This window comes from Poromitra crassiceps (genome assembly GCF_964638095.1).
Source record: "Poromitra crassiceps genome assembly, chromosome: 6".
Taxonomy (NCBI): domain Eukaryota; kingdom Metazoa; phylum Chordata; class Actinopteri; order Beryciformes; family Melamphaidae; genus Poromitra; species Poromitra crassiceps.
Window position 1 is genome coordinate 15,055,133 of NC_139627.1, and position 72,089 is coordinate 15,127,221.

Consider the following 72,089-nt stretch of genomic DNA (forward strand, 5'->3'; position numbering starts at 1 on the left):
ACCTTTTGCTGCCAATAAATGCATGACTTTTACTTGTGGAGTATCTTGACATTTTTGCATTGGGGTATCTTTTCATTGTTGTATTGCTACGTCCACTTCAGTAAAGCTCTCAGCACTTGTTCCACCAGTGTAGAAAATAAACTCCACCTGACCAAACATAGGCAACATCCCCCCAAGGCTCTGCGTGACGTCAGAAGGGAAAAGTGTGGGGCTGGTGAGCTGCATCCTTCAGCTCTGTCCCTCGCGCTCAGTCCAGCTCTCCTGTCCGCTCCTGCCTCTCCTGTCTGTCTGTGCACAGATCGTCTGTCTGCAAGAGCACTCACTCTGCCCTTCTCCTTCTAGCGCTGAGAACAAGCATCCACAGGAAACATGGAGGCCATCAAGAAGAAGATGCAAATGTTGAAGCTGGATAAGGAGAATGCTATTGACCGGGCAGAGCAGGCTGAGGGGGACAAAAAGGGGGCAGAGGACAAATGTAAACAGGTATGGGACAAAACTGTCAAGAGTAATAGGACTATCCAATCATCTCATCCTTTTGCTTATCAACGATGCCTCGTTTAGTGCACCTTTGGGCCACGGACCCCCCATCTGATGAGATTTGTTTCTTGAAACCAAATCTGAGATTTTGTTTTTGTTTTATTATGATATGCTTTCATCTAGAATCCCATGACTATCTCTATTGTAGGTAGAGAGACAACAGACTATCTCTATTGTAGGTAGAGAGACAACAGACTATCTCTATTGTAGGTAGAGAGACAACAGGCTATCTCTAGGTAGAGAGACAACAGACTATCTCTATTGTAGGTAGAGAGACAACAGACTATCTCTATTGTAGGTAGAGAGACAACAGACTATCTCTATTGTAGGTAGAGAGACAACAGACTATCTCTATTGTAGGTAGAGAGACAACAGACTATCTCTATTGTAGGTAGAGAGACAACAGGCTATCTCTAGGTAGAGAGACAACAGACTATCTCTAGGTAGAGAGACAACAGACTATTTCTATTGTAGGTAGAGAGACAACAGACTATCTCTAGGTAGAGAGACAACAGACTATCTCTAGGTAGAGAGACAACAGACTATTTCTATTGTAGGTAGAGAGACAACAGACTATCTCTAGGTAGAGAGACAACAGACTATCTCTAGGTAGAGAGACAACAGACTATTTCTATTGTAGGTAGAGAGACAACAGACTATCTCTAGGTAGAGAGACAACAGACTATCTCTAGGTAGAGAGACAACAGACTATCTCCAGGTAGAGAGACAACAGACTATCTCTAGGTAGAGAGACAACAGACTATCTCTAGGTAGAGAGACAACAGACTATCTCTATTGTAGGTAGAGAGACAACAGACTATCTCTAGGTAGAGAGACAACAGACTATCTCTAGGTAGAGAGACAACAGACTATCTCTATTGTAGGTAGAGAGACAACAGGCTATCTCTAGGTAGAGAGACAACAGACTATCTCTAGGTAGAGAGACAACAGACTATTTCTATTGTAGGTAGAGAGACAACAGACTATCTCTAGGTAGAGAGACAACAGACTATCTCCAGGTAGAGAGACAACAGGCTATCTCTAGGTAGAGAGACAACAGACTATCTCTAGGTAGAGAGACAACAGACTATCTCTAGGTAGAGAGACAACAGACTATCTCTAGGTAGAGAGACAACAGACTATCTCCAGGTAGAGAGACAACAGACTATCTCTGGGTAGAGAGACAACAGACTATCTCTAGGTAGAGAGACAACAGACTATCTCTATTGTAGGTAGAGAGACAACAGACTATCTCTAGGTAGAGAGACAACAGACTATCTCTAGGTAGAGAGACAACAGACTATCTCTATTGTAGGTAGAGAGACAACAGGCTATCTCTATTGTAGGTAGAGAGACAACAGACTATCTCTATTGTAGGTAGATAGACAACAGACTATCTCTAGGTAGAGAGACAACAGACTATCTACAGGTAGAGAGACAACAGGCTATCTCTATTGTAGGTAGAGAGACAACAGACTATCTCTAGGTAGAGAGACAACAGACTATCTCTAGGTAGAGAGACAACAGACTATCTCTATTGTAGGTAGATAGACAACAGACTATCTCTAGGTAGAGAGACAACAGACTATCTCTAGGTAGAGAGACAACAGACTATCTCTATTGTAGGTAGAGAGACAACAGGCTATCTCTATTGTAGGTAGAGAGACAACAGACTATCTCTATTGTAGGTAGAGAGACAACAGACTATCTCTATTGTAGGTAGAGAGACAACAGACTATCTGTATTGTAGGTAGAGAGACAACAGACTATCTGTATTGTAGGTAGAGCGACAACAGACTATTTGTATTGTAGGTAGAGAGACAACAGACTATCTCTATTGTAGGTAGAGAGACAACAGACTATCTCTATTGTAGGTAGAGAGACAACAGACTATCTCTAGGTAGAGAGACAACAGACTATCTGTATGTAGGTAGAGAGACAACAGACTATTTGTATTGTAGGTAGAGAGACAACAGACTATCTCTATTGTAGGTAGAGAGACAACAGACTATCTCTATTGTAGGTAGAGAGACAACAGACTATCTCTAGGTAGAGAGACAACAGACTATCTCTAGGTAGAGAGACAACAGACTATATCCAGGTAGAGAGACAACAGGCTATCTCTAGGTAGAGAGACAACAGACTATCTCTAGGTAGAGAGACAGCAGGCTATCTCTAGGTAGAGAGACAACAGACTATCTCTAGGTAGAGAGACAACAGACTATCTCTATTGTAGGTAGAGAGACAACAGACTATCTCTATTGTAGGTAGAGAGACAACAGACTATCTCTAGGTAGAGAGACAACAGACTATCTCTAGGTAGAGAGACAACAGACTATCTCTATTGTAGGTAGAGAGACAACAGGCTATCTCTATTGTAGGTAGAGAGACAACAGACTATCTCTATTGTAGGTAGATAGACAACAGACTATCTCTAGGTAGAGAGACAACAGACTATCCAGGTAGAGAGACAACAGGCTATCTCTATTGTAGGTAGAGAGACAACAGACTATCTCTATTGTAGGTAGAGAGACAACAGACTATCTCTATTGTAGGTAGAGAGACAACAGACTATCTGTATTGTAGGTAGAGAGACAACAGACTATCTGTATTGTAGGTAGAGAGACAACAGACTATCTGTATTGTAGGTAGAGAGACAACAGACTATTTGTATTGTAGGTAGAGAGACAACAGACTATCTCTATTGTAGGTAGAGAGACAACAGACTATCTCTATTGTAGGTAGAGACAACAGACTATCTCTAGGTAGAGAGACAACAGACTATCTGTATGTAGGTAGAGAGACAACAGACTATTTGTATTGTAGGTAGAGAGACAACAGACTATCTCTATTGTAGGTAGAGAGACAACAGACTATCTCTAGGTAGAGAGACAACAGACTATCTCTAGGTAGAGAGACAACAGACTATCTCTAGGTAGAGAGACAACAGACTATCTGTATTGTAGGTAGAGAGACAACAGACTATTTGTATTGTAGGTAGAGAGACAACAGACTATTTGTATTGTAGGTAGAGAGACAACAGACTATTTGTATTGTAGGTAGAGAGACAACAGACTATCTCTATTGTAGGTAGAGAGACAACAGACTATCTGTATTGTAGGTAGAGAGACAACAGACTATTTGTATTGTAGGTAGAGAGACAACAGACTATCTGTATTGTAGGTAGAGAGACAACAGACTATCTCTATTGTAGGGAGAGAGACAACAGAGAAACTATGATCAGAACAGTCTTTCTTCTACATCCTCTAGCCTAATTGTGTTAACTTCTCGTAAATGAACAATGGTGAAGTGTAACACTAACAGTTCATCAGTTTGCTGGGGACCCTCTGGAACCCCCTCGAGGAGCCCTGGTGGTGCCCGGAGCCCACGTTGAGATCCACTGGACTACACCGCACTTCGCCTTTTCTTAAAAAGGAAAAGTAGCTCAAATAATTTTCTCTGCTGAATTAATACAATCTCAATATTTTGTGTGGGATTCTGTAAGTAGACCACAGTCACTGACAATTCTGTTGCCTAATATTAGAAGTGATCATAAGGGACACACATTCTATACGGTGGACAACAGATTCAATTATTGTTTTTTTTTTGGGCAATAGATTAAAAATGCAGGCACATTTTGTCATTGGTTCTGGATTTGGAGATTTCTTGAGAGGACCGGTGATGGACATCGGGTTCAGGTGTTCTATGGATTTTTAATGGAATACAGTAAGGGGCGCAGTGTGCAGTTTTTTTATTTGGACTTTCTCCCAAGGTGGTTCTGCCTCTGCTTAGTGCTTATTTTCACCCTAAGGATATAAAAAGTGCTGGTGAGAGAGTCACATTAAAAAGTGCTGGTGAGAGAGTCACATTAAAAAGTGCTGGTGAGAGAGTCACATTAAAAAGTGCTGGTGAGCGAGTCACATTGCCGGCTCGCTTTGATCCTATAATTCCATCCTCAGAGTCCCAAAGCCATTTCTTGGCACCTGCTCGGTCACCCTCTCTATCAACCGCATCGTCTCCTCATGTCCTTCCATGGGCACTGACTGGGGGACTCCCTATGGAAGGAAGAATCCCGTGGCATATCCTCGAGTCAATGTGGCTGCATAGTAGCTAACGGCTCCTTCAGAACCTCCACTAGTCAGGAGATGTATTGAATGGCGGCTAACGACAAGCTGCAACAGATGGACAATCTTAACGTACTGTATAACGGAACAATCTCTTTCATGTTCCAAGAAATCTCAGAAAGTCGGGTGTCCCATTCATATATCATATATACAGCACACTGTGGATTTCCTCTGCACACATCATAGTTATTATTAGACACCGCGCGAGAGATGTTATACGAGTCCTCTCTCCACTTAAGCCCCCCTAAGTAAGAGACGTTCCCAGAGGTATGGAAATCAGAGACTCCCTCAGGCTGTCGCCATGCCGCCATCGCTGCTGTGTGTTTGTGAAGCCGCGGGGAGCCTCTGTTTCCAGGCTGGGGAGTAGGGGAATGGAATTATTTAAAGGGACAGTTCACCCCCCCGAATCAAAAAGACCTATTTTTCCTCCTAACTGTAGTGCTATTTATCCATCTGGATAGTTTTGGTGTGAGTTGTGGAGTTTTGGAGATATCGGCCCTAGAGATGGCTGCTTTTCTCTCAAACACAATGGAACTGGATGGCACTCGGCTTCTGGTGCTCAAAGCGCCCCAAAAATACATTTCGAAAAACTCAACAGCAATGTCTCTCTCCAGAAATCATGACCTGGTTACTCAAGATAATCCACAGACTTTGTTGTGAGCACTTTCATGTCAGAACTATTTTCGCCCGAACTCCACCCGCTAAAGCCATCCAGTTGTATCCGAGAGACATCTCTACGGCCGATATCGCCCAAACTCTGTCCTTTTAAGCTTTTGTTTCTGAAGACCAAAGAAATGGACGCCTATGGACGCCTATTTTTACACCCTGCCTGCCCCCCGCTCTGTTCATTTAATTGACACGGTCAGGTTGGACCTATGAATAGTGTAACTGCCATGAACACTCTTTGTTTCCACCTCATCTCGCTATGACAATTCCAACACAATTGTTTCTCCGGGTCCGGCCGGGCGCCTCAAATGGTGGCATGTCTATTTTGGTGTTCCCTTTTAAAGAGCCCTCACCTGCTTTGAATTGTTCCACAGAGAGAGAGAGAGAGAGAGAGAGAGAGAGGGGTTGTTCGGGGTGGGTTGGCGAGAGAGAGAGAGAGAGAGGGAGGTTGTTCGGGGTGGGTTGGGGAGAGAGAGAGAGAGAGAGAGAGGGAGGTTGTTCGGGGTGGGTTGGGGGTCGTTGCCACAATGCCACAGCTCCGCGATGAGAACTGTCCAAGGCTATTTGTGACGCAGGCGCCTCGCATAGCTGCAGACCGGTACAGTCCGTTAGATGTAATATAGAAAGGGCATTTGCGGTAGGGTAGGGACATTGTGTTCTGGCCATGTCGCTGTCATTCGCCGTTGGCTTTTTATAGGCCTTGGAAATGAGTCATTGGGTCACAATTGGACAGAGTTATGAAAATTCTTTAATAATGGTCTGTAATGCCCTCTAGACTCTGACAGCCCATGTCTCAAACATTGTGACGTAATAACGGTCCACACAGCCCAACGAGAGCATTGTAGTTTCACAAAAACGGCTTTGTTAGAAGGTAACGTTTGTGTGATCCTCCCACATCCCACCAGTGAAACCCCTCGCTTTCAGGTGAAAAGGAGGCGACTGCACATGTATCGGAGGAAGCGTGCGCTAGTCTACGGCTCTCTCCAAATCGGCAGAGGGGGTGGAGCAACGACGGGCACAGCAGGGGGAATTGGTCAAGTATAATTGAGGGGAATGGTTGAGAATCCAAAAAGAAAGCAATTTTAGAGCCGTTATTAGAGCCACTCTGTGGGCCAATGTTGCTATTACACAATTGTTTTGGCGATCGCGTCGACTCTGGGCGTTTTTTGTAGAGAAAAGGAAATGATATATATTAAAAAAATTCTTCAAGCGATTCTTCTGCTGAAAGATGTTTAGTTTCTACCCTCCGGAAAGTTGGGTACCTAGTTACAGTACGCAACTAGGTCTGACTTTGTAGCGATCTACGATCTGCGACCGTGGTTCACTGTGTGTCCGACAAGTTGTACGCTCATCTGACAGCGTGCTCTGTCTCCTTGTCTGTGTGTCTTTCGTGTGGTGCGTTTGTTTGAAAGCTGGAAGAGGAGTTGCAGGGCCTGCAGAAGAAGCTGAAGGGCGTGGAGGATGAGTTGGACAAATACTCCGAGTCGCTGAAGGATGCCCAGGAGAAGCTGGAGCAGGCCGAGAAGAAGGCAACAGACGTGAGTGACGGGAGTTAACACCAAGGGGGGGCGTCACCGCACAACTTCACAAACATGGGAACAACCATTAGGATACAGTATGTGTTGTGAGCCGGGTGGGAATTACATGGCAACACACATTTCAGAAAAATCGCTCTTCATGATGTCAATAGAGCAACATGTGGCCTTGTGCCCTAAAACAAATTGCAACACCCAAGGCCAGATGGTCTTGCCCCTAAAATGATGAAATTCCCACCCTGGTTGTGAGTGGATGTCCACCCCACATTGTCTAAATCCACAGACACATTTGATGAGATCCGGTCTTACGGGCCCAAATCTGAGAATTTATTTTTATTGTTAGATACGATTTTGTCCACAATTCCTTGACTGTCTGTATTGTAGGTAGAGATATAACAGACTGTCTGTATTGTAGGTAGAGATAACAGACTGTCTGTATTGTAGGTAGAGAGATAACAGACTGTCTGTATTGTAGGTATACAGAGATAACAGACTGTCTGTATTGTAGGTAGAGTGATAACAGACTGTCTGTATTGTAGGTAGAGAGATAACAGACTGTCTGTATTGTAGGTAGAGAGATAACAGACTGTCTGTATTGTAGGTAGAGAGATAACAGACTGTCTGTGTTGTAGGTAGAGAGATAACAGACTGTCTGTATTGTAGGTAGAGAGAGAACAGACTGTCTGTATTGTAGGTAGAGAGATAACAGACTGTCTGTATTGCAGGTAGAGAGATAACAGACTGTCTGTATTGTAGGTAGAGAGATAACAGACTGTCTGTATTGTAGGTAGAGAGATAACAGACTGTCTGTATTGTAGGTAGAGAGATAACAGACTGTCTGTATTGTAGAGAGATAACAGACTGTCTGTATTGTAGGTAGAGAGATAACAGACTGTCTGTATTGTAGGTAGAGAGATAACAGACTGTCTGTATTGCAGGTAGAGAGATAACAGACTGTCTGTATTGTAGGTAGAGAGATAACAGACTGTCTGTATTGTAGGTAGAGAGATAACAGACTGTCTGTATTGTAGGTAGAGAGATAACAGACTGTCTGTATTGTAGAGAGATAACAGACTGTCTGTATTGTAGGTAGAGAGATAACAGACTGTCTGTATTGCAGGTAGAGAGATAACAGACTGTCTGTATTGTAGGTAGAGAGATCACAGACTGTCTGTATTGCAGGTAGAGAGATAACAGACTGTCTGTATTGTAGGTAGAGAGATAACAGACTGTCTGTATTGCAGATAGAGAGATAACAGACTGTCTGTATTGCAGATAGAGAGATAACAGACTGTCTGTATTGTAGGTAGAGAGATAACAGACTGTCTGTATTGTAGGTAGAGAGACAACAGTGAAACTATGCAGTGATTATTCTACATTATCTAATTCACTTCTTGTAAATGAAGTAATGTTGACGTTTAACAATTCATCAATTTGCTGGGGACCTCCTGGAAGCCCCTCAAGGACCCCTGGTGGCCCCTGTACCTCATGTTGAGAACCACTGCTCTACATTTTAAGCATTGTAACCCTTTTTAAGGGTTAAAATGCTGACAAGTAGACCAATAGTAGGTGATTGAAAGTACTGTATGCTGCGTCAAAATTGCGGCTATAGGATCTTTACACTCGTGCCTTTTTTAAATGAATAGCAAGGCTCTTTGACATACAGTATGAGGCCATTTACACCTGGCATTAACATGCGTTTTCTGCCATCAGATTGCAATCAGATTGTGCTTGACCACATTAGCCTGATTCCATTTACACCTGGCGTTAGCATGCGTTTTCTGCCATCAGATTGCAATCAGATTGCAATCTGATGGCAGAAATGGGTGTCCTCTCAATCATGAAGTCGCATAAAGTTGCTGTATCCAGATTGAGAGGACACATTGCATTTACACTTGTGTTTAATGTGTACACAATGCATCCCTGACCACCTCTGGAGGTGGTTTGGCCGATCAGATTGCAATCCTTCTTCAATGCGTTTTGGGGGTGTTTACACCTGTACTTTCAAGTGATAAAACACAATCTGATTACAATCTGATCACAGAAAATGCATGTTAGCAGCGCCAGGTGTAAATTACCTCTATGTCTACATCAACTCATCACCGCTTTAGACCATTAATGACATTGTTACAAACTGGTGCTGTCGGTCCTATAGGTGAGCTACTGTATACTCTACAAGCCAGTAATCCCCAAACGCAACGCAACTGTTCTAGAACAAAGTTGCAGCGGTCTGAACAGACCCGCGTCATCTCGACTCCAGCCTATTTTAAAGGCCGCCAGAGTTGCAGAGCATTGCAAGCAGTTGCAAGTTTCAACTCGTTGCGCTGCGAATCATTGGTGTGAACTGGGCTTTAAAATAGCCTTACACTTACATGCCTTAATTCATGCAAAATCCCCTTAAGATTAGTTAACGGAGTTATTATTGGAGGAGACTCACTCATTAAGAACCGTATTGTAAAGCATGCGCAAAAGGCAAAAAGAAATTCATTTATTTCGAGTGCCTCTGAATCAATGAATGAACGATTCAACATTTCATGGATTTGGTTTTGCAGCGTCCCCCTGTGGTTTAAATATGCACTGCACACCCTGTTGCATATCTCCATTCATATCCATATTCATATCATATCCATTTTAAGCCAGGCCTCCCCTCCCCTCCCCTCCCCTCCTCCACACGCCCGCCAATCAATCCCAGTGGAGAGATGGTGTTGAGCGGTGATCTCAGCACTGACAGCTGCAGCAGAGGGCGTATTAAATCTGACGTGTACAGTATCACATTCTACAAACATATCATAAAGCTTGTCAGCACCTCCAAGCAAATGCCATATATTCTAATGGATCCGGACAGATTCTTGGTCGGACAGCTTTGGTTTCCTCGTCCGGCACATTCCTGAGCTCCGTCGAGCACCGTTTACAGCGCAGGGTCATGTTTAAACGCCCTTCAATCAGGACAGGTTTACCAATTCAAAAGATGTATTTCATCAAACTTTCACGTAGGCTTCATTTATAGCAATATTCCACTTAGTTTTAACGTGGGGGTTATTCATTCGGCTCTTGACCGGCATGAAAACCAGAATATAAACAAATCCCCAAGACCAGACGCACCGCGACAAGTTGGTAGCATTCTGATTTTCTACATTCATTTGAAGGAGGCCACAGAAATAGCCTGAAAACTGACATTTAAAGGAACAGTTCACCCAAAAATGAAATTTCTGTCATCATCTACTCCACCTTGTGCCAGTTGTCGCCAGTTGCTTGTTTGTCCACTATTCATTTTAGGCTTATACGGTGTGAACTGAATTCAAGCAACAACGACACTGTAGTTGTAACCTAGATGTTTTTATGACACGGAATATTATGATTTGATGTGGAGTAGGCCTGGAAATGAACTAAAGGCATTTCTGCATTATTTCATCACTTTGCCACAGAGAAAGTCGTTATTTCCACCATTGAATTCCTCATGTGTGTGACGATGTGGCCATGTTTACAATGTTTACCATTGTCCCCCTCCATCCTGTTTCAGTAAATGTATCAAGCGAACACCCGGCATATATAGCGTAGTGTTGGTCTATATATAGACCAACACTACGCTATTGTTTCTATATATAGACCAACACTACGCTATAGGCCCTATAGCGTAGTGTTGGTCTATATATAGACCAACACTACGCTATAGGCCCTATAGCGTAGTGTCACTATTACATGCAGGCCCCTTAACAAGGGTTCCCAAACTTTTTCATGTCAAGGACCCCACAAACAGATCTACATTAGACCATGATTGAACCACATTTAATACAACTTAAGATTTTGTCCAATGGAACCCGATCTGAGAAGATTGTTATTGTTTGATATATGGTACAGAATTGAGTAAAAGCTAAGGAAGCAAAAGAGCCATCCATATAGGCCGACCTACTTTCATAATTGCTAACTTCCAGGGACAGAAAGAATAGTGAAATCTACTGTTGGTCATTTTTCTGGCGTCCCTTAGGAATTCCCTCAAGGACCCCTCCTCGGGGTCCCTGGACCCGTCTTTGGGGGCCACTGCCTCATACCACCGTGTTTTAGGCACACCATGGGTGAGAAAACAGACACAACAGTCAGTACAAGACATTTTAAAAGACAGAGCGGTTTCTCCTCCTTGTTTCCTTGACCTGTCACCAAGGAGGAGACGTGATGCGAGGGGATGAGGGGACATGTCTCCAAATGGAACACTGTCCTGCACCATATAATGTTCCTCACCATAGATATATAACATTAGAACACGGCTCTCTTGAATACTCGATTCTGATTGGTCAATCAACAATATTCACCGGTCATTATTTCTCGACAACCGACCGCTGCTCTGCCACACCTGGATTAATCAGTTGATAAGAGCTTTTTGTCAGCAAGACACTACTAATTAGGCCAACCAGTTGCAGCTGTGGTGTCTTGTGTGCCAATTACGAATGAAACCGCTTTGTCGCTGAAAACGCTATTAAAAAATCTATTTGAATAATTATTTTTGTCAGATTATTGAATGATTTAGTTGTAGGCCGTGTTCTAAGCGGGATAATGTATATTGAGGCGGTGATTACTGGGAAATAATGACCTTCAGGTGAACGATTAACCTCTCATAAATCCGCTGGCGCGTCGGGCTCAATCCACCTGTCGGTCATTATTTCCCCCGTAATCACCGCCTCAATATACATTATCCCTTACGTAAATGTGTAGGGGCGTTATGTGATGGAGGCATCTTAGAGTGCCTTAGTCACGCCCTCTTCCGTGTTCGGCATGATGGGACCCAAGGCATTTCATTCCCCATTCCTTTAAAGAATGTTTTGAAAAACCCTTATAAAAAGAGTTCTTGCCTACTTGGTCAAACCAAGGTATTGGAGAATGCTATAGATACAGTCAATGTCTTGTCATAGCCGATGGGATAGCTGGTTGGGGGCATGGTCGAAGGTGGGGCAAATCCTCCCGTTCTCCCCGTTCAGCATAGTTAGCATTTAGCTGCTAGCCCAGCCCAGGCAGACAGGATCGGTGATTCAAGGGGATTCAACCACCGCAGTAAACGCACATGTGAACAGACGTCTATGTACCTGCTCTAGAATCCCCAATCCTGTAGTGTAGAGCAGCCAAGCTGAGCACCGTCCTTTGGTGAGTCCGCCCATTGAGATATATATATATTTTTTACCCCACTCGCGTGCCAGGCAGCCTGACTGTAGGCCCATCTATATATTCAGGATCAGGAGAGACCATAGATACAGTCAGACTGTGAGAGTCGCCCCCATTTTGGGGGGCTCAAGTACAAGTCTTTCTATAGGCCTACAGACTTTTCTAAACGTCTCCGGGAAAATGAATGTGGAATGAAATCTCTTCGGTCCAATTAGTGTCCTCTAGAGCAGTGGTTCTCAAATGGGGGTCCGGGGACCCCCAGGGGTCCGTGGCACTTTGCCAGGGGGTCAGCGGAAATTTTTCAGGAAAATATTATTATTATTATTATTTTTTGCAAAAGCTTCGTAGTTCAACGAAAATATGTTATGCTTTAAATCTAAAATTGTCCATGGATTACATTCTAATCTAACAGACCTATCAATTTAAAAGTCAAGCACGTTACTGTGGAAGCAATTAAGCTTAGCCCAAAATCACAAATCAGAATGAGGGGGTCCCCGGTATATTTTCTATCTTGTAAGGGGTCCTTGGCTGAAAAACATTTGAGAACCTCTGCTCTAGAGAGAGAGTGGCGTCAGCAAGGGACCAAATTGCATGACTCATTAGCCAATGAACAGCCAGGAAGCAGTCTCGCGCTACTTTCGAATGCTAAAGTAAAGCTGATAATGTACAATTTGATACAAATTTTTTAAAAAAACTTTCAAAGTACAACACAAACTGTCCATTTTGTTGCAACTGGACAGCGCTGCTTAATCCAGAACCTTACTTCCTGGAACTCTTGAGAGTAAAAAGCTGGTCCATTGGAGTGAATGGAGATGTCGCAACTCTTCTATACTGTACATGCCTCTGGGTGACTGGGTCTGATATATCTCAGTGGTCTGATGTCGAAGCCGAAAGAGGGCGTGACTTAGGCACTACATAGTTCAGAGACCTGTCTCTGCCATGTTCTTTTATTTCGGAAGTTAAGACCGGAAGTGTTTTGATTGTGACGGGCCGGGGCTTGACCCCGTTGCCGTGGTAACGCAGTGGCTGCCAAGTGGCCGCTGTGTCTCTCTGGGAGACGGAGAACAACATGGCGGCGCTAACGTCCATAGACTCGGTGAGGAGGAAGATCCAGACCCTGCAGCAAGCTGCGTACGAGGCGGAGGACCGCGCCGAGATGCTGCAGCAAGAGGCAGACATAGAGAGACAGGCCAGAGAGAGGGTAAAGCGTAAAACACATCATAATACACACGATACTCACTCGCATACGGGACTCAGCACTGCGTCAAGGTAACACGCGTACACAGAAGAAGACCGGAAATAAGGAATTTTACCTTTCAGATAAATGTATTTTTTTAAATGAAAAATGACAAGTAATAATTAAATATAGCGGTATGCATAAAATCGAGCATCGTACAATACTCTGTGGAATCACTGAATTCAATATACAACGATATATGTAGCCTATGGACAACCATAGGCTTTTACTTTGGTAGATTTTCACAGGAACTGGTAGTTCATTAGTTCACTCATTCATAAGTAACTGGTCTCCAATTTTCTATTAGCATGTGATCCTTATTTGGTTTTAATATGAATGTAATATGGCCTTATTGTGTCATTAGAAGGTGTAGCTGTGGTCTTCTCATAAACACATCTCAAGAAAACCAGCCATATTATCTTCTTGACATAGTTGGTAAAATCCACTACTGCGTCTGCGGGCATCTTTACCTGGAGACGTAGGCTATTCAATTTTAGTTTGTTACACGATTCATAAAACGAAATGGTCAGCAAAGCATATTTGAATCTCTTTAGAACTTAATTGAAAGCATATAGAAAAATTTACTAATTAAGAGAACAATAAGGATTTTTCACCAACTTGACCTTACTTCTGTTCTGTCAGATTGAATTATGTTGTAGGCCTATATATATGTGTAAATTATATTATGTTCAATCATTATAGATATCAATATTATTATATTCTGTGTGCCTCAAAGCACCTTCTTTAAAAATCATGGAACAGACCATAAACATTCAATAGCTTCATAGAGCTATTTTAACACTTGAGCTATGACATGTCAAATCAGACATAGACTCCACATGCTCAGCAGCATGCATGTACTCGAATTCCTCATGTATTTCATACATGAGGAATTCAATGGCAGTCCAGTCCAGTCCAGTCTCCATAAATAGTGAAATGCAGCAAAAATACATTTCCAGGCCTAACTCCATATCAACTTAGAAAGCCCTCTATTCTGTGTCATAAAACCCTCTACAACTATAGTGACTGTCTTTGTGGCTTCAGTTTGAAAGACTATCAGTTGTCCAAAAAGCATATAGGCCTACATTTCATTACAGGCTTGATATGGTGTCAATTAGTCTCAAGTAAGCACATGACTGTTTTTTCTTTTTTAGCGGAGTCCCAATTTGTCCCAAATAATTGCAACAAATCCAAGGTGTGAAGCGATTGGCTTGGATGTCTGCATCCATCTCATCTTCACGTCATGCCATGCCATGTCATGTCAGTGTCTCTCTGTTTTCATCTCATCTTCACGTCATGCCATGCCATGTCATGTCAGTGTCTCTCTGTTTTCTAGCACAATGGCACAACATAGGGTTTCCCCCGGTATCCAGGTAACACGCCGTTCAAGAGGAGAGAGCCCCAGCTTCGATTTCAGTGTCAGAGGTTGAGTTTCTCTTCTTGGATCCATCTCGTTGCCATTCTCCACCTGTCCAGTAGTGGCAGTGGTGGCCTAAAGCAGGGATACTCAACTTGCTTTGCCCCGGGGGGGGGGGGGGACTTTTGTAAAATGATAGGAGGCCAGGGGCCAGTTAACCCATTGATACCTGATGCAGCATTTGTGTGTGTATCCCTTTAAGGGACTTAAAGGGATACACACACAAATGCTGCATCAGGCATCAATGGATTAATAAACAAACATTAATATTATTTTTTCTGTAGCGGATTGTAGGTTTTTGGGGTGTCAGCCGGGGAGTTTAGTATGACAATTTTGTGCAAACAGGATAGTTGGGTGGGGAAAGTGACAGGCAGCATTTGTCCCTCCCTCATTACCACCACTGAGGTGCCCTTGAGCAAGGCCCTTAACCCCCAACCGCTCCAGTGGAGCTGCTCAGTGGCCAGCAGATCAGACTGTGGTTGTACTGGTCAGCTTCCAGGTGTGAATGTGAACAGGGCTCTCCTGAAAAAGAGAGCATTGCTCTCAGTGAGACTCCCCCATATAAATGAAAGGTAGAAAAACAAGTGTTTTCCATTTGAAAAGCATAGACTGTACTTGAAAACGTGTGCAAAAAGTGGCTTCCATCATCGGATACACCAAGGGTGCTCAAAAAACCCAGAGTCTGCGTTTCTTAACCCATTGATATCTGATGCAGCATTTGCGTGTATATCCCTCATTTGTGTGTGTATCCCTTTAAGACCACGAACCGTGTCACGCGGTTCGCGGTCTTAAAGGGATACACACACAAATGCTGCATCAGGTATCAATGGGTTAAAGGTCCATATGGTGTAAAGCAGGAGTCCCATTGTCTCTGTGATGATAAAGGAGAATCTGAAATTATTTTATTTGCCAAGCTATGTTCTCACATACAAGGAAATTGACTTGGTGTGATTGGTGCTCAAGTACCATGTGATAAGAACAAATATACGAGATATAAGCCAATAAGATATAAGGAATATAAAAAGATTCACAGATATTATCAGATAAATATACAAACAGTATTAACAGATATAAACAGACTTGGCAGCCAGGTGAGGTAGCCTAAAAGTTTGCTCTTTACAAAGTATGTATAAGATGCATGATAAGTAGCAGCATTGTGTTGCACATGGATTACAGGTATTGACAGTTAGATTGTCTATCCAAACGGCACGGTGGCTCAGTGGTTAGCACTGTTGTTCACAGCAACAAGGTCACGGGTTCGAACCCTGGTCCGTTCCAGCTCCTTTCTGTGTGGAGTTTGCGTGTTCCGTGTTCGTATGGGTCTTCTCTGGGTGCTCCGGTATAAACCAATAAACCTTTATGGCATATTATTACAATACAGCAATACTGGTGTTGACAGTGTTGACAGTAATAGAAGATGCCAAATCATTCAAAACGATAAGCATTTTGCTTTTAGGAGCATCGTGCCAGCGTGCGGCGCTGTTCCAAAATGTGTCAACGTGTGTCGTTGCCTGGCAAACGCACATCCCATAATTCAACTGTTCGTATCGCATCCCACAATAGTATGATGATGCTTGGGATGCCATTGAGAACAGGCGAGGGCCCCCACCGTTGCGATTGGTGTACGTTTCGAAACGTACCCCTGAAAATCTTTCTAGGGGAAACACTGATGTTAGGGCTATACTCCTGTCAGTGCCCCTGAGCAAGGCATGGTGCCTGGACGCACTGCGGCTGCCCACTGCTCCTAGTTCTATGAAGGTTGAGGTTCCGAGCAGTGGGCAAGCCCACCCCCTTCCTTCTGATGATGCGGAAGTGAATTGAAACGCTGTAGTTCCTCGAATGGCCACTAGGCATCCGGGGCAGTAGGCATTCCCCCCATGTTAAAATGCCTGTTGGATGACTATTTAAAAAAAAATGTAAGGAAAAAAACCTAAGCATTTGACTACTGATTTCAACATCGATTACAATGGCATCGATTAAACCCATTGAAGATTCAAAGCATCTGGGTCAGCCCTGATTAACTCATTGAGTGCCAAGGACGGACATGTTCGTCATTTCAAATAGTAACGTAGAGTGCCAAGGACGGACATGTTCGTCAATTGCGTTTTTTGACGGTGGGGCGTCGATCAAAGCCTTCTGCCTCTGATGTACAAATATTATAGCTATTGGATGTGTCTAACCTATTTTACAGAACCCTTAGGTGGCGACAGTGCTCTCCACATAACAGAAAGGCAAGGAAAAAACAAAGAAGAAGTCGTTATGGAAACGGAAATCGCATCGCATCCGTATGCATCGATATGCTGAAGCACGTTACTGCAGCTGTGCCTGCAGCAGCCAATCTGCTCCCACAATTGAGCCGCTCCATGTCGGTTGCGACAGCACACCCGCACATCCACACCGTGGAGTTGTTATTATTCTCAACTGGAAGCATCGTTGCCGGTGACAAACACACGCGGAACGCTGTAAAAAAGCAGGATGTCAAGCACCCTTCACTGTGCGCACAGCAAACTCAGCAGAGAGCCACCACAGACAGGAGGAGGAGTGTGCAGTTGAGGCGAGGCGAGGCGGGGCGGGGCGGGGGGGGGGGGGGGAGGGGGCACGCAGAGCAGCACACACACAACACCCAGACAGACCCAGGCAGCAGGACAGGATTGACAAACGCAAGCCAGAATATCCGATGCCCACCAGCAGCAAATCAAGACCAGCAAGAAGCTGCAACCAGCAGCGCACGCAGGGGCCAGCGCTGCTGGTTGTAGCTAAAAAATATTATTCTGCCAAACAGAATTCCCTGGCCTTCACTGTTTTATTGAAGGAAATTATTTTTGAGGTGTGACTACATTAGAAAAGATTAGCTTCAGAGTCAGTGATGTGCTTGAAATGTTTAATTTCACAAAAGGCCAATTATCTCAGCTTCTAGAAAAAAATTGCGGTTTTTGGATGAATCAAGCTATCTTCTCCGGCTCATAACTAAAGAACGGAAAATGGGATCAATAAACTTTTTTTTGCAGATGATAGAATAGAGTCTCATCGTTCTTTGTGCGTGTTCAGTGTTTACATAGTAATATCACACAATATTCTGTGGGCCTCGAGAAATCACTGAAAACGCTCTGAAACTCTGGCACTGGGAGCATCCGTCCTCCAAAAGTGGCTGGCACTCAATGAGTTAATATTCATGAGTCTTAAAGACACAGTGACAGAAACACAGTGACACCGTGTGTGTTTTTGTCTCTATGTTGTTTGTTGAGGACCGCAATGGAAACAAGCCAGTGCTTGAAATAGTCAGGCTTTATTGTGTTTTTATCCTCTGTGATTGTCTGTACCCTGTATCTTTGTTGACATTTCACCAAATAAACCAATCAATCAATCAATCAATCAAACAGCCTGTTCTTGATAAGGCTCAGGGAGATGCTGAAAAATGAAGAGTGTTGTTGGTGCATGACACCACACACATACACACACACACACACACACACACACACACACACACACACACACACACACACGCACACACACACCCACACACATGCACACGCACACACACACACACACACACACACGCACAGCTTTGAATGGACCTCAAGACATCAAATAAAACACCGTGAATTAAAGAAAGTGGAACCTAAGAACAAAGGTAATGTTATTTGACAGAAACATGCCTAAATGTGTGTGTGTGGCTGTGCGTGTGCATGTGCGTGTGTGCGTGTGTGTCCTTGCAGGCGGAGGCGGAGGTGGCGTCTCTAAACAGGCGTATCCAGCTGGTGGAGGAGGAGTTGGACCGAGCTCAGGAGAGGCTGGCCACCGCTCTGCAGAAGCTGGAGGAGGCAGAGAAGGCTGCAGACGAGAGCGAGAGGTGAGGAGGCTCTCCACCAGGGGGCAGCAGCAACCTAGGGCACGGGTGCCACCTCTGGCACGCCAAGGGTTAACCAGCGGTCCGGCAGCGCCCCTGCCAAATTACATATTTCACAGCCATTTGCAGTTGCGCGGTATGTTATTTAGGATATTTACGGTAGTGACCCACTCTACTCTGCCTCTGATTGGTTGCCTGTAGTGTATCTTGTATAGTGCTCTCATTTCAATGTCCTGATTTTGGAGGGAATGAGATTACAGATCTGTTGGAGATTTAAATGTTGACGTGCGAGTCACTCATCTCGGTGTGGAACACTGATCGACAAGCAAATTTGAAAATGGCACTTCATATCAAAAAGGTTGCCGGCCCCTGCTCTCCACTCTTCATCTCCGTTCATCTGGAACCAAGCCGGGGAACCAGCCTCTTCCTCGAATGCTCTGCTAGGCTGCAGGGATGGAAAAAAAGGGCCACACGGTTGACTATTCAGTGTTTGGTCAATGGTCACAATGAATATTCAAATATTTCTCATGATCAAATCATTTATTATAAATCAGATTATGGAGGAAAAAGCAGAACTACCTTAACTTATAACTTATGCTCTCTGCTGATTGGTTCATATGTTGACAATGCGCAAACCTTTAATATAAGCCCATGGCACCACTCTCACTATGGCCCCCTCTCACTCCTCCCACCACCCATATCCCCCTAGCCACTCCCCCTACCCACCCCTCAAATCCCAACTCTCTACCACCTTCCTATCCCTAGCTACAGCAAGATCGCACTTTGAACAACAGAGTCCACAAGTTCACACAATTTAACAGCTTTATTCACATCTATAAGAAATAATGTGCGTCCAGTCTAAAACCCACTGCTGCTACAATCTACAGACATTTTGATATTATTACTGCAGAATATTATTGCACAGTATTTCAGTAAACTACAACTGAACAGCATTTCTGCCACTGTGTATTTGAATAGATTCACATTTAGTTTGTCAGCAACCACTTATCGCTGTCTGTTCCCATGTCTGTCCACTAGAGGGATGAAGGTCATAGAGAACAGAGCCACAAAAGACGAGGAGAAGATGGAGATCCAGGAGATGCAGCTGAAGGAGGCCAAACACATCGCGGAGGAGGCTGACCGCAAATATGAAGAGGTGTGTCTGTCTCTATCTTCACGCTAGATGTTACCTCAAACCTCCACACGGGCTAGATGTTACCTGCACACGAGCTAGATGTTACCTGCACACGGGCTAGATGTTACCTGCACACAGGCTAGATGTTACCTCCACACAGGCTAGATGTTACCTCCACACAGGCTAGATGTTACCTGCACACAGGCTAGATGTTACCTCCACACAGGCTAGATGTTACCTCCACACAGGCTAGATGTTACCTCCACACAGGCTAGATGTTACCTCCACACAGGCTAGATGTTACCTGCACACAGGCTAGATGTTACCTCCACACAGGCTAGATGTTACCTCCACACGGGCTAGATGTTACCTGCACACAGGCTAGATGTTACCTGCACACGGGCTAGATGTTACCTCCACACGGGCTAGATGTTACCTCCACACAGGCTAGATGTTACCTGCACACGGGCTAGATGTTACCTCCACACAGGCTAGATGTTACCTGCACACAGGCTAGATGTTACCTCCACACAGGCTAGATGTTACCTCCACACGGGCTAGATGTTACCTGCACACGGGCTAGATGTTACCTGCACACGGGCTAGATGTTACCTGCACACAGGCTAGATGTTACCTCCACACAGGCTAGATGTTACCTCCACACAGGCTAGATGTTACCTCCACACAGGCTAGATGTTACCTCCACACAGGCTAGATGTTACCTGCACACGGGCTAGATGTTACCTGCACACAGGCTAGATGTTACCTGCACACAGGCTAGATGTTACCTGCACACGGGCTAGATGTTACCTCCACACGGGCTAGATGTTACCTCCACACGGGCTAGATGTTACCTCCACACGGGCTAGATGTTACCTCCACACGGGCTAGATGTTACCTCCACACGGGCTAGATGTTACCTGCACACAGGCTAGATGTTACCTCCACATGGACTAGATGTTACCTGCACATGGACTAGATGTTACCTCCACACAGGCTAGATGTTACCTGCACACAGGCTAGATGTTACCTGCACACGGGCTAGATGTTACCTCCACACGGGCTAGATGTTACCTCCACACGGGCTAGATGTTACCTCCACACGGGCTAGATGTTACCTGCACACGGGCTAGATGTTACCTGCACACAGGCTAGATGTTACCTGCACACGGGCTAGATGTTACCTGCACACAGGCTAGATGTTACCTGCACACGAGCTAGATGTTACCTGCACATGGACTAGATGTTACCTCCACACGGGCTAGATGTTACCTCCACACAGGCTAGATGTTACCTCCACACAGGCTAGATGTTACCTGCACACAGGCTAGATGTTACCTCCACACAGGCTAGATGTTACCTCCACACGGGCTAGATGTTACCTCCACACAGGCTAGATGTTACCTGCACACAGGCTAGATGTTACCTCCACACAGGCTAGATGTTACCTCCACACAGGCTAGATGTTACCTGCACACGGGCTAGATGTTACCTGCACACAGGCTAGATGTTACCTGCACACAGGCTAGATGTTACCTGCACACAGGCTAGATGTTACCTGCACACGGGCTAGATGTTACCTGCACATGAGCTAGATGTTACCTCCACACAGGCTAGATGTTACCTCCACACAGGCTAGATGTTACCTGCACACGGGCTAGATGTTACCTGCACACAGGCTAGATGTTACCTGCACACAGGCTAGATGTTACCTCCACACAGGCTAGATGTTACCTGCACACAGGCTAGATGTTACCTCCACACAGGCTAGATGTTACCTGCACACGGGCTAGATGTTACCTCCACACAGGCTAGATGTTACCTCCACACAGGCTAGATGTTACCTGCACACGGGCTAGATGTTACCTCCACACAGGCTAGATGTTACCTCCACACGGGCTAGATGTTACCTCCACACAGGCTAGATGTTACCTCCACACGGGCTAGATGTTACCTGCACACGGGCTAGATGTTACCTGCACACAGGCTAGATGTTACCTGCACACAGGCTAGATGTTACCTCCACACAGGCTAGATGTTACCTGCACACGGGCTAGATGTTACCTCCACACAGGCTAGATGTTACCTGCACACGGGCTAGATGTTACCTGCACACAGGCTAGATGTTACCTGCACACGGGCTAGATGTTACCTCCACACAGGCTAGATGTTACCTGCACACGGGCTAGAATGTTACCTCCACACAGGCTAGATGTTACCTCCACACAGGCTAGATGTTACCTCCACACAGGCTAGATGTTACCTCCACACAGGCTAGATGTTACCTCCACACAGGCTAGATGTTACCTCCACACGGGCTAGATGTTACCTGCACACGGGCTAGATGTTACCTGCACACAGGCTAGATGTTACCTGCACACGGGCTAGATGTTACCTGCACACGGGCTAGATGTTACCTCCACACAGGCTAGATGTTACCTCCTCACGAGCTAGATGTTACCTGCACACAGGCTAGATGATACCTCCACATGAGCTCAACCCAAATGTCCAGACTCCACCCCACTTGCAGAGTGACGGACAGTACGGCCGCGTTCCGGGGAGTCTGCGAGTGCTGTGGGCTCCAAATCCACAATCTATCCAGTCCACAAGTGCCCTCAAGCAGAGAGTCCGCTTGGGGTGCAGACTCCACCAGGGTTGAGTTCAGTCCCGACAACATGTAGCAAACCATTGATTTAAACAGAAACGGCGGTGATTTGAACACACTGTTGTGTGAGGCATGCGTTGCACGCATCTGTTGGATGGATCCACTATGCGCACTGCCTCTTTAAAAAGCGGGGTTTATGTACACACGTCGCTGCTGATTGGGTAACACCTCTGACACACCGTTGCACACTGTTTCGAGGAAACATGATGTTGAACCCAGAAACCGTAGCACACGGTGCACAGCGTTTCGCAGATTAAACGTACCCTAGACTTCACTGATTCAGTTACCCACAATTCATTGTACTGCGGACGTAACATTGTAGTTTTCCCACTTGCTGAACAAAAAAACAAAAAAAACTTATAACGAATGTGTAAAACTGTTAATTTATTAAAACGCTACTGAATCATGTAGTCTTTAGGCCTGTCTATGAGCGGTTGTTTGTAGCCTTGCAGTCTCTGGCCCTCACAGACTTGACGTGATGACGTCGGCTGAAGTCCACGAGGGCTCAGTCCACACGTCTGGAGGCTGGACATCTGGAGTGGGCCTCAGACTAAGTGTTTGTGTGCGTGTGTGTGTGTGTGTGTGTGTGTGTGTGTGTGTGTGGACCTCAGACTAAGTGTTTGTGTGCATGTGTGTGTGTGTGTGTGTGTGTGTGTGGACCTCAGACTAAGTGTGTGTTGTGTGTTGGCAGGTCGCTCGTAAGCTGGTGATCCTGGAAGGCGATCTGGAGCGTTCAGAGGAGCGTGCCGAGGTCGCTGAGGCGTAAGTTAACCCCTGTACCATGTTCACTTACACTACATCAAACCCCCCCGTCAATCAAGTTAACCCCTGTACCATGTTCACTTACACTACATCAAACCCCCCGTCAATCATGTTAACCCCTGTACCATGTTCACTTACACTACATCAAACCCCCCGTCAATCATGTTAACCCCTGTACCATGTTCACTTACACTACATCAAACCCCCCCGTCAATCAAGTTAACCCCTGTACCATGTTCACTTACACTACATCAAACCCCCCGTCAATCAAGTTAACCCCTGTACCATGTTCACTTACACTACATCAAACCCCCCGTCAATCATGTTAACCCCTGTACCATGTTCACTTACACTACACAATAGTAGTGCTAGCATGGCCATAACTAGCTATGAGGACGGGGAGGTCCGGACCTCCCCTAATATTTCAGAGGGAATTTTTTTTTTTTTTTTTTTTATAAAACAATCTGCATGGAAAAGCATGAAAAACACGGGATCGCTTTTATTTTGAAACGAAAGGCAGATCAGGCAGGAAGTCATCTGACGCCGCGTCCGCGGTAACTTGATTCCGAGAGAGCAGCAGCATGGTGGTGAGTGATGACTGTCTGTCTGCCTGGCGAGATAATTGAAGGTGAGCGAGCTGCGAGACAGTGAGCGAGTGAACGACAGACAGTGAGTGACACTGACAGATTTTTTAGCAACAACCAAGAAAGTAAGTGTCTAGTCTGTCTCTTAAGTAATGTTACCTGTGTGACACGTTGGGATGCTACTGGCTAATCATGCATGATGCCAATTGCCAAGCTCCCGAAGTCAGGTATGCAGGTGGCTATATATGCATGGTTTCAGTTTCATGACCCAATAAGTAACAAAAAGAGGTGGTGTAAAGTTAAAAACAACATAATATATTTTATTTTATTTTTCAATCGTTCCTATCAGGAATAAATAAATGTCCCTCTGTATGTTTTTTTTATTATCGATGATGACTTTGTGTGTTGTGTACGGCTTGGGTTGTGTACCTGTGTTTGTAGGTGTCATTTTGATATGAATTTGGCTAAAACAGTTTGTGTTTGTTAGTTACAATTATGTTGACAGGAGAGCTGAGCAGGTGGTGACATGAAAGAGAATATACTGAATAATGACATCACAACAGTATAATCCTAATGTTGATTTAAAATGATATATTACTCTAAATATGGCTAAAAAAGGGGGGAAAAACCCCTCAAAAAAATTTCGGCGGTGCCCTTGCGGGCGCCACCGAATCCGCCTCCCCTTGCTGGACCTCCCCTATTTCGGAACCCTGGTTACGGCCCTGAGTGCTAGATGTTTGTAACGATATATCAGTGATCATAACACATGCAGTTGTTGTCTGTGCATTTTATAATTCACAATAATACTTCAGAATAGTCCTGTAAGTTGTGTTAATGTAGAGAATGGGGTGTTGTAAATGTTGCATGGACTCAACATGACATGATAACATTGCACATGGTACGTTCAGTCACTGGAGGGCGCTGTGGAGCAATGAGACTGGTCCAGCGTCATCTGCAGCATCAAAGGGATCCTCTCTGGCCTGTGTCGGGCTGGGCCTGGGTATCGTTTAAAAAGTTACAACACCAGTACCAATACCAGTACCAGTACCCCTAACGTGATACCGTCCGATACCAATAGAAACTTCATTCATTTATCTTGAGAAAAAAGAGGCTGCTGGGTACTGTTCCTGAATGTCCTGACATTTTTGTGTTAATTGTTGTAAAAACATACAAATCGTTTTTTTTTTCTTTCTAGATCTGTGTACAAAAAGGATTGAATGCAGGTATCGTTTAAATGGAGAAGTTGCCATACTACTTGGTACTGGGTTATTTTAGTCGATACCTTATAGGTATCGATACGATACCCAGCCCTAGCCCTGTGTGTTCCACACCTGCTGCGCAACAACTCATTCCTGTTACAGCCCCATGTGTGTAGAAATCCTTTGTGTGACACACCTTGACATTGGAGACACTAACCACAAAGAGACACCTGGATGTGTGTGTGTGTGTGTGTGTGTGTGTTTTGTGTTCTCTCCCTCTTTTGTGTTTTATGCAATGCATGCCTGAATACACCACCACCACCCCCGCCCCCTCACCCCCGCCCGCCCGCCGTGGACTAACCCAGTCGCGTCAGGGAGCTGGAGGAGGAGCTTAGACTTATGGACCAGAATTTGAAGTCCATGATGTCCGGAGAGGATGAGGTACTTTCACCGGTCCAGTTCTGAACCTGCCACCTGTCCATCCTGTTCACTCCTCCCTCAATCTTCCTTCACCACCTGCTGCACCTTTCACTCTGCGACATGGCACATGTGCTGCAAGCCAATCCAGCCGGCAAGAATAATCCACGGATACATACAGTCTCAATGAGTAGGGGTGCACCGATCACGTTCTTTGCCACCGACCACCGATTGCCGATCGCCTATGGGAAATATCTGCCCAACCGATCATCGACCGATCACCGATTACCGATCACCGATCACCAATACATAAACTCCTGAAAAAAAGTTTGGAAACGTTATTTCGTCGATTATTTCTCCCCTTTAATAATACCAATTGGCATTGTATTTTATATCGTTGGAAAGCCTGATTAGTGATAGGGCTTTTTTTTATTAAAAATAAAAATAAAATAAATATATATATATATATATATATATATATATATATATATATATATAATTTATATAAAAAAATATCGGCAATCAGCCGAAATATCGGCAATCAGCCGATCGCATATTTGAGGTCAAAATCGGCCGATACAGATTGCTTGCCGATTGATCGGTGCACCCCTATCAATGAGAATTTGAAACAAAACATTGACATTTTACCTTCCTGCAAACCTACAATCATAACGTCAATTTGAAACAAACGGAGGTTAATTTGAGAACCCCGCCGCCTTTCCAACGTTAAACGCAAATAAAACTACTTTAACGACTTATGTTTAGGCAAGTAAAACAACTTTGGTTATGTTTAGGCAAGTGAAACAACTTGGTTAAGTTTATGGTTTTGAGTTACGCTTAATTAAATAACAAAAAAAATTCAATGTGACTCACGGTTGAAATGTAGGCCGGCCCTCCAGCCACCCCGACCACAACACCCTTACTGACCGCTGAGCCATTCCACTAACAGACTCTGTGACGTGATGACATGTATTTTTGCTTCAGAAACATGATTCTACGTACTGTACGCATCAGTGGATTGCAGAAACGTACATTGCCGGTATTTTATTCTGGCCACCAGATCGGTTGGGATCCTTGATATGACATTTGCTTTCAGTCAAAGACTATCAAGGATCTAATTTCATTTCGGCCTATTATCCCTTTCCCCTTCTGCCTGCATCCTTGCCTTTAAGCACCATGTCGGGGTTTGCTCTCCTCTGCTGTCCTCTCTCTCAAATGGCTTCTCTTTTTCTTCTTCTCTTGCTTCCTTCTTTCTGTCGCCGCTCAGTAAATCAGGTGACCTTGAGGAAGAGTTGAAAAATGTCACCAACAACTTGAAGTCTCTGGAGGCCCAGTCGGACAAGGTACAGTGGGAGCTGTGGAGCGGGCCTGTCTGTGCAGCTTCAGGACCAGCCCACCCTGATCCTATGAGATGTACTGTAGTAACTACCTGTATTTTCTACAGGTTTCATCACCATACGATATTATACCGATTCCCTGGACGACGATACGTTATTTGCTCATATCCCAAAGTTTGCCCCGATACCATTTCGGTTCGATTCGATTCAAGGGCCCGCGATCGATATGAGACGATATCATATGCCCATTTAACAGCCCACAGAAAGCAACTTAAATATGATTTGGCAATTTTATTTCTGAGCTCTTCCAGACCTTTAAAGCCCCAATCAGTAACTTTTTCACCTTAATATAACAGCTTTTTAGTCATTGAAGAAGGTACAGTGACTTGTAACAGGGAGAATGTCACCTCTACTGGTCACACAGCGCCCTCCAAAGGCCTCTCCTGGGACTAAGCAGTTTGGTGCCTGCGTCCTGGAGGGTGCATGCACGCATGCGCTGTACAGCGGAAGCGCTGTCTTCAGGAGAACAAGGAAGTAACTCGGTGCGGATTTGCTACGAAAATTAAGTTTCACTTAACTATGGATTATTATTTCATCGCGTGGTGAGTACCCGATGTCACAACATGTACATAGAGCTTTCTGGCGCTGTGTTTTGTTGACTTTGAACGGTGATATCGATATCGATGCTATTGCACGCAGAGGGCGCAGTTTCCCCAATAGCAAAACTTGGAAAAGCTGCTGAATGGGGCTTTAAATGAAAATATATATAAAAAATAGACCTGTTGTTCACTATAACATAGGCCATGCACATCTATGCTTCATCACCTTGGATTTGACGATATCTATCGATGTTTTCACTTTGCATCGATACGCGATACGATATTGATGATGTATCGATGTATCATCCCACCCCTACTATTTTCAAAAGCAGAAGTCATATGTGTCAATTCCCCTGGCCTAGAGTGTAAGTAAGAAGGGAGTTACTGGAACAGCTCTTACTACGTTAAAGGAACAGCTCACCCTAAAATCCAAAATACATATATGTCCTCTCACCTGTAGTGCTATTTATCCATCTATATCGTTTTGGGATAGTTGCCTGAGTTTTGGACATATCGTCCGCAGAGTTTCTGCCTTCTCTCCAATACAATGGAACTGGATGGCACTCGGCTTGTGGTGCTCAAAGTGTCAAAGAAATCCATTTGAAAAACTCAACAGCAATGTCTCTTTCCAGAAATCATGACCCGGTTACTCAAGATAATCCACAGACATTGTTGTGAGCAGTTTCATGTAGGAACTATTTTCTTTTGCAGTCTCATGTAGGAACTAGCTAGCAGCTAGCAGCTGTAGTTCGGTCAAAAGAAAATAGTTCCTCCATGAAACTGCTCATAACAAGGTCTGTGGATTATCTTGAGTAACGGGGTCGTGCTTTCTGGAAAGAGACATTGATGTTGAGTTTATCAAATGTATTTCTTTGGCACTTTGAGCACCTTTGAGCACCACAAGCCGAGTGCCATCCAGTTCCATTGTATTAAGCAGAACCTCTGCGGCCGATATATCTCCAAAACACAGGCAACTATCCCAAATCGACATAGATGGATAAATAGCAGTACAGGTGAGAGGGAATATATATATTTAGGATTTTAGGGTGAGCTGTTCCTTTAACAGTCCTGAAGGGACTAAAGTTCTTTTGCATTTCTCACGATGGAAGCTTTCCTCATATGATTGTACATTATGATGATATTAACACCATTATGATACAAGTTTCACATTCCCTTGAGTTGTCCTAAAGTTGGCGTGTTTAATTTTAGCTTTCAATCCCAATGATGCAAAGTTCACCTATTTATAGTTTCCCAAAGTGCAATTCTCAATTCATGTATCAAACTAATACAATCAACCAGTGATGACTTTGTTGTTCTAGTTTGTTAATACCATCCGTATTTTGATTGCAGTACTCACAAAAGGAGGACAAATATGAAGAGGAAATTAAAGTTCTTACTGACAAACTTAAAGAGGTGAGCTCTCCTGAATTACTTTCTGTTCTCTTTAGGCCATCATAGATTTATTATATTAATAGATAGTATTTCCCAGCCTTTCTCCACTTGTCTTCCCCAATATTATTAACCACATGTAATGGAGTAAATGACCACTTGGTGGCGGACTGCCTGATTCCACACGTGTACCTGATGTGCCGAGGTGTGTTTTCCCAGGCTGAGACCCGTGCCGAGTTCGCAGAGAGGTCTGTGGCCAAGCTGGAGAAGACCATTGACGATTTGGAAGGTACGTAACACCTCACTGTTATACTATGGCCGGATAAAAAAAAAGAATTCTGATTTCTCAGCCATCTCACACTGACACTAGTAGACGTTCTCTTAATAACACGCCTGCTTTCTATGCTTGCGTGAAAAAGAGGACATTAATTAACACCTTCGCTAATCCCAGTTCCGTCGTCGGCGTTTGGCTGGACAGCTGCGCTTGGGTTGTGGAGGGAATGTATCGTCTGTAATTGCTGGTCTGCCGTAGGGCTGGGTGATATGGACAAAAATCATATCTCAGTTGTAAGTCAAAGCCACATGTGCACAAGCACTTTTATTCAAACAAAACTGATCCAAATAAAATTCAAATACACGGTTTTCTTCCCTGAATATTGGTACTTTCACAAAATATTTACACGGGGAGATTCTTGCTGAATGACTTGACTTGCTTGACTTCATCTCCACGGGTTACTGGTGTCGACCACACCACAAACACATCTCCTCCACTCCTGCCTGTTGCTTGCTTTGGTAGAATGTAGGTCATTGGGATAGCTGCTATGAAAGTCTATAAATTAAACATTTTGCTCAGGCAAATAGATGGAATTTGTGGTGTTTGCTAGACTAATACTAGGCATGGCATGAAACAGAAGCTAGTTTTCCTCATGGGTTTTGCACTTAGGAGTTTGCTGTGGATGGAATATATGAGGCCAAAAGGCTGCATGACCTGATAACGTTGACTATGAAAGTTAATATGCAGTGAGCGCGTACACCCTCTGCTGGTATGAGTGAGCTCTGGAGAAATGATACAGGAAACACATTGTCGGTTGCTCGGTTGATACATTTTTTAATCGGTTACATCCTTAACGGCAATTAACCGACTAACGGTTAATCATTAATATCCCTAACACTGAAGCTGTTACTTCTGAATGATGTGCTGTGGTAACCACCTGACATTACTGTGTTTTGGTGATTCAGAAATACGTTTATATCACATTACATTACAGTGTATATCTCATTTTCACTTTTACCTTCTTGTACTTTGCTGTTTTTTGTGTGTGTTTCTTTTCCTGTCCCATCGCCGTGTTCCGTTTCCATTCCCCTCTGTCTGCCTGACACACCCCTCTGCCTGCCTGGCACACCCCTCTGTCTGCCTGACACACCCCTCTGTCTGCCTGGCACACCCCTCTGTCTGCCTGACACACCCCTCTGTCTGCCTGGCACACCCCTCTGTCTGCCTGACACACCCCTCTGTCTGCCTGGCACACCCCTCTGTCTGCCTGACACACCCCTCTGTCTGCCTGACACACCCCTCTGTCTGCCTGACACACCCCTCTGTCTGCCTGGCACACCCCTCTGTCTGCCTGACACACCCCTCTGCCTGCCTGACACACCCCTCTGTCTGCCTGGCACACCCCTCTGTCTGCCTGGCACACCCCTCTGTCTGCCTGACACACCTCTCTGTCTGCCTGACACACCCCTCTGTCTGCCTGGCACACCCCTCTGTCTGCCTGACACACCCCTCTGTCTGCCTGGCACACCCCTCTGTCTGCCTGGCACACCCCTCTGTCTGCCTGGCACACCCCTCTGTCTGCCTGGCACACCCCTCTGTCTGTCTGGCACACCCCTCTGTCTGCCTGGCACACCTCTCTGTCTGCCTGGCACACCCCTCTGTCTGCCTGGCACACCCCTCTGTCTGCCTGACACACCCCTCTGTCTGCCTGGCACACCCCTCTGTCTGCCTGACACACCCCTCTGCCTGCCTGGCGCACCCCTCTGTCTGCCTGGCGCACCCCTCTGTCTGCCTGACGCACCCCTCTGTCTGCCTGACACACCCCTCTGTCTGCCTGACACACCCCTCTGTCTGCCTGGCATACCCCTCTGTCTGCCTGGCACACCTCTCTGTCTGCCTGGCACACCCCTCTGTCTGCCTGACACACCCCTCTGTCTGCCTGGCACACTCCTCTGTCTGCCTGGCACACCTCTCTGTCTGCCTGGCACACCCCTCTGTCTGCCTGGCACACCCCTCTGTCTGCCTGGCACACCCCTCTGTCTCTCTGTGCACCTCTCCCCTCCAGACGAGGTGTATGCTCAGAAGCTGAAGGGCAAGGCTCTCAGCGAGGAGCTGGACCTGGCCCTCAACGACATGACCACGCTCTAGACGCTCCCGCTCTGCTCCTCTGCCGTTTTCTCAACTGTTTCTCTGCTGTCTTTTTGTCGTTTCGTTCCAATATAATATATATATATATATAATTTATAATATATTATACGTTCGTGCTGGATCCTCCCGCCCCTCAGGAACCTGTCCTACTCACCTTTCTCTGTGTCAGACGCCCCACATTGTCTCTTCTACGGAGATCTCCGTAGCCTCAGTCAATCTCTTCTGTATTTTGGATGTAAAACCTCTCCCCACATCTTTCCCTTCTTCCCCTCTGTAATAAAACTATGAAACTCTTTCTTGGCATGTCTGGCTCCTTTCAGTCACGCCTTGTCTGTTGTTTCTTCTTTGTGTGTCTGCCCTCTCTCAACATGGCAGTTTCAGCATGACCATAAGGTCATCTTCATTATTTGACGGTTGGAAATATTGTAGACACTTTGCGGAAGCGTTCTGAGGCCATGTTTAGACGACAACAGTCTCCACATAAAACGGCAAACTGGCGTTGCGTTCTCACCTTTTGATTCCGTGTTTATACACGGCGTTTGTGAGAACGATTTGCGTGCAGACTGAAGTCGCAAAAAACCCAGAGCAGCGTCAAGCGAGCCAGAATAACATTGAAACTTCCGGTTAAAACCTTCACAATAAGGCTAATTAAGTACTGTAATAGCCTTATTGATGCATGTCGCAATGTTTTTTTGTGTGTGTGATCCGAAATACACAGAAGACATATAGAACACAGACAACTGAAATTACATTTTAACACGCAGTGAGTCGACGGCCCTGATTTAGATTTACCCAGTTATAAATTACGGCTTTTATTTTGAAGGTAAAAATGCCTAGCTTCCTCTATTCTGTCTATTTCTAATGGCCTTGATTTAGCTTTGTAGGATTAAAGTATCCACCTTATTTTTGAATGCCCCACTGTAAAAAAGAATCGTGGGTACAAGGTCCGGTTTAACGTGACTCATTGTTGCCGCTTGCCATTTCCTTTGTTATACTCTGGCTGCAGACCCGAATTATAAACCGGAAGCTGGAGTCCATTATAAAAGTTATAAATATAGTCACGTTATAAACAACTAACCAACGCTGGAGGTCCGTATGGAAACTCGAAATGTGTGTTACTCGAAATGGTTAAAAGTTAAATCAATTTGGTGGCGTTTTACTGCCATGTAACATAGCTAGCTAGCCGCTAACATTAGCCACAGTTAGTAGCTGACTACCCACAATGCATTACGTTATCCCAGCACCCGAACGACACGGCTGTAGAGCAGAATGGCTCTGCTGTAAAAGGGTAAAATCCTCATAGACGTTTTTTTTGTCGGGGGCTGGGGGGTTATCTAAATTGGTTACACCGGAAATAGAACCCATACTTAACGTAAGACAAAATGGCCACCAAAAATAAGGTGGATAGAGTGACACAGAAGTCAGAATGGTAATAAACTGGTCCAGATTGGATTACAGAATAAGACCTGTTTTCTTTGCAGCACAATTGTGACTTGAGGAAATGCATCTGGCCGTGAGTTGTCTTCAATTATTTAATGCGGGAGTGATTAATATGTGTGACGTAGCGTTACACCTAGGCGTACGCCCAGCTGGTTCACTGGGTTTGGGTTTACAGTGGGTTTGTGTTTGGTGCTGTGGTAACGCAACTTCACTTATTACAACAACCAACTTCTCTCTTCATCGCGATTGGTTGGCTGAGAAAGAAGCGGTTCAGGTCACCTCTTCCGATTGGTTGGCTGAGAAAGAAGCATTTCAGGTCACCTCTTCTGATTGGTTGGCTGAGAAAGAAGCGTTTCAGGTCACCTCTTCTGATTGGTTGGCTGAGAAAGAATAGGTTCAGGTCACCTCTTCCGATTGGTTGGCTGAGAAAGAAGAGGTTCAGGTCACCTCTTCTGATTGGTTGGCTGAGAAAGAAGCGGTTCAGGTCACCTCTTCCGATTGGTTGGCTGAGAAAGAAGCGGTTCAGGTCACCTCTTCCGATTGGTTGGCTGAGAAAGAAGAGGTTCAGGTCACCTCTTCTGATTGGTTAGCTGAGAAATGACTTTTGAGAGCAGCTTTCCATTGCTTTGCTTCTAGAAAAAAACGGTGCTGTCAGTTGGGGGCAAAACACTGCCTAAATGTCAATTTTCAAACGGTTCACTTCACACTCTTTCAAATAAAGTAGTATAAGTGTTAAAGCAATGGTAGTCACTCAGTATAGGGAAGTAATGAAAGAATATATACAGTCTACGGTTATTATAGTCATGCTAATCAATTCCTTAGATTTAGCTGCCAGTTGTGTAGCTTACTGAAAGGGACACTTCACTGAACAACAATGCTGATTTATTTTGCACATGATCTCATATCTGAAAACTGTCAACAGTTTGGCAGACATTCCCTTAGTTTTACAGTTCATCTTATTATCCTCATTCTGAATGTAAATGATATGCAATATATATTCTGTTTCTGTAGTCTGCCATTGCACGGTGACCTTCAGTGCTCTAAGCAGAGTACCCATTTCCCTCTTCTCTATCTTCATGCGTTCTTCCTCTGGCTCTGCCACACACACACACACACACACACACACACACACACACACACACACACACACACACACACACACACACACACACACACACACACACACACACACACACACACACACACACACACACACACACACACACACACACACACACACACACACACACACACACACACTCACTCCCTCAGCCAGGTGGAGAGAAACATGCTTCTTATGAATGGTCGTGGTGGTCGTGCTGAATCAGCGTATCACCTCCTCAGGGCAGAAACTCTTGCTGGCTGACTCCACCCTTCCACACCAAACAGGAAGTGGATTTCTGTTCTTGTCCCTGCCGACTCTGAACTATATGGAATTATTTGCCTATCTAAATGCAAGAGGTCGTTCAAGCAATTTGAGAGCATGATTTATACATTTCACATTCAGATTTTGGACCCTTGGACTCAAAAAGCCCCTGCCTGTGCTTAAATTTGCTCTGCTTGCTCACACTCAAAGGTTTTCTGCTTGGACAGGTTTCCTGCTCCCCTGCTCACTTACATTTGCTCTGTTTGTGCTCAAACTCTGTGCCTGCATGCAAATGGCCTCCCCTCCCCTCCTCCTCCCCCTTCCTCCCCTCCCCTCCTCCTCCCCCTTCCTCCCCTCCCCTCCTCCTCCCCCTTCCTCCCCTCCCCCTTCAAACTGCTTCTGTGCGCTCTTGAAACTTCTGCTCTTGGATCTCTTCTCTTCTCTCAAATTTTTTGTGCAACAATCCTGTCAGAAATCCACAGCCAATAGAATGCCAGGATAGTGTCACATGATCGCTGGGTCGGGGATGCTCTCAAATTGCTTGAATGACCTCTTGCATTTAGATAGGCAAATAATTCCATAGACCTACAGTAGGGCTGGACGATATAGACCAAAAAGCATATCTATGTATTTTTAGGCTGAATGTCTGTCCATATCTGTATTTTCTACAAAATGGGCTAAATGTTCCGTTCAGTTGTAAGTCAAAGCTACACGTGAGATGTCGCAAGCACTTTTATTCAAACAAGATAGGGCTGCTGGGCGATTAGATTCAAGATTCAAGATTTTTATTGTCACTCCGTAGTACAAGTATCACGTGTGAAATTCTTGTGCTGTAGGCTCCGTTACAACATAGTGCAAATAACAGTATAACAGTGCAAAAACAGGGCATATAGATGCAGTAAAACAAGAGAACAACAAGCAATAACAGTAAACTTTTCCTTTTCTTTTCTAGCGTAGACACCTTAAAAACATGATTAAACATTCTGTTTGCACAGGTGCAAATAACATAGGCATAATTATCATGTGTAATGGTAGCAGCTGCTACATGATTGTTTATTTGTGTGTGTTAAGGAGTCTCGTGGCCTGCGGGAAGAAACTGTCCCTCAGGTGATTTGTTCATGTTTTTGGGACCCTGTATCTCCTCCCTGAGGGTAACAGGGAGAACAGGCTGTTGTGGGGTGGTATGTGTGCTTGATGATCTTCAGGGACCTCCTGAGGCACCGCTGATTGTACAGTTCCTGCAGTTCTGGTAGCTCACATCCTGTTACGTGCTGGGCCGCGCGCCTCACCCTTCTTAGCGCCCTGCGGTCCATGATGGTACAGTTCCCGTACCAGGTGGTGAAGCAGCCGGTCAGCAGGCTTTCAATGGTGCCTCTGTAGAAGTCCCTGAGGATTTTTGGCCTTAGCCCAAATTTCTTCAGGCGTCTGAGTCTGTGTAGTCGCTGTTGGGCCTTTTTGACAACAGTGGCGGTGTGACCGGCCCATGTCAGGTCCTGGTGGATGTTGACTCCCAGGTACTTGAAGCTGTCCACCTTTTCCACCACTGTGCTATTGATGGTGATTGGGGGGTGTGCGCACCCCCCCCCCCCCCCCCCTCCTGTAGTCTACAATGATCTCCTTCGTCTTGGAGACGTTTAGAGAGAGGTGGTTGTCCTGGCACCATTGTTCCAGGGCCTCCACCTCCTTTCTGTAGGCCGTCTTGTCGCTCCTGGAGATCAGCCCCACGATCGCTGTGTCATCTGCAAACTTCACGATGGTGTTCGAGGTTTTAGTTGCCACGCAGTCGTGGGTGTAGAGGTCGTACCAGAAGGGGCTGGAGACGCATCCCTGGGGCGCTCCTATGCTGATGGTCAGTGGGGAGGAGGTGAGGTTGCCCACTCTCACCACCTGGCGGCCGTCTGTCAGAAAGTCCAGGACCCAGTCGCACATTGCTGTGTTTAGTCCCAGATCCTTGAGCTTGCTTACCAGCCTGGAGGGTACTATAGTGTTGAATGCTGAGCTGTAGTCCACGAACAGCATTCTTACATAGGTGTCCTTCCCCTCCAGGTGGGACAGGGTGGTGTGGAGCACGTGTGCTACTGCATCCGCTATGCTCCTGTTGGGGCGGTATGCAAATTGGAGCGGGTCGTGGTCCGGGGGGAGTGTGGGGCGGATCTGTGATATAACCAGTTTTTCAAAGCACTTGCTGGCTATGGGCGTGAGGGCTATAGGGCGCCAGTCGTTGAGGCTGGTCACTTTCTGCTGTTTGGGAATGGGGATGATTGTCGCTGCTTTGAAGCAGGAGGGAACTTGTCGGAGGGAGAGGGACTGGTTGAAAATGTCTGTGAATATGCCTGCCAGCTGGTGGGCGCAGGCCTTGAGGACACGCCCGGGGATGCCGTCCGGGCCGGCCGCCTTGCGTGGGTTGATACGAAAGAACGACCGGCGCACCTCATCCTCAGTGATGGTGAGAGGGCGGTCTGGATCTGTGGGGGGTGGGAGGTAGGGGGGGTTGGTGGTTAGGTGGGAATGGGGGGTGGGGGTGATGAGGGGTGGGGGGGAGGAGAGGTGGTGGGGGGGGGAGGTGGTGGGGAGGTGGTGGGGGGGGAGGAGAGGAGGAGGGGTGGTAGGGGGGGAGGAGAGGGGGAGGGCTGATGGGGGGGGGGGGGAGGAGAGGAAGGGGGGAGGTGGTGGGGGGGAGAGGTGGCGGAGTGGGGGGAGGAGAGGAGGGGGGGTGGTGGGGGGGAGAGGTGGCGGAGAGGGGTAGGAGAGGAGGGGGGGCGCTCTGGCAGAGGGGTCAAACCTTGCGTAGAATGCGTTGAGTTCGTCCGGCAGGGTGGGTGATATGTTTGGGTTTTGTTGTTTTTCCCCTTTGAAGTCTGTAGCAGCATGGAGTCCACTCCACAGATGTCTGGGGTTGTTAGTGTCCAGTTTAGACTCCAGCTGCTTTCCGTATTCTCTCCGTGCTTTTTTGATTGAGACTCGGAGGGCGTATCGTGTCTGCTTGTATTCTTCAGGATTATGAACAAAATCAAAGATCACAATATTTCTGACCAAATTCCTCTATCGATATTGTGACGATATTGTAGGGATGACTATTGGTTGCTTTTACAAAATATTTTACATTGAGATCTTTTGATAAATAATCATCAGTAATGTGGATATAAGGACTGAGTGGGTAAAAGCAAATAATAGAGCAGATAGAACAGTCTGGTTAAGTTCAGAAAATGACATCACTTATATCGATATAATATTGATATATTGCCCAGCCCTACTGTGAGCCAACTTTTTACTCCTGTAGCAGAGACTGCTGTCAGTTGGAAGTATTTACACGTCATATTGAAAGGCTGCTCACTCACTAAATCCCCTCCATATCACACATGAAGTGACATTGAGTCATTCTACTGAGCCAGCAGGCACAATACCAGGGCCCTGGCACTGGGACACCTCAATGGAATTGATAGTATTCTGTTACATCACCACAAGGCCATTTTGGTAGGAAAACAACAGGTGACTGTGATCAATTAACAGGTGATTACAATCAAGGGACACTTACAGCCAATTGTGTGTATTGTAGCGCCATATTGGTAGGAAAAAGGCTTGTGACATCATCGGAATAGAGACACTGCGTGTAATATGCCACGCCCACCACGGGAGAAGAGCTCCGTTCATTTCCACACACCAGCGTCATTTTCCTTGAATTAAACATAGCTAAAAGCTGTTGTGTGGTGGGGCTGCGCAGACAACAAATGTAAAAAATTGCCAGTTAAAGTTTTTTTGTACTCCTGAGCAAAACAAGGAAGCCATTGAGAATTGGCGAGAAGAAAAATGTGGATCTAGCTGTCAAGAAGTAAGTTGGAGTGTTCGTCTTCCGTATATACGATCTTTTGGTGCAACACGCAACCATGCACGTGACATAGGAGAACGCCAGGATTGGACAGGAGTTTGTGTTTTCCCCCGTCTTGGGCGTGGTTTCTGAATGATGACGCGTTACGCAGTGTCTCTATAGAGGGTATGCATGTGATGTCACAGAGGCAGAAGTCACTGTGGGGTCACGCCCACTGAGTCACAGCAAGACTGAGCTTGAATGCAGTAATCAGCCTTGATAACTGACACCTGCTGCTCAGGGAGGAACTTGACACTCATTTTGACACTCGTTCCCGATTGAGGGGGCGTGTTCCAGTGGGTGTGCATACCCTCTATACTATCAATAGAACCGTCATTAATGTTATTAAATGCAGGTGTAACCAATAACATTAATGAGGGCCCTGGCACTGGGACACCTAAATGGAATAGAACCGTCATTAATGTTATTAAACGCAGCTGTGTTTACCCTGCCTTTGAGACACAATATGGCTGCTGTGAAAAGGGTCTATTGGCACAGGCCTCGAGGCACTGCCTTTGTTGTCACTTGTCACACAGTTTGGGTTTCAGTGTAACATCCAGAGAGCCTGCCTGGTACAACGGCTGTCCTGTGTAAGTGAACTGAAACGTCACACCTGTGCTGACAGTCTATGCACAGGGAATCTCCTATCACCCTTTCAGATCTCTCACACTCATGAGCGGTGTTGGGGGTAACTCATTACAAAAGTAATACATTACATGTAATATATTAATATATTATATTTACACTTACACTATAATTACACTATATTTACACACGGTTTACACTGACTTCAAGACGGATTAAATTATTTTTCGGGATGGTTCCGAGGCGGAGGTGTCATTCTGCTACTGCAGTTATTTTGGTGAAAGTAATGTAATAAGTAATGAGTAAATTATTACTTTTAAAAGAAAGTAACTTGTAATATGTAGTATATTAGATTTTGAAAGTAACTTGCCCAACACTGCTCGTGACTCGATCAGTCAACTCATTTAATTTAGTGCTCGCGCAGGTTTGAAATACCGCCCAGCAACATTTGGCGGTCATCCAGTGCTCAAAAACATTGGGATAAAACCAACCCATTCGCCAGGATCAAATATCTGCATTGTACGTTTATGCTACCCACCGATATGTTCAATCTCAACGTAAATATGACACAAAACGGCAGTTAATTTGAAAACCTGTCTTTCCAACGCTAAACACAAGTAAAACTATTTGGTTAAGGTTAGGGTTATGGTTTGGGTTAAAACGTTAAATGTGACTTAAGGTTGAAGTTTAGAATTTGGAAACACTGGGGATCGAACACGGCTCTCCGGTGTTCGAGTGTTTTTACGCCCTCCACCCGCCCTGACCAAAGCACCCTTACTGGCCACCACGCTATTTCAATAGCAGACTCTATGACGTATATAAGGTGGATACACATGTCTAGAAAGGTGATTTGTGTATTTTTGGTTCAGAAACGTGATATTCTATGTATCTGAGGATTGCAGAAACATGCAATGCCAACATTTTATTCTGGCTGCCAAAACACTGGATATAGTAATGTGTAGAAAAAAACATACAGGACCACATTCATTTTTAGGGTTAGTTATTAGTTCCAGGTAACAGGCTGTTGATATGTTCGAGTGCTCACCCGTTTGCTTTGTCCCACCAGAGAAACTGGCCCAGGCTAAAGAAGAAAACCTAGACATGCACCAAACCCTGGACCAGACCCTGCTGGAGCTCAACAATCTATAAAGAGAGCCTGGACAACAACAGAGAGCGCGACCAAAGAGAGACAACGACCAAAACAAGACAGCTTCAAGTGCCCAAAAGCTCCCGCTTGCACAGTTGCAGACCATTCTACAGTACAATAGCAATTGTTGTTAACTTGAGCGACAGTATATACACTATTTTGTTTGTTTGTATGAGGCAATAAGAATAGCCTATTCAAACTTGGAAAGGGGCTGCAATTTAGCGTTTAAAATAGTTAAAACAATATGATACCTCAACATTCTGAATTGGATAGAAGTTGTATTAGTGCAAGTGACTTTAGATTGTTAATATAAATCATTTACCAATAACAGATTTTATACCACTACACCAATAAAAATAGGAGTTGTGTTACATTGTATTGATGTTGAAAATGAATGTACTTTTTGGAGCTGTTGTGATGATGTCCTTTGAATTTTGAATAATGGTCTTAATATAGAATCAAATAGATTGAAATAATTAAATTGAATGATTGCAAGATATGGATGTACGTTTTACAATGAGGTACTCATACTTGTCTGAAACATCCATTTGTCTTTATTTTTGATTGATAGATGATAGATTGATAGACGGATAGATAAATAGATAACTGTATTAATTCCAGAGGGTGATTGATTGCTGGTGTGATTTCTCCAAATGCAGTTGTGCTAATGATGATTAGGCTACAATTTTGGTTCCTTTACAAGTTGTAACTGAAGGAAGGTATTTGCAGTTGAGTATTTTTCACTTTATTACCCGTATGCAAACAGTGGAAGCTCTTTGTTTAAGACGAATAAAAGATTAAAGGCGGGAAGAGGTGTCATGTCAGTCTCATGGTTGAACTTCTCTTTGTATGAATAACTCAATGTCATTATTGGTCAGAGTTGGTGGTCGACTGCTGAAATGGAAGGGAACAAGGAGGCGAAGTGAAAGTACGAGGGAGAGCTATACCAGCCCAAGCTGAACGTTTCACTCAAGCTGATTTGACACTGTGTTTTGGTAATGGTTCAGTAGTGGTGTTATGACTGTGACTGGTTGGTTTCATGATAGCAGCTAGCTGTTCATCTGAAACAGATTTGGAGTTGTGTTTTGTTGATCCATTACTGCAGGGTTGCCAACTTTCCATAAACAAGACTAATAATAATAATGATAATACGTTTTGTACTAAACCTTATTAATACAGGGTCCCCACACTCCTGGATTGGCTCATGCATGTCATCCATGCACAAAGACATCACTGGTCCACAACAAAACTCAAATCAACTCTCAATAACTGTCAAACTAAATGAATGCCTGTAAAATGGTTTACAGTTTTCGGATATGTGTGAGATCATGTGCAAACGAAATCAGTATTGTTTTTCGGTGAACTTTAAGTAAAAAAAAAAATTGGTAATACTTTATAGCCTAATAACATAATAAAAAGAAAAGAAAATTGATAGTTAATTCAACTTTAGTTAATAGTTATTTTACTGTTAAACAATGAAATTATAATGAACTAGACTAGACTAGAACTTGACATAATCAGTGGGACAAAAACAACATCAGTAACTTGCAACTTTATAAAAGCCATCCAAATAATGTTTATAGGTCTGTCCCCTGTGTCCTCCACTGTCCCCTTCTGTCAGGAGGAGGGCATAGGGGGCAGGATAGATCACGGGACACTGGGGGACATATCTAAACGTGATTTGGATGGCTATTATAAAGTTGCAATTTATGTTTACAATTGTAAATAAATAATGTGTAAACAGTAGGCTATTAATCACAGTATTTATTATCATTTCATTGTTTAACATTAAAAGAACTATTCACTCATGTTTAATTAACTATTTTGATGGTAGGCTAATATAAAGTGTTGCCGATTTTGAATGCAGGACTTTGACGTGAAGTATTATTTTGTACACTGTGGTATTACTACTTTCACAAGTTAAAGATCTGAATAATTCTTCCACCACTGCATGCCATGCACCCATGAGCGGTTTGGTTTCCACGGACACAGTGCTGCCTACCGCGCCAGGAATTACATGTCCAGTGTGATTGGTCCGTTCTCTCTCACCAGACACCGTCACTCTCTTCCCATTGGTGCGCTCAGCCTGCTCCGTCTGTGGTCCATGTTTCCTGACGTTTGATTGGCCAGCAGCTCGCAAGGCTCGGTAGCGCTGTAAATTGAGACGTGTCGGTGTGAGCTGTGATTGGCTGGGAAGCCGGCGTTCTGCTGGGTGTAGCCCTGCGCTGTGCCTGTGCTGTCACATTCAAGAAAGACGCTGCTGCTACACCAGCAGGAACTTCTTCACTGGAGAAAAGTCACAGCGGGGACGTCAAGTCACTGTCACTATTTCGCAGGTTAGTAGATTTGCTTCACATTTAGCCTAGGCTACTTATTCCATAGGAAGGCATAAGAGTAACTATCTGGCTCTTGCCTGTTTGGTACTGAATTTCGAATTTTTCCAAATCATTATTAGGTGTTGCGTTACTCTGAAAACGCATGTTTATCTGGGGTATCTTTGTGGGATGTAAACATGAAATGTTCAGCTCCAAAGTGAAACACTGATTCGGCCCTTATAAATGTGTCCTTATTTACATTTAACGCTAATAAGAAACTATACACTTTAATGATCTGCTAAATCTGGGTAGTTGGCCACAAATAAATTCTAACTAGAGACGAGTAAAATGGATTTGTTGTCAGTGTGACGTTGGGAAGGAAACAAGTCCGTCCGCTATTTCGTCCGGGTGGAATCGTAGGACCCGGTCACAAAAACAAGTTAACCTTGAATAAAACCAAACCTGTCAGCCAGCGTAATAATAAGAATTAGGTGATCATGATTTAAACGCGTTGATTCAATTGTCACATTGTCCAGATGTAGCCACAACGGGAACGTTTTACTGAGAGACCACCTTTGACCAGGTGGCCAGTTTTAGCAGCCGACCAGTGAAGCAGCGACTCGACACTCAGCTGTCAGACACATTTGGGTTGTACGGTAGGGTTACACACATACAATTGCTTGTCTGTCAGTTGGTGTAAAGCAGAAGTTGTAACTTAGGCATTTAGGGTTAACTTTACTGTGACGGTTATGGTATAACGTTAACGTTATTGCTAATGTTAGCAAACTGTCAAAGACAACAACGTTAGCTGTAGCAAGGTAACGGATCACAGCGGTTTCTCAATTTGTCAGCTAGCCTTAACTAGTCGTGATGCTGATAATAACGTTAGAGTGGCTTAACAAAACGACGAATTTCTTGGATATTGAATCTAACCAATTGAACACTGTTTAGGCTGATGAAAGATCAGGAAGGTTCAGGGATGTTTTTTTAATTATCTAATCATGTTTACTGAAAACAAGCTGATTGTTTATCTGTTTTTGGTGTCTCCTGACATCACATGGCGTATTGATGCGTGTTGCTTAACGTCAGCAAAGAGGCGGTCTGACCTGTTAACGTTACTGTAACTGGGTGAAAGGGCGAGTTGGCTCTAGCTACCGTTAGCTGGATCATGCACTCGAACCTAGCGATTTAATAATAATCTCATTAACGTCACAGAGGCATTGCCTATAGGATTCTGTCTGTGGCCAGGCAGAGTAGGCAGCCTGATGGCTTTAATTAAGATCACCATTAGCTGCGTTGCAGCAGCTACTCCTCCCCAGGTCCACAAAACAGACTTACATATAGTGACAATGCAACCGCACTTACATCATAACACACAACACATTACATGTCGTACAGTATAACATTAATAAACAAGACAAAGACAAGAAGAACATACACACAGGCAAGACAAGCTCCTGACAATTCAATTAGTAGAATAATATATGAAATAGTAATTTCCACTCCACTGTCCATTTAAAATCATTTCACAAATGAATTCACACAAGTATTCAATAAATATATAAAAAGACATATAATTCATTTGTTTGACACCTGTTTTCCCAGGCACCAACTCAGACCCTGCACCCATCAACGCATCAAAACTCATTCATATTTTATCCAAATAAAGTCAAACTTTTTTTTTATCTCAGTAAATTGAATAGCTTTTTGGTTTGTTTGGTTTGTTTCTTGACCCAACAGGATTACTACAAACTTTGTTATTTAACACACCCATCACTTGCGGTCTTTAACATTAGAAGCCAAGAAGCTTTCCAGGCTACCGTCTGTTTTCTGTCGACATTCAAACTGAAGTAGTTCTAGTCTAGAGACTATGTAGAATATATGTTGCCTTCTTTTCAATGAAAATGAAATGCACAAAATTTGCATTCCCTCTAAAATCGTATTGCATATCGCAATATCTGTCAATATGAAACGGTCTATACTCACGTACACCAAATTATTACAATGCTTTCCTGTCACCCTTCCCAGCTCTTATAGTATGCCTGGATCAGTCCTAGCCAACGGCATGGCAACGTGGCCTAAAGACGTGGGCATCATTGCCATGGAGGTGTACTTCCCCTCGCAGTACGTGGACCAGGCCGATCTGGAGCAGTTTGACGGCGTGTCGGCCGGGAAATACACGCTGGGCCTGGGCCAGGCTCGCATGGGCTTCTGCTCGGACCGAGAGGACATCAACTCGCTGTGCCTGACCGTGGTCCAGAGGCTCCTGGAGAGGAACCGCCTGTCCTACGACAGCGTGGGCCGGCTGGAGGTCGGCACCGAGACCATCATCGACAAGTCCAAGTCCGTCAAGACGGTCCTCATGCAGCTGTTTGAGGACTCGGGCAACACGGACGTGGAGGGCGTCGACACCACCAACGCCTGCTACGGCGGCACAGCAGCTCTCTTCAACGCTGTCAACTGGGTGGAGTCCAGCTCGTGGGATGGTGAGTGAACACATTGATGTGTCTATTGATGAGCTCACAACATTTCATCATCATTCAAGGCAAGGCCCTTAACCCCAACTGCTCCAGTGGAGCTGATCAGTGGCCAGCAGATCAGACTGTGGTTGTACTGGTCAGCTTCCAGGTATGAATGTGTGTGTGAATGTGAACAGGGCACTCCTGAAAAAGAGAGCATTGCTCTCAGTGAGACTCCCCCTGTAAAAAAAAAAAAAAGTAAATGTAAGTGTACTCATTCAGGAAAAATGTGTTGTTGTCGTTGTTGTTGTGGTCGTGGTTGTTGTGGTGGTAGTGAAATCCAGTGCTGATCATGCCAAAGTAAAAGTGATATTTTCTACTAAAGAATGTATTTTTTTCTGTTTCTATCTTATTTGCTCTGTCTTCAGGTCGTTATGCTTTGGTGGTAGCAGGAGATATTGCCGTCTATGCCACAGGAAGTGCCCGGCCTACAGGGGGCGCTGGTGCAGTGGCCATGCTGGTTGGCCCTAATGCACCATTGGCCTTCGACCGAGGTCAGTCAACAGAAAACGTCTTTAACTGGAAATGCTAGATTTGACTGACAGGGAACTGTGTCCATGTAAGACCCGTGTGATTATCAAGACTACTATTATTTGACTGATGTAATTATAGGCCTTTTTTTTATTTTTTTATTTTTTTCCTCGCGCGGGGAGATTACATACAAAGTCAACGCAAGCAGATGCAATTTCGCACCGGGCGACGCGAATGACGCAATGTTCTCCTCGCCCGCTATTTGCTCAAGTTGAAAATTGTCAACGTGAGTGAAGAATTGGCGCGGTCAAACTCGGACAAGAAGGGGCGGGCACAATGTACAACCAGGTAGAGTGCCCTCACATAAAGTCCAAATGGAGACAGCAGGGCCAACTCAAAGTGACAAACCTTACTTTTGCAACTTGGACACATTGAACCCCAGGACAAGGAAGTGATGTTGCTGGAGGCACATGTAGTTTGTCACAGTACAGTGAAGTTGTGGTTGATAATTAATATTTTATAATCTGTGGGTCTTGGTGTGGTGCAGGTCTGCGGGGAACCCACATGCAGCATGCCTATGACTTCTACAAGCCAGACATGGTATCAGAGTACCCTGTGGTGGACGGCAAGCTGTCTATTGAGTGCTACCTGAGTGCCTTGGACCGCTGCTATGCTGTGTATCGCAACAAGATCCATGCACAATGGCAAAGAGGTGAGAAAACGGTTGCATATGATGTGAATGGTACAATTTAAAAACTATTAAGGTATGCAAAGATAAAAAAATAAAAAAGCGTTCATCTCGTCTTCTTAGGATGTTTGAGTTCAGTATAAAATATAGAATTTTCCTCAGCTTTCATTTTCTTTATTACAATTTTTCATCATCTCCATGTTATTTTCATGGATTCAGGTGTAGTATTTGGATTTCACATGTCCAGGCACATCTTTCTAACTCCATTCATTAATGTTCGAATGTGGAACTTGATTGCCTAGTACCGCAATGATTTTGATTGGACTTGTGTTCTACAGTTTAAGGTCACATTATTACTCTCAGGGTAAGATTATATGTACAGTTTAGGGTCACATTATTACTCTCAGGGTAAGATTATATGTACAGTTTAGGGTCACATTATTACTCTCAGGGTAAGATTATATCTACAGTTTAGGGTCACATTATTACTCTCAGGGTAAGCTTATATCTACAGTTTAGGGTCACATTATTACATGTCACAGTGGCATGTCAATGTTCAGAGTAGTGCTTTCCCAACTTGACTATGATGTAAATCATTTATGTCCACTCCAGGCTGCAGACTAAGTTTTTCCACTAGGAGCACTGGTCCTCCCTGCCCAACTCTTTAGGTGCACCAGCCCAAATTTAGGAGCACTACCTTAATTGACATTTAGCACAATTTCATATTTTTTCCCTACCTCAACAGTGTTACTACGTTGGTAATAAATAATAATAAATACAGGACTTTACAGAAATAACAATCTGCTGTTTTTATTTTAAGGTATAAAACAAAAACTATTGCATATACGGTATATGAAGTTTGTGGTCAAATTGGCAAACTCCGTTTTCCCCACAACTGTTTGGCTGCACTGATCAAGAGGCAGATCAGTCAGTCAGTCATTTGTCACTCCGATGTCGTCAGATGGTCTCTAGAGTGCGACTTTGGTGGAGAGATTCTGTTTCCCATACATACATACCGTACATACTAGGGATGGGCATTTCTAGCAAAAACACTATTCGAAATTCGCTGGCCAAATTCGAATTTAATTCGAAATTCGAAAATAAAAATAAAAATTTAATTTTTTTTTTTTTTTTTTTTGTGAGTGAAATGTTGCATTGTCTCCTCTGATTCTAAGTCTACGGCTTTATTAATTAATATAAAAAGCTTCTGCTGTGGATTTTTAGCTCAAACAAGCATTGCACCACTGAAGTAAAGAACATGTTACATGACATTGACATTTTCGAAAATAAAAAACAGTTTTGACAATCATGAGTGGTTCATTAAATATTTAGTAGGCTCAGGTCTGAGTGCCAAAGGGGTGCCAAAGTCACCCCCTCTCCCTCTTCATGGGATTTCATCCGCCATTCATTTTTCCATAAACCTTGCTTAAAATGCTTATAAAAATTGTTTTACTTGCTCAAACCAAGCGATTTGACTATACTTAGAATCAGGGGAGACAATGCAACATTTCACTCAATTTTTTTTTTTTTTTTTTTTTTTTTTTTTTGAATTTCGAATTTCAATAATAAAAGTCGACCTTGATAATAACAACGATTATTCGAAAATTCGAAATTCGATGCCCATCCCTAGTACATACATACATACATACATACATACATACAAAATCAAAAGTTGGTCAATGTATAGAAATCAATCTAAATGGATCTAAGTCTCCTGCTGTGAAAACTAAATTATAACTTACTTACAAATCTACAATTTGCTTCAACATGGGGAAACTGTAACTTGATAACTTCCTGTGGCAGTGTTTCAGTGCATTGCAGTGTCTCAGCCATGTCTATTGTGTGAGCCATTCCTGTCAGAAAACCATTGCCTTTTTCATGGCTCACCTGCTGCTGACTCTTCATCTGATCTGTCCTCCTCAACCTGCTGACTCTTCATCTGATCTGTCCTCCTCAACCTGCTGACTCTTCATCTGATCTGTCCTCCTCAACCTGCTGACTCTTCATCTGATCTGTCCTCCTCAACCTGCTGACTCTTCATCTGATCTGTCCTCAACCTGCTGACTCTTCATCTGATCTGTCCTCCTCAACCTGCTGACTCTTCATCTGATCTGTCCTCCTTAACCTGCTGACTCTTCATCTGATCTGTCCTCGTTCTCTCTCGCTCTTTTTCTTAAAATAATTAATCGTTCGTCTCACTCTGACCAACGGACCAAGCCATGATTTACCAAAACTAGACAAAACGACAGAGGAACCATGTGATCCACTCTGTGTGTGTGTGTGTGTGTGTGAGCGCGCGTGCGACATGCGTCGTGCCTACGTGTGTGTGTGTCTCTCTTAGGGCCATATGATTTCCGCAAAACGGGAAAAAAGAACGGACGGAATCATGGAATTTGGTAATAAAAATGGAATCTACTGTAAAACATGGAATATTGCAGAATTTTCCATAATTTGGATGAAATGGATAAAAGTAGGCCTAATTATCAAAGTAAGAAGTAGATCGAATGATCGTAGCAACCTAAATTATTTCATAATTGTAAAATAGGCCTAGAGAAAAGATTCAGTTATCGATTGGGGTGTTTTGAGAGGGGGCTTGCGTGGGACCCTTACTGCACCTCACAACAACCTTGAGAAACATGTCGAAGAGGCTGTCTGACAGAGAGCCAAGTCATCAAAAAAAGAAAAAACATCGCTCTGAACCCCTAAATTAAAATTCAAATGGAAAAAAGGAAAAGAAAAAATGGAAAAGAATAAAACGGAATGTGGGGGGGGGGGAATCAAAGGGATTTCATACGTCTCTCCTCTCATTCTCTCTGAGGACTGAGGTAGTGTAGATGGAGAGGTGTTTTACCTCCACTGCTTGTTGCAGGATCTCATTGTGAACATGAAATGAATGCCAAGGGCTAAACTGCTCAATCCTTTTGTCATGGATGGTGCAATGGACCCAGTCAAGCAAATGCTTCTAATTCAGACCAAGTGTTTCTTTCAACAACTTAGCAGCCAAGTCTGTTTACCATGGAGCACATCTCCTCACACAGCTGACTGGCAGCCAAGTCTGTTTACCATGGAGCACATCTCCTCACACAGCTGACTGACTTGTGCTTGCGTTCAATCTGTTTTTGGTGGAAGGCCATGTCTGATGTGGGGGGAGTGGTTAACCCATTGATACCTGATGCAGCATTTGCGTGTATATCCCTCATTTGTGTGTGTATCCCTTTAAGACCCACGAACCGTGTGACGTGGCTCGCGCTCTTAAAGGGATACACACACAAATGCTGCATCAGGTATCAATGGGTTAATATGACGGTCCTGGATCGTAACCGGTGAAGTTTTTCTCCACCGATCTGCTATTATGGAGAGATTGTAAGAATCATGCTACATGATTCTAAAACAATCCAAGTACATGTTGCAATGCATTCATTCGTCATATTTGAGCTAATACACTGACTGATTAAAGTGATTATTGGTGTGAACATCAGTGATTGTTTCTTTGGCAAGTTATGTTTTTTTTAATACAATACATGAAATGACCACCTAACTCACCACTGCAGAGAGCTACTGAATTCTCTCTCACCCTTGTACAACTTTACTTTTTTGATTTGTTGAAAATGTTTCATACATCCAGGAAATCTTTCTGAGATGGAATCGTTTTGGATGTTTTTAGAATGGTTATACTAAACCGTGAACAGAAAATTGTTATCGTGAACACAAACATTCTATTTAGTGAGAACCTACTAAATGTTTTTTTTTATAGTTACCTTGATAGTTATCGTTCTAGGTGTGACGGGGGCCATTACTGTATCACGGCTGGATTCTTCTGATAGCCATACATATATTTCTGTAGGAATCACTGATGGTAGAGGATAGGGATGTCATGATACTGTAATTTCTACTTCGATAGCGATACCCAGGAAAATATCGATACTCGATACCATTTTCGATACCACGGGAAGGGGGGGATGACGACATCGAGAGGCATAAAAATAAAGTTAGACAGATGGACGGACAGACGCACACTTCTCCATAATCTAGACCTGATCAAACTTTGAATTTAGACAGCAGATTAGCCCTGCTCTAGCCATCAGAACACGTTTAGCTGTTGAAGCAACATAATACTCAATGATAGGGAGGGAAAAATCTGTGATTTTTCATTCAAAGAAAGCACTGATAACTGTTGCAAATGAGTATTGTATCCGATTCAAATGTTCAGTATTGATACTTTTCGATACTATCGATACTTTTGACAACCCTAGTAGAGGAAGAGGCCTCTGTAATGGAGGGACTGAGCGGAGGTAGGTAGTTAAGAGGGCTTAGTTAAGAGGACATTACCTACCTAGCCTAGGGGTTTATATGGCGTGCTCTAAGAAGTTCACTGCAGTTCAGTGACCATGACCCAACTGACCCAACACGAGACACACCTCAAATAGCTTGAGTGGAAGGAGCCTTTAACTTGAGGTGTTCAACAGTTCATTTCAATAGGATTAATGTCCCTAGCTGCAGTGACGGCCCTGTGGCCAGTGGGAGACAGATGCAATATTATGCCTCTCTCTTTCTCTCTATGTCTCTTTGCTCTGCACTCAGGTGAACTCTCTGGACACGTGTTAAACAGTGGGCGGGGCACTGGGCAAGCCCACCCCCTTCCCTCTGAGGATGTGGAAGTGAATTGAAAAGCTGTAGTTCCTCGAATGGCCACTAGGCGTCGGGGGCAGTAGGCATTCCCCCATGTTAAAATGCCCGACTTTATAACATGATTAAACATCTTTCCCGTTAGGGGCGAAAGACGATTTTGGTCTATATAGCTAATTTCACCTTTTCATAACAACTGTAGAGGGGGGGGGATTTATATAACTCGCCTGTTTGGAGTAAAATAGATGATAGAAAAGGGGGTGATTGACAGATCGCCTGTCCAGTGATCACGCAGCTTGCCGATCACGGACCAATAGCAGCTCCTGGAAACTCCCATCTCACGTGAGGTGCGGAAGGACCCATCCCACAGAGTGGGAGGACCCATTCCCTCCCACTCTGCTGACGAAAAACCAAGATGGGGAGGGACACCCTCCGTTTGAACTCCGCCAGGAAAACGAAATTTAATGGGATAGCTATGTCCATATTATTGATGTCTATGGTGTTACACAGTTTGACACATCTCACATTAAAAAGTGTTACTCTCTTTACAAATACCGCTAAGGTATGCGAGTCTGTAGCAATGGTAGAAACATTTCACTATGGGAGTACAATAGGGGTGTCACGATACACTCAGTTCACGATACGATACGTATCACGATACTGGGTTCACGATAACGATACGATACGATACGATTTTAACAATATTTTTTTAAACTTGAATAATGACAATATATGACTGGAAAAGTAGTATTTTATTTGAAATGCACAAATACAAAACATGCTGTTGTGGGAAATTGTTATTACAATAACAACTAGAAAAAACATGAGATTGGAGATAAGGCTTATCTTGAAATAGAATGAGTTACACCGTCACTTAGATTTACTTTGAACTAAAAGGTTTCTCAGCAGTATAAATTCTCATTATGCATCTTCAGTTTTTCTTCAAACTCAAACAACAAGACTTTTCTTAATCTATTTTTTATGCATCTTCAGTTTTTCCTGTCAAGTAAACAGTTTTGCCAGAAACTCAATTGAATGGTTTCTCTCCTGTATAACTTCTCATGTGTCTCTTCAGAGACTTGTTCAACTGAACTACCGTACTTTCCACACATTGAACTTCAACAAACAAAGACGTTTCTTAGTCTATTTTTTGAATTTTTTGAATTTTTTTATTTTTTATTTTTTATTTTTTTTTGCGATATGAGATTTCATCTCAACGATACATATCGTGATGTTTTACTATCGCGAAATTTCGTGGGACGATATATTGTGACACCCCTAGAGTACAATGCAACTGGTCTACTGGTCGGTGCATCAGCAAATGACAAGCATGACGTGATGATGCACATATTAGATTGATTTCAATCCATTTCTATACATTGACCAACTTTGTATTTAGTCAATTGTGTAAATTGCGGCACTGCACCACAGAAGAGCGGTGTAGGAAACGCTAACTTCTTTAACATATATGGAAACGCATCAGTCTTCCCCGTGTTGATTTGTTGCAAACATTGTGGATCTTCTGACAGAGGGCTTGGAGAAGCGTTTCAGCCTGGAGGACTTTGGCTTCCTGGTGTTCCACTCTCCGTACTGCAAGCTGGTGCAGAAGTCGTTTGCTAGACTGATGCTCAACGACTTCCTCAGCCAGCCCAACCCCAACACCGACACCGGACCCTTCACTGGACTCCACGCCTTCAGGTACAGTTCACACACAACACCGACACCGGACCCTTCACTGGACTCCACGCCTTCAGGTACAGTTCACACACAACACCGACACCGGACCCTTCACTGGACTCCACGCCTTCAGGTACAGTTCACACACAACACACTGGACTGGAGGCTAGCTAGCACGCAAGTGCACCAAAATTCAAAGAAGATGAACACAAAAAAATAAAATAATACAATCTCTAGCTGCACTAAATCTTGGGTTTACACTTAATGGAATTTAGTGTGTTCTTGTTAGATTGTCCCATTGGTCAACTTCTCACATAAAGGAGAATTCCGTTTTTTTTTTTTACACCTCAGACCTTATTTCCAGCTTAAATAATGATGTTTTACTCACCCAAATAACTTTGGTTTCATTCTGAGCCCCCTAGAAGATATCCAGACCCGAGTCGAGTCCTCGAACTGGCCAAAACGGGTGTAAAGGGGGCATACGTAGTACACACTGTAAACAACATGTTTTCTGTTCATTACGGTTGTTAATATCGATAACATGAATTAGCGATGTAACGAACCTCCGTGCTGCCGACAGCCTGAATTCAATGGCCGCGTGTATTTATTGGAGCCGGTCTGGAATAACGTTATATGGATTACAAGGAGCGGGAGGGTGAGGAGCTGCTACCAATGGGACGCACAGCGGAGCCAGGGGTGAACAACGCTAGATCGTTCGTTTTCTTTCATTGCATCTATGATATAATAACGATATGTGCTGCTGCGTATCAGACAATAAGATATTTACAAGATACAAGACAAAAAGCAGCATTCCAGATGCGCCGTTTTCCTCGTTTTCAGGTCGCAGTTCAAAACAATTGATCGTTCCGTGCGAGAGAATGAAACCAAGCTCATCGGGGTGACTTACAAATCATATTTAAAGCTGGAAATGAGGAATTCTCCTTTAAGATGTTGGGTAGGCTGTGAAACTGAATTGCCCTTCTGCAATAAATAAAGTCGTCTGAATCTGAATCTGAAGTTCCCATAGCAACGGGACAATCGACAAAAACTTGTCGGACTGTTTTGAATTATGTCGAGCATGTCGAGTTATTTTCAGTTGGCACCGATAAAACGTACGTGTTGTTTTTTTGACGTTGTGATCATTCACATGCTAATCCACGTTTTGCGTGTTGACTGTGTGGCAGAGAGGTAAAGCCAGAGGAGACCTACTTTGACCGGGATGTGGAGCAGGCCTTCATGAAGGCCAGTGCAGAGCTGTTTGAGAAGAAGACCAAGCCCTCCCTGCTGGTCTCCCAACACAACGGAAACATGTACACACCCTCTGTGTACGGCTGCCTGGCCTCTGTCATCGCTCAGTACGTCACAACGTTTCTTCATGCTCTGAAGTCTTAACCATCGTTGTCCATTCATCTTGTCAATCATTTCCTCGATTAATCTATTAGTTGTTTGGTTTATCCACCTTATTCCTAGCTGCCATGATGCCTTAGGTGAAATATGGGCGCTTCTTCCGCTGTCATCCTCCCAGCCCCCCTCCCCCCGCTACGTTGCTCGACACGGACACAACATACTGTAGCCTGTCTGCGTCTGCAAACCATGTTTCAAAGCTGCAGGTGAAGGGAGCCAATCACGTCCAGCTTAGCCAAACATCTCGCCGATAAATATCCCGAGTTGTTCAAAGAGCAACAGGTTAGCGGATGTGATAGATAACATTATTACATTCCCTCAAAGAAGTCGTCAAACGAGTGTTGTGTCTTTGTGACAAGCAGCTTTTTTTTTGTGAGGAAATGCGCTGAGTACAATGCACCTTGCACCCATAATCATTTTACAGCGGGGCAATCAAAAATAAGGTGGATAAAATAGATGGTGAAAAATGTGGATCAGTGTTTGCCAAAGCCCAAGATGACGTCTTCAAATGTCTTGTTTTGTCGCCACAACCCAAAGATGATCACTTTACTGTCATAGAGGAGTAAAGAAACTAGAAAATATTGACTATGACTATTAAGACTATGGAATCAAGATAGTTTAGACTTTTTTCCCTTAAGAAGTGATTCAAATCGATCAATCGATTATTTAAAAAAAATAGTTGGTGATTAATTTAATAGTTGACAAGAAATCGATTAATCATTGCAGCTCCATCTGCCAGTATCTTATTGATTCTCATAGGAGAGGGCCCTATGGGGCCTAATTTGAAGCTTTGCCATTTTCAGATTCTAAAGGATACACTACATATATATATATATATATATATATATATATATATATATATATATATATATATATATATATATATATATACTGTATATGTGTGTGTGTGTGTGTATAGGCATCTCGGGCGCTACACTCGCTCGATACTTAGGCTCGCTCGCTAGCTCGGCCGCCATGCGGCCTCGACCGCTGTGCGGGCTCACTTGCTCTTATGACAGCACTGATGACCACTGCGTGTCGCAGCCTCGCCTGCTCTATGACATCACTGATGACATCATCACGGATGACATCACTGATGACAATTAGGGCAATCACCTAATTAAAAAATCCGTCTCCGTCTGGTTCCTCCTCGATTCTACCTACTTATACTCCCATCACTTATATAGCCTCAGACTGACGACATCATCACTGATGACGTCATCACTGACGACATCATCATCACTAGGCAGCTTGTCTAATTTTGCCTTTCTGAAGCCTTGCTTGTCTCCAGAATGCATGATTGGGAAGATTCCTACAGTGAATATTTGTGGTCCCTGTCTTGCAGACGCACACCTCAGCAGCTAGCATGTTAGAGGATTGGAGTAGTCATATTTGTGGTCCCTGTCTTGCAGACGCACACCTCAGCAGCTAGCATGTTAGAGGATTGGAGTAGTCATATTTGTGGTCCCTGTGTTGCAGACGCACACCTCAGCAGCTAGCATGCCAGAGGATTTGAATATTCATATTTGTGGTCCCTGTGTTGCAGACTCACACCTCAGCAGCTAGCATGCCAGAGGATTGGAGTAGTCATATTTGTGGTCCCTGTGTTTGCAGACGCACATTTCAGCAGCTAGCATGCCAGAGGATTGGAGTAGTCATATTTGTGGTCCCTGTGTTTGCAGACGCACATCTCAGCAGCTAGCATGCCAGAGGATTGGAGTAGTCATATTTGTGGTCCCTGTGTTTGCAGATGCACATCTCAGCAGCTAGCATGCCAGAGAATTGGAGTAGTCATATTTGTGGTCCCTGTGTTGCAGACGCACACCTCAGCAGCTAGCAGGCCAGAGGATTGGAGTATTCATATTTGTGGTCCCTGTGTTGCAGACGCACACCTCAGCAGCTAGCAGGCCAGAGGATTGGAGTATTCATATTTGTGGTCCCTGTGTTGCAGACGCACACCTCAGCAGCTAGCAGGCCAGAGGATTGGAGTATTCTCTTATGGCTCAGGATTCGCTGCGACTCTCTACTCCCTCAGAGTAACACAGGACCATACACCGGGTGAGTCAACCACACATGCTGCTACGCTCTACTAACTCAGAGTAAAAATGTGTAAGGACCTTTACACTGGGTAGGGGACACACATGGTTCCGTTTCGTACTACGGGGATCAGTGAAAGTCAGAATGCCTAATAATAATAATAATAATAACAAAACTGTTGTGACAACAATAAGATGACTCTTCTCTTCCCATGGCATTTTGTTGATTGTTTGCTCCAGGAGCTGAACTGGACAAACTGGTGTCCAGCCTGAGTGACCTGAAGGCCAGACTAGACTCGAGGAGGAAGGTCTCTCCTGCCATCTTCGCTGACAACATGAAGCTGAGGGAAGAGACCCATCACTTAGGTATAGCCTATCTAGCACTTGCACTCTCCCCCCCCCCAATCCCCCACACATTTTCAGTTCCAGTGTATGCATATCTCAATCCTGCCCTTATCCATCCATTTGTCATTTGTCTGTCTGTCCCTCCAGCCAGCTACGTCCCCCAGGGCGCAGTACGAGATTTGTTCCCAGGGACGTGGTACCTGACCCGGGTGGATGACAAACACCGTAGGGAGTACGCCCGGCGATCCAAGGAGGATGACCTGCCACTGGAGGCTAGACTCATTAATTCCAACACGTCCACTGAGGTACAGGATAATCAGCAGGTGGCTAGGGATGAGTATCGTTAGGATTTTATCGATACAGATACCGATACCGATGCCGATACTGCTTATCAATATCGATCCTCTTATCGCTCCATAATTTGGTCCAAAAAATAAAGACATGACATGAAAGGATGTGAAAAGATTCTACTGTTATTTTATTTTTATATAATATATATTTCTATATATATATATATAGAGTAATATAATTATATTTACCAGCTTCAAATGACAACTCGTTAGCTTTTTACAAATCCATTGGCCTTCCTAGTGCTAAATACAGTCAGTACCACTCCCAGAAAGTTGTCACGCCTGCTCCAATATGGGTTTTATTTTGAAAGAAACGACCGGAAGTCATGTGTTTGATATTCTACTAGTTTGACGCTGCCTTCTCTCGCTGCTGCTGCTGCTGAGCTATTTTTAGATGTGTTCACATCCTTTGCAATCGGCGCCGTTCCACAGCGCATTGTGCGATCATTAGGGGATGGTTAGAATGAATGAACGTTACATAAATACCGATAGCAGCACCGATTGGGGAGGAGCTTATTGATACTACGGTACTGACCAATCAGGAACCGGTACCAATTTAGCACCAGTTTTCAATACTCATCCCTACTGACACCACCATGTCTGACCATTATATGTAACGCACATTAAAGGAACACCTACACAGGCACACGGCAATGACCTTTCACCTCTGTGCTGCAGGTCACCAATATGTGTGCTGTCATATCAACACACTTTGAGCAGGTTTCACGGACAGGGATTAAGATTACTCCTAGAATCAAGTTTTTTTTTTTAACTAGATATCTACTTTGAATGTTGTCTACTTAGACAGTAGACAAAATTCATAAATTCATCCGTTGATATGATGGGACCAGGGCAAATATGCCCCAAGAAATCTCCGAATGCCCCTAAAAAGCGTGATCGAGGGCCAAAAATGGCCCCCAAGATTTGGATCATTTTATTTTCATTCAATGAATTTCATTTTCATTTTTATTCTTAACACACACTCGGCACCTGCAATGCGAAGAACACTCACGCGAGCAGAGCTGTTGTTCACACTACGCTTTAGCAACTTTATGCACGGATTTTTAAAAATGAAGTACTCCTTAACACTTTTTTCTGTCGCTAGAGACGTCGGATCTGTCGAGCGACAGTTTCAAAAGTGTCGAGGGTCGAAGCATGAATTGGGCTTAACGGTCCACGTCACTGTGATTAGCTTTGTCCTAGCACATCTAATGGGCAGTGTACAGACCGGTCCAAATCGCTGTGATTAGGTGTACAGATTTACCTAATTTACACCGGTACCATATGAACTATTGCCGTTGTGTCACACAGACTGTAACTTATGTCCTGTAGCACGATAAATACTGGGCGCACCAAGTTGGGGGAAAATTGTTAATTTTCCATACAGTCTGAATAGGAAAATGTTTTTGATTGGGACATTATTGAAGCAATAGTTAACAGTGATGGCTGATATTTCTGGTGTTTCTGGTATGTGTTCTGCTCCAGCACATCCCCAGCCCAGCCAAAAAGATGCCTCGCATCCCTGCAACCACCACTGGTCCTGAGGCTGCTGCCATCAGCAACGGGGACCACTGAGCTGACCTCCGCAAGGTATCGCAGTCCGCCGATGTGGAAGCTCATCAACTAGAAGACATTGGAACTAGGAGTCTGAAAATTAGCAAAAGAGGAGCCTGCACAAATATGTTGACAACATATTGCCATGGCCCTTAAATCATCATGATAGGATTCATTGAACAGAGAGTGATGTTAGGCATGTCTTCCAATGGAGGCCTGAGGACACCTGTAGACACTTTTGAACTGCCCCTCTTCCTCATGCTCACCCCTCTGTGGTCACAGGCTGGTACTGTTGTACAGTAAGCTGTGTTTCATCGTCAACAATTTGCCCTCCTTTTTCTCAATGTTCCATCATGTTATCAAATATTTGCCGTTTTGCCAAATCGGGCAAAAAAAGGTTTTATTGAAACACATCTTGTTTTACTCTTGTTTTAGCAAACGTGTGTTTTGGCAATCGTTTATATTTCGAAGATTTGATTGTTCCCCAATTTATTTCACAACATGTACTTTTAAAAATCATTTTTCTTCCTTTTACAGTGGATTTTTTGCATTTGTGCAAAACATGCATTGTACCGGGAAACGTCTGGGAGTAAAGCAGGCAGACATTTGCTAAGTTGCTGCTATTTTGTAACGAGCTTCCTTTCCCCTCTGGCAGTTTAGAAGACAGGACATGTGATTCATCATCTGGCCATAGGCCTTCCGCTGGTCAAAAGAACCATTAACTCTGTTTGTTCATCAAAATGCTGTTCCTGCTGTCATGGCAGCGCGCTGTGATGACTAGCTATAGAAAGGAGCTCATAGCCTCGTTGTGTTTGTGTTCAATACCTCAGTTTGCTATGGAGGGACAATGTGCAGAAGGTGCTTGTCAGATCGTATGGGCCTCTAGGTTCATCATATGACCCCCATGACCAAAATATCAGGGACAATGTGACTGAAGACTTGACAGTGTTGCTGTTCACTGTTGTAGCTGAAACCATGTACTCCCAACGTGTTTGCCTTGGATGGGACATTCCCCCATAAAGAGGATGTCAAATGTCTAATACTTGGATGTAATTCTGTTTTGTCCAAGCTTTTACAAATATACCAATGGCACTTACGCACCATTAGGTGATATGCCACGCCCTCTTTTGAAAATCGTCATGCTAAGTTTTGTGCAAAGCCGTGCCCAACTTTCTGAGATATCCAGCTAACCGATGGATGAACACAGACGTTAGTTCGGGGGAAACACTTCTGTTTGAGCGCCATTTGCCCCGTCAACATTTTAGATGCTTTGGTGGCGTGATCCATAATGTTAGTTAAGATATATCAAACATTATACGCAGTTATTGATATTTTCTTTTCAACAAAGTTGTGCATAGTCCAGTCGTAATAGCTACAGTTAATGTGTTCTTCTTTAAGTTTAGTTGTGCCAAACTGCTAACATAAGAAGAGCAACACACTAATGGCAAGCAGTCACACCTTCAGGGTAGGGATGCACGACATTTTTTTTTTTTTTTCTGACGATATCTTTCAACTCTTTTGGCCGATTGTTGATACAGATACAGTAGGCCTAATATGCGCGCATTGTTCAACACATTATTATGCCTACTCTTATCATGACGGCCCACTGGCAGATGTAGACATAAATACAATGCTTTTCAAAATGTACACATTCACTGGGCAAAATCAGAAAACTGCTTCAACTTATGTGAAACATGCCTTTTTTTTATGTAACATTTTCTTTCAAAGAAAACTGTAAGATTCGTCCTACTTAAACAGGCATCCTGACAGTAGCCACCAGAGGGCAAATTGGACTTACTGTATTTGATCAAGCATTTGGGCATAGGTAAAGCATCATTCAGTTTGCTTGCAGTAGTTAGAGCAGGGGTGGCCAAACTACGGCCCGCGGGCCAACTGCGGCCCGCTGCCCCTTTTTTAAGTGGCCCGCCATGAATTTAGAAAAAAAAAAAAAAAAAAAATTTGATAAAAACGTTTTTCTGTTTCAAAGTTTAAAACAAAAAAACGAAAACGGGGGAAGAAACGGAAAAACAAAAACATTAAGAAAAAGAAACTGAAAAACAAAAACAAAAAAACGGATTCCCCCCATTTCGTTTTTTCAATTTAAAACCATTGAAAATGGGTTGTACTTGGGCACCCTGACATGGTCTATTTATTAAAAAAAAACGGAATTAATGTTTAATACTAATGTTATGTTAAATTATCTCTGTCTTAACCTGTTGGCACAGGAAAAGAAAATTTGATAACACACAGAAATACCCATTGTAATAGGTGAGCACATCAATAAACTATGTGTCATATATTTATTTAGGTAGAAATTCAATTTTTGATAGCACAAGGGTTTTCTGGTCAAATTGTTTTGCCGCGAAAACTGCCGCGCTTAATATTGTTTGGCCCGCGACTCCTTATATTTTTCTGTATGCGGCCCACAACCAAAAAAGTTTGACCACCCCTGAGTTAGAGGGTTAACATATGCCCTCCTACTAAGAGCCTTCATGTCAAAGGGCTATGGTTTAAGAGAATGCCATAAAGGGTTGACATATTCCCTCATATCGTCATGTCAAAGGGCTATGGTGTAAGACTGATACTCAACTTGCGGCCCGCGGCGCCCCCTGTGTGGCCCGTGATGGAATTGCAAAACTTTTTTTTTTTTTTTTACAGTGCACCTGAACGCAACATGCAAGATACCCGCTGAATAACTGTCCAAATGTTCATGTCATTCTGGCCAATACTCCACTTCTGTTATAGCATTTCAGTCTGGAATATGGAATATCTTTCAATAATCTATGATTTAGCTGCTAAATTGTCAAATACCGCCGTCTGCTCGCTACCCAGGCACTTATGTATGTACTTAACCTAACTAACTATCCGGTGTGCACAACATTGTCAGACTAAAACTCTGGCTGACACCCCAAAAACCTACAATCCGCTACAGAAAAATTTATATTGTTTGTTTATTAACTGGCCCCTGGCCTCCTATCATTTCACGAAAGTGGCCCCCGGGCAAAGCAAGTTGAGTATCCCTGGTGTAAGAGAATGCCATAAAGGGTAGACATATCCCCTCATACCTTCATGTCTAAGGGCTATGGTATATTGAGTTATATCATTGAGAGATGTGAGGTTCTGTTGGACGCAGCTGAAAACACTTTTCTGTATCTTGACATTTCTCCAGATGATTCTTGTTTTTCCTCAAATTACTTTTTTGCCCCCCCCCCCCCCCCTTTTTCTCTCCCTTTGACGTTGACAGGGATTTAACACTATTTGTACTTAGCAACAATAAACCAATATCTTACGCCCAAGTGCAAAGGGCAAATCTTTGCTAGTTTCTAGCACTCAAAATCCCTCCCCCCTTTTAATTGCCACTGGGTCAGTACATCAAAGGATGTGTTTCAGCGACCCACTGCTAAGTAAAGGGGGGGGGGGGGGGGTGTGTGTGTGTGTGAATATTTTGAGCGCTACAAACTAGCAAATATTTGCCCTTTGCACTTGGGCGTAAGATACGGCCCCGTATCTGGAAATCGATAGGAAAAAAGCTCAGTCAGAAACATCAGCAAACATCAGCCTTAAAAGGAATGAAGTTAGGGACCGGGTGTATTATTTTGTTTCTTTCCCCATTGATGGCAGACTTGCACACAGGCCTCAGAGAGATAGGGGCACTTGTCAAGCTGACTACTCAAGTTATTGAGAAGCCTTAGAGAATATGCATGTACGAAATGTAAACAGCTCTTATTCTCCTAATAATGTACAGGACTTATTTTCATTTGTGCAGCCAGAGTTGGTTGCCTCTGGGGTTATATCTGTCTATGGCTGATGTTTACATGACCTTTCTCTGAGATCAGATAATTTTACCAATTTTTGGTGGTAATGTACAGTACTAACTGTAAGGTTATTTATACGTTGTAGATATACTTGAATGGGTGTCTCATCAAATCTCTCTTTTATAGAAATAATCTGTATAAATGTTATAATGAATGAAGAGATGATCTGACGAATAAATATGTTCATTTAAATGGTTATTTGTGGTGCTTATTATGGCTGTTGATTTCACCAACTACTATGCTAACACATTCATAAAGTCACAATAAATGTATTTAGAAATTCAAGTGATACTGATGGTAAGTGGGAGACCATGGATGGGCCCTCAGTTAGAAGGACGTGGCCATATAGACTTTATGATTTTCTGGCTGAGAAAATCATAAACAACTAAATGTGAGTGCTTTGATAGGAGGGGGTTTGTGAAGAAGATGTAAATATGTATTTGGGATGTTGTTGCCTCGGCTGTTAGTAGTACACAATGTGATGCCGCGTTCCATTTACACTGGGAACAAGACAGGTGAGGTCAAAGGTCGGGAATGCCCCTGTGACCTCACCTGAACTGGGATTTCCTACTACAAAACTCTGGGGAACCTCGCCAACCCCAACCGCAAAATCCAATATATTATTGCAATATTGATATTGAGGTAATTTGGTCAAAAAATATTGTGATATTTGATTTTGTCCATATCTCCAGTGTTGCCAACTTGGCAACTTTGTCGCTATATTTAGCTGCTTTTCAGACCCCCCTGATGACTTTATTTCTCAAAAGTGAGAGCAAAACATTGGTGTGGCTGATGCTGGGGTTTCTCTCTCTCTCTCCCTGTCAGTGCTTCACACAGATAGACACACAGCACATAGGGTTTGCTTGTCATAACACAGCACATAGGGTTTGCTAGCCTAGGTAAACCCAGCCCCCACGTGACCTGCTCTCTCAGTTCCCAGTCACTAGCCTTGTGACTGTAAGCAGGGTGAGCCTGAGAGCAGGTCACTGGGGGCTGGGTTTACCCAGGCTAAGGGTTTGCTTGTCATAACACAGCACATAGGGTTTGCTTGTCATTTATAATGGTGTATGCCGAATCTAGCCCTGGCGGGCGGAGTCAGCACTTAATATCGCACAACGGCATGCATAATTTGATATGCAAATTAGTGTGTGACGTCATCTAGCGACTTTCTTTCCCCCCTTCCTGATTTTTTATCCCCCATTAGTGCTAATTTTAATTTATTTATTTATCCTGGTTGCTGCTCCACCCTCTGCCGATCTGGGGAGAGCCGAAACTGGCTCCATGCTTCCTCCGAGACATGGGCAGTAGCCAGCCGCTTCTTTTCACCTGACAGGGGAAGCTTCACCGGTAGGACATAGCACGTGGGAGGATCACGCTATTCCAACGAGTTCCCCTCCCTCCGAACAGGCGCCACTAACGACCAGAGGAGGCACTTATAATATCCTAGTTGCTGATGAGCAACCAGGATATTGCATGTTTTTGGTGAGGGGTTCCTATATGAGGGAAACCCGCAGGGGGCACGGGGAGAACATGCAAACTCCACACAGAAAGGCCCTTTTGACGACCCCACCCGGGCGGTGGGCACTCGAGGACATGCGGACGGGCACGCATTCCTTCAGTGCTCACAGCGTCCCAGGTGGGAATCGAACCCAGGACCTTCTAGCTGTGAGGCGACAGCACTACCACTGAGCCACCGTGCCTCCATCTAGTGACTTTCTGAGCAGCCAATAGCTACTTTACTTGGAAAAGAATTGGCAACACTGCATATCGCCCAACCCTAAATCTCACATGTGGCTTTGACTTAGCCTACAACTGAACTTTTAGCTAGAGCCATATGAAATCAATTTTATTTTTTCCAAATTCCGTTAAATTTTTCCCCGAATTCTGTTTTTGTCCATTTTAATCTGAATTTAGGGGTTAGGAGTGATATATTTTCTTTTTTTGATGACATGGCTCTCTCAAACAGCCTCTTCGACATGTGTCTCAAGGTCAAAACTAAGTTGTGAGGTGCAGTAAGGGTACCACACAAGGCCGACCCCCCTCTCAAAACACCCCAATCGAAAACTGAATCATTTCTCTAGGCCTTATTTACAATTATGAAATCATTTAGGTTACTACGATAGATCTACTTCTTATTTTGATAATTAGGCCTACTTTTATCAATTTCAGCCAAATTATGGAAAATTCTGCAGTATTCCATGTTTTACAGTTGATTCAATTTTTATTACCAAATTCCATGATTCTGTTTATGAGTCTGTTTTTTCCATTTTGTGGAAATCATATGGCCCTACATTTAAATCATATGGAGCTGTAGCTCACCCAGATAAACATATGGGGGTGTTTATCGGAAAACTTGGCATTTTGCATTCTTGATGTTTGATTTTCAAAGTACTGTTTTAAAAGTATTTAAGCCCCTTTTTGGGGCTTAAATGTGCTTCACATCAGATGCCAAAGCCCAAACTGAGAAATATATTTTAACTGAGAATATATAGACAGGCTAAATGTGTTTTGTGTTCTTGTATGCCACATAGTTTTTTTCTGCTATCACAAAATAATTTCAATGTCGGTAAAATGTCAGCTATCTGTGGTTTCCTCTCTCATGGTCCCCTGCTCATGCCTCTGTGGTGGAGGTCGGGGGGAGATCGGGCCCCCCTGGCTCCAGGTGGTGGTGTTGGGGCGGGAGTCGAGCCGGCCACCCACTGGCTCCTGCATGCGTGGTCGACAACTCCATCACACCACCAGCTCCCCTTCGCTCTCACAGCTCTTCTCTGAGTGCTTTTCTCTCTGTCCTCTGGCTCTCGCTGTTAAAAAGGGACTGAGGCTCGAACCCAGGACCTCAAAACGGACTAAGGCTTGAAACACATACCCTCAACACTGCTGGGCAGCAATCAAACTCTCTGAGCCACTGGGTCACACTTTTTTCCTTACTATCAGATAAGATAGTGACTATTTATTTACATGGAAATCTTTGAGATTATAACTTTAACTGCTGATCATTAATGCAAGCCTGTAACTGTTCCTGCAGCGCATGCAGGACTTAATACTGCTCATCATAAAATGTGCAATAATCTTGTCTTTATGAAGTGCACAATGTTACCACTGTCACAGTCCAACCGCCTGCAGGTATTATGATACTAACTGCTTGGTTTGGAAATGAAAAATAAAAATACAATTGTTGACAATCCTGTAAAACCTTTAATGAACAAAACAAAGAGAATGATGATTAATACAACCAATAAACATACGTTTTCAATTTCCAATCTTAAAGGCATTATTCTGTTTCAGTGACAATTACTTTTCCAAACTCAAAACAATTTGAACCTTTCCAAGACTACATTGATTCTTGCCTTTGACTAACTCTGCTACATGAAAAACTATTCAAAGACATAAACATTTTAAGAATTAACAGTACAAAATCATTTCATTAGATTGTCTATAGATCTTTTGGACCTTTGGTCACAAAGGCAGCGTAACTGTAAATGGGTATGATTTCATAAGATCAGGGTTTCTTTGACAAAAGTATATACCGCCGTATGACTGACAGACTGCTTCCAAAGTTAGGGATAGCATCTATAATGTATGATTCTCATATTCAACGTATGACAGCTCAAAAACCTTCCGTGAGGAAACCTAGCTGTCTGGTGACAGTGCAATCTATTGTATGCTGATGACATACATTTTTGTGCAGTGTGTCTCAAAGCTGAGATAGGCAATTTCTTTGAGAACCATTTTGGTAAGATTTCGTGAAATCACTTGACATCTTTTAATAATTAATTTAATTGCTTATTGATAGCTTTAATGACACTCAGAATCTCAAGGTTGATCAAATTATCAAAAGTTTGACTATGTCAATATCACAATGGCAAATCTATGCTGACAAAAACGATTTTTGCTACAACTACTGTTGAAATAGCGGAGCGGTGTTGTGAGTCGTGCTTATGATTTCAAATTTCAAATTCTTGCTCATTTCTCCAAAGTTGTCTATCCCAGCTTTAGGTGGGAGTGACAATATTTACAGTTACACTTTACCTGTTGTGATCTGGTCGGTTCTTGCTACCTACGCTGCATTCCAAGTCAAAAGTTGGAAATTCCCAGTTGGTAGGTCGTAAATTACAACCTCCATGTGTTCCAGCGGCCCAGCACAGAAATCCAGGTTAGAAACATGGACGCCCGCAGTTTTTTTTCTTCTAAATTTAAAATAGCCTACTGCTCCCCGAGCAACACGTTGTGTATTTCGAGGATTAGAAACAGGTTCCCACTTGGAATTACGACTGGAAGGGCTTTTCCATTGCACTTTTCCTGTAGGAAGTTGGAATTTCCGACTTTCGGACATCTCTCTTGAAAGCAGCACTTTTTCATAACTGCAGTAGGACATCAATTTTCTTTTCTTTTTTTGCCTTTTGATATTTCCTATTTGCATGCATTCAGTTGGGGTCCATAGAAGCACCTTTATATATCATGATATAGCACCATTTTACATAGTTTTGCTATTATATTGGGACCCAACTGTTGGCATGCATAAACTCTAACTCTTGTTTTCTTGGTTATGATTTCTAAACGTTGCAACGTTTCGAACATTACGAGGCAAGTAACGAATATTCATACAGTACCATACATGTAGAACATAAACTAATACAGTACACACACGAAAGAAAAGTGCTAGAATACAAAACAATTGCTTCCTTGTTTTTGAGTCTTAATATTCTACAGGACTATAGGACACACCAATGTATTACATTACATTTATCTAAATATACACTTTTCATATTCACATTTCCACTTTGTCATTTCATTTTTAAATCATTACCAAACATGTATTTCTCTAAAATCCCCACTGCAAAAACTCCAGGTTAAAACACAAGACAAAAGAAAACAAAAACTCATCTTCAGTACCCATACATTCACGTCACACTACCTACACAACTATAAATTAGCAACACACATATTTCAACATTGTCAAAGTTAATGCCATTTCTTTCCTTTGAATGCTTACTTTACTATTGTAGGAGGTTAGCAAGACATTTTTGAGTTTGATCATTCTCAATTTAAATTCCGACACATGATTGCATCATTCACTAGTGGAAATGTATAGCACTATTTTTCTCTATAGGAACAATTTCTGTTGGCTTTGACAAGTGGCCCTTTACAAAATTTACTATATCTACTAAAAGAAAGCACATGAATCACAATTCAGATAGAAAAAAAAAATAGAACTTGCAAAGATGCTTTTAAGGCATAAGGGTTGGAAACATTAGGCTAGATCTATAACAGTACATATCCATTTCATTCAAGTTGTTCACAACAGACCACAGCCCTCTTTCATGACCTCTAATGCTCTTTGCAGACTATCCAACCTTATTTAAATCACCAAATATTTCAAATATCATGCATCTTCTTCTCATATCTCACAGGGCTTAAGGTAAATAAAAACAAATAAATATAAATATATCAATCACGTATTTTTATTATGCAAATAAGTAACTAACGGTAGACTATGGATAATGAACAAAGCATGTCTACCATACTTGAGTACAAAATAAATATTAGAAGTATTTTGTGATGAATATCTTTTTCTGTTAAAATTCATATTTTTTTGATTATCACTAGATTTTGGGAGGAAGAAAAGGGGAGAAGGGCATTGCACATACTGTAAGTAAAGTGCTTATTTTATAATAGGGTCACTAGTTTTACCCACAAGGGCTGTAAAGACAAAAAAGGGCATCTGAGGCATTTTTTTCAGCAACACCTGCGGTAAGAAATGAGTTAAAACTCTATAATAATAATAATATCAATGGTATAGGCCTGCTGCAAAGAAAACAAGACACATTGAACAACAATAATGGGGCTCTTTATGAGTGAACTATATTATGAAAATCCAGTACTACATTATTTTGATTCTAAAATTAGATCAAATAAATAAGGGTGCACTGCTCAAGACCCCTTCGCTTCGCGTCTGGGTCTTGATCACCCTGTCGGGTTTATTTCGCGATAACGACCGGCTCTATCCCGCTTATTACACGACTTACTAAAGAAAACTACGGTAACATTTTATTTTTTGCCACCGGGTGTCGTGAATGAGCTAAATTACCTGTTAGACTTTTGGATTGATATGACTGGACGTGGTCCTCCACGTGCATAGCACCAGGTCTGTTATACCTAGCAGCGGACTGTTATACAGAAATAACAGACCGTAGAACGCCGTGATTGACCAATCAGAATCGGGTATTCAACAACGCTGTGTAATAAGATCAAATGTATTTTGGAGCTGAGGTCAATTTCCTTTGTCCAATACATACTGTAGGCTACATGTCCAGACTGACCCCATTACATTTTGCGTCACAATTTTGAGAAATGAGCACAATGTCATAAACTCCAAAACCAGTGCCCTGTATATGACAAGTGAGAGAAGTCTGAATTGTTTGATCAAGACTGAGGAAGGGCTTTGCCCGAAACGTCACATCACTTTGTGGCGATAAAATAAATGGTGGAAGCAGCAGTTGTGACGTCTGTGCTCGTTTCATGAAATTGTGTGAGACTGTTGTCCCAATAGATCTGACTATTTAACACGATTTGTTTGAGGAACGAATGGACACAAAATGTTGTCTCCCCGTGGAAACTAGTCTCTTAAAACAGACACGTTCAAACAGTCCCTCCCGCAATTTGCAAATGCTCCCACCTACACGTCTGTGCTTCCTGCAGGGGAAACGGTCAAAATGGAAAGGGAAACTCAGGTGAAAATAATGGACTCTGATTGGACTAATGAGCCTTTAGGTGGGACATCCCTCTCATCATTAGTCCAATCAGAGTCCAATAGTTCCCAACGGATATAAGGCGGGTACATCCGCTCAGGGCAGGCACATCCGCTAATTTCTCCAATCACCTGCCTCGGTTTTGTTCACACGTGTCGTGATTGATTGAATATCATCGAACTTCCTCCGGTCTGAAGCGTTTTTCCCCCGATGGCCAAATGTTAACGGCAAAAGTACAGACTGTCTCGGGCTAACAGCGAAAGTACAGATTATCTCGGGTTAACAGCTAAAGTACAGACTGTCTCGGGAGCATTTGAAGATTGTAGAAGAGATAGACTGGCTTCAGAGACCGCCAAGTGGATACAACAAAGAATGATAATTGATAGTGATAAGCCAAGTAGACCCTCATTGAAGAGGCGTCGCAGTGGTTCAGGTAAAAAATAACGCTGAGATGAGTGCTACTATTAACTATTAACCACGATCTGGATGACTTCATATTAACTGTTGCTCACTAGATTATAATAAGTAGCAGGGATGCCTATATGGCGCAAAGATTCAAGTGCATGATTGTCACTATACTCCAAAAGCATGGATTTAAATGGTCCCTCCATGTCAGTTGACAGCTTGTTCACACAGGAGGCCACACGGATGCTTCGCAGTGCAGCCCGCTTCCTGCGACGGCCATGTTGAACTGTTCACATGACACACATTTTTCTCTGATGCGCCGTGCACAGATTTCACGGAAACGCACAATGAAAATACACAGACGACATTTGTATCCTATCACCACAGACGCACGCGCGCGCACGCACACACAAAATTGGGTCCATTATTGAATAGCCACAAAAATATATGAAAAGAGATGGTTACATTTTGTCTTTTTATAAGCTAATTTATTTAGGCCTATTATGTTATTGAACTTCTTCCCTGGCGCACTACGAGGCATTTGTGTCCGTGTGAACAAGCCATAAGCAAGCAGCAGAACCAAAGTGCAGGTAATATTTAAAGTGCTTTTTGGAGAAATGCTGGGTTCTAAAGGAAAGATGGCCGACGCACCTTTTAAGACTACCTAGGAGAGGAAATGTCTTTTATACTCGAGCTAACCCGTACGTACAGTATCTTGGCTGAAGCCTGATTGGATCATTTGGACTTCTAAAGAACTGTGATTGTTATTAAAGCATGAATCTAAAGCCAAACTCACGGGGCGAAGATCCACCAAATAGATGAGTCGAGGAATGGATTCTAATATGCACCAAAATAAAAGCTTTTTTTTGTGTTTTCTTTTTCTGTTTCAGATTAAATATGACATCCAAATAAATGTTGGAATAAATTGTGCTTTGAATGATTTTTCTCGTATTACTTTGTATAATTGTTGCCATTGGTACTGAAATTGACTCATTGAAAGTCCATGCCATAACGCAGACACTACAATTTAAAGTATACACCAAACCTAACTATTCTTGTGCTTTTCATGCACCTCTTTTCTATAGACATTAGAAGGCTTGACTGCCACCGTTAAATATCTTACATTTACACATATTTCTCTTTACAGACATGTTTTTAACGTTTCCCCCCCCCCCTCTCCATCTTATATCATTATATCTCATCCCTAGTGGGCAGAGAGTTGACAGCATCCACTTGCAAACTGCATAGTGCAGTTGGGTCTGAATGGAGACTTTAGGATCCGATTCAGACGGCGTGAAGTTGTGGGGGGTCGTGTGTGGTTTGAGATCTGCATGTTAGAACTGTTCTTATTCTGACCTCCATGGTGGGAAATTGGGCCGTGGACTTATTTTTTTTCCATGTTTTTCTGCTGAGGCAATGCCTTTCAATACGTTAGCTTGGAAACAACCTTGGGACATTATTTGGATCAAAACGTAACATACTTTACAAAGCCTGCATTTTAGGCTTCTGCATTTAGCTCAAATATTTTCTACGTCAAAAAATAACTTTTATACTAAAAGATGAATTGTTCATGACAGTTGCATTCTGCTCAACTCAACAAGCCACTCTCCAGGTGCATTGCTCACTGCATTGAAACTTTGTTACACTTATGCTAATGTCTGTATGCCATACCAACTCAACGTTAAAGGATAGCTTACTTTTCCCGTTTCTATCAATCTCTTGGTGCCCCCTGCTGGTCACCCTCATACACTCGATGGCAGTCAGTGATGTTTGGAAAAGCCACACGATGGAATCTTTGACCACGTGTTTCTAGGTGCCAGTGCCAGTGCAAACGTATACTATTCTTTGGTGCATCTGTTCATTGCCATTAAAGACACGCACCAGACAACGGGAGATTGAGGTCTGAGATATTCCCACAACGTCCCGGGACATTTGAGAACCTGTCTTCATTTTGGAGAAGGTGCATTTTACTTCCAGTACCTCTGCCAGGCATGTCTGCTGGGCAGTTTGGCTCTGCGAATCGAAGTCACAGGACAGCACAGCTCCAAAACGATCAAAACCAGAGCTGCAATGATTAATCGATTAATCAATTAGTTGATCGACTGAAATTTTTAAGAAAAAGAAAATCTCTCGTTCCATTTTCTGGTGTCTTTAGTCTTCTATGACAGTAAACTGATTATCTTTGCATTGTGGACTGTTGGTCAGGACAAAGGAAGACATTTAAGGATGTCATCTTGAGCTTTAGGAAAAAAGTGATGGACATTTTATATTACATTTTATATTATATATTATATTTTATAGGCCAAACGACTAATCGATGAACCGAGAAAATAACCGTCGGATGAATCGATAATGAAACTCATCGTTAGTTGCAGCCCTAACATCAACATAGCTTCATTATGGGGCGTGGTCAGATAGCGCTAAGTTACACTGCAATTATTCAAGACCGATCAACAGCATTGCGCAGCTCAAGTTATCTCCGTCCAGTTTTTGCGACTCAAATGATATGCTGTTGGAGGACCTTAGCGTTCGTTGGTGCGTAGTTTCGTGTTTCGCCTCAGGGATAAGCGCGCTAACGTTAGACATACTGCAGATTTTGGGGGTGTCTAAGGAAAGGAGCTTACAAATCGATTTTTGGGAAGTCAAAATGTGCGTATCATAATGCGAAGGTGGACACCTCGATTTACATAATCTATGACGTATCTATGACGACTTCTTGCAGAAGGCCTCAAATCGCCGCAGTAACGTGGGTGGGAGTGAGCGGCGTGCAAAAGCTGGCTTGAAAAACACTGTACCCAGTCTGAATCGGGCCCTGCGTCGTTATAGAATGGGCAAGATTCACTCGGACTGTTCTTCCATGCAGGGCAAATCTACACTAAGCATTCAAGCTCGAATGGCGAAACGACACGTTACGGACTCTCGGGTCGTGGGGGGACTTATAGCCAAAAAGAACACACAATTAAGACATTGGTCACGTTCACACAACTTCATAGCATCCTTGTGAGTAGATACAAGGGTAAGGTAAGATACGAGATAGACAAATAGAATACAAATAACTGTTAAAGCCCTGTTTAAGCAAGATGTTAAGCCCTTTCTCTATTATCTATCAAAGCTACCAATGATCACAGGTGTTCACACATGTAAAGGTAATAATAAGTAGACATTTAACCGCTAATTTGAGGTCCAGCGTTTCTTTCTATCTTGGCTTATCTGTTTGTGGCATAATACCCGCTGTCATCTTCCAAGACATCAAAGGGACCTGTGACAAGCGCACATTTTTATGGCTTGAGGGAACATTTGGATATTTTGTCTCAGCCACCCTCCATGGGTCTCAACCAATTTGTATGACAGCAATAGAAAACGTGTGATATTAATGTTTTCGAGACATGCACATTTCCATAGCACCACAGATTGTCAAAATGATTTAAAATACAAAACTATAGTATGGAATAGTATCAAAAAATTTCTTTAAATCAATCAAACAAGCAATTTTTCCTCCACATTAATTAGTGCATTTGGGAGAAATGACCCGACTTTGAGTTATGGCACTAAGAAAGTACTCGCAAATGTCATCGCGGCCATTTTGGTGTTCCTCCCTTTGATGTGTCACTTAAAATATCAAATAGCAAGTAAGGGTCAAAGGGCATTTAGGGGCGAGCGCATGAAGTGGAGATCTCAATGTTTCAAGTATCCACAAGGTTCTCAAAGG

The 72,089-nt window shown here is 43.5% G+C and overlaps 2 protein-coding genes across 4 annotated transcripts; both read left to right on the forward strand.

Moving 5' to 3' along the window:
- Positions 1–261: 261 nt before the first annotated feature.
- Positions 262–40,192, forward strand: tpm2 (tropomyosin 2 (beta); the record flags this gene model as incomplete). Of its 3 annotated transcripts, none has more annotated exons than XM_083638418.1 (9): positions 262–483; positions 6,740–6,865; positions 18,384–18,517; positions 19,553–19,670; positions 23,006–23,076; positions 26,544–26,619; positions 28,563–28,625; positions 28,821–28,890; positions 39,346–40,192. In XM_083638418.1, the coding sequence occupies 9 exons, from the start codon at positions 370–372 to the stop codon at positions 39,426–39,428; spliced, it is 855 nt and encodes a 284-aa protein (XP_083494544.1). In that variant the 3' UTR covers positions 39,429–40,192. The 3 variants fall into 3 exon arrangements, with proteins under 3 accessions (XP_083494544.1, XP_083494543.1, XP_083494545.1); XM_083638417.1 differs by lacking the exon at positions 39,346–40,192 and adding an exon at positions 30,941–31,308; XM_083638419.1 differs by lacking the exons at positions 262–483; positions 6,740–6,865; positions 39,346–40,192 and adding exons at positions 13,083–13,214; positions 30,941–31,308.
- A 1,495-nt stretch (positions 40,193–41,687) lies between these two features.
- Positions 41,688–58,267, forward strand: hmgcs1 (3-hydroxy-3-methylglutaryl-CoA synthase 1 (soluble)). The gene is made up of 10 exons (XM_083638698.1): positions 41,688–41,762; positions 43,770–44,227; positions 44,629–44,754; positions 45,279–45,443; positions 51,575–51,743; positions 52,907–53,077; positions 55,078–55,184; positions 55,403–55,528; positions 55,655–55,812; positions 57,343–58,267. Exons 2-10 carry the CDS (start codon positions 43,780–43,782, stop codon positions 57,430–57,432), a joined length of 1,560 nt encoding a protein of 519 aa, XP_083494824.1. The 5' UTR covers positions 41,688–41,762; positions 43,770–43,779; the 3' UTR covers positions 57,433–58,267.
- The last annotated feature ends 13,822 nt before the right edge of the window (positions 58,268–72,089 follow it).

Coding starts and splice junctions, on each gene's coding strand:
- hmgcs1 (XM_083638698.1), top strand. CDS start 43,780: ATGCCTGGATCAGTCCTAGCCAACGGCATGGCAACGTGGCCTAAAGAC. Junction 44,228..44,628: donor GGAGTCCAGCTCGTGGGATG/GTGAGTGAACAC, acceptor CTCTGTCTTCAG/GTCGTTATGCTTTGGTGGTA. Junction 51,744..52,906: donor ACTGGACTCCACGCCTTCAG/GTACAGTTCACA, acceptor ACTGTGTGGCAG/AGAGGTAAAGCCAGAGGAGA.